At 38.0% G+C, this 61,759-nt stretch overlaps 2 protein-coding genes across 3 annotated transcripts; one reads left to right on the forward strand and one right to left on the reverse strand.

Moving 5' to 3' along the window:
- Positions 1–22,540: 22,540 nt before the first annotated feature.
- Positions 22,541–27,170, reverse strand: ptgs2b (prostaglandin-endoperoxide synthase 2b). Its single transcript, XM_053484020.1, has 10 exons — positions 26,945–27,170; positions 26,588–26,704; positions 26,353–26,496; positions 26,114–26,257; positions 25,709–25,890; positions 25,477–25,560; positions 25,095–25,341; positions 24,527–24,813; positions 24,161–24,308; positions 22,541–23,484 (listed from the first exon to the last, which is right to left on the reverse strand). The coding sequence occupies exons 1-10, from the start codon at positions 27,000–27,002 to the stop codon at positions 23,072–23,074; spliced, it is 1,824 nt and encodes a 607-aa protein (XP_053339995.1). The 5' UTR covers positions 27,003–27,170; the 3' UTR covers positions 22,541–23,071.
- A 2,061-nt stretch (positions 27,171–29,231) lies between these two features.
- Positions 29,232–60,673, forward strand: pla2g4ab (phospholipase A2, group IVAb (cytosolic, calcium-dependent)). 2 transcript variants are annotated; one of them, XM_053484000.1, is made up of 18 exons: positions 29,232–29,366; positions 32,370–32,505; positions 37,362–37,443; positions 37,680–37,828; positions 37,948–38,061; positions 38,677–38,714; positions 39,990–40,134; positions 47,362–47,498; positions 47,718–47,940; positions 48,111–48,225; positions 50,606–50,743; positions 50,902–50,991; positions 52,967–53,032; positions 53,520–53,741; positions 54,021–54,205; positions 54,969–55,158; positions 56,497–56,654; positions 60,494–60,673. In XM_053484000.1, exons 2-18 carry the CDS (start codon positions 32,473–32,475, stop codon positions 60,629–60,631), a joined length of 2,223 nt encoding a protein of 740 aa, XP_053339975.1. In that variant the 5' UTR covers positions 29,232–29,366; positions 32,370–32,472; the 3' UTR covers positions 60,632–60,673. The 2 variants fall into 2 exon arrangements, with proteins under 2 accessions (XP_053339975.1, XP_053339976.1); XM_053484001.1 differs by lacking the exon at positions 29,232–29,366 and adding an exon at positions 31,370–31,388.
- The last annotated feature ends 1,086 nt before the right edge of the window (positions 60,674–61,759 follow it).

Raw genomic sequence — 61,759 nt, forward strand, 5'->3', positions numbered from 1 at the left:
GAAAATAAATGCACTTTGATACAGTCTATTATGAGGTGCAAAAAATGACAATTTAATCAACAAAATTCAATAACTTTTTTCCTATAGAAATTTAAAATGTAAAACCAAATGTACTATAATCCACTCTATCCTTGCTCATAACTACAACCATTCCCTTTGCAATATTCAGTTTGATATTAATTTAGTTATTTTTATTAATTCTTTGCAAAAAAAGAAAAGTAAAATAAAATGAAACTGATTGAGAAAAGGCTGTAGTTATTAGCAGTGATAGAGTGGATTATAGTACAACTGGTTTTACATGTGTAATCCACCTAACGAAAAAGCTATTGAATTTTTTTTTTTTGTATTAAAAAAACATTATTAAACTGAAAATTGCAAAAGGAATGGTTGTAGTTTGTAGCAAGGATAGAGTCAATTATAGTACAGTACAATTATTATTATTATTATTATTAATATTATTTTTATTTATTAATTAATTTATTTATTTTTATAATAAAAAAGACCCCACTCTCATTTAACAAATTAGCTGTACCCAACAAACAGTTGGGTCTTGGTCATGCACTTTTAGATGGTCCCTTAGTGACTCCATTGCTATAAACGCTGGTGTTATGCGCTAAAATGCCTCCCAGCCACGGATTGCCCCCCTACATAATCTCTATCAAATACAGTGGAACCTCGGATTACGATCATAACTCGTTCCTGAAGCAGGCTCGTATTCCAAAACACTCGTAAATCAAAGCACATTTTTCCATAAGAAATAATGGAAATTTAAATAATTAGTTTCACAGCCCCAAAAAATAAATACATAAAAATAATTAACACAAAATATGAAGTAAAAATAAAACAAATTAACCTGCACTTTACCTTAAAAAAAGTAAAAATAAATCTCGACAGATAAGTGTTTTCCATTTATGCGCACAGACGCTGTGTGTTTTTCTCTCTCCTGCGCTGCTAAGTGTGTGTTATGTGTATGCGTGCGCGTAATTTGACACCATGCTGGTAACACACACACTCTGCAGCGCAAGAGAAAGAAAAACTCACACACACATAACACACACACACTCAAACACTGACAGTAAAAGCGAGAGAGAGAGAGCGTGTTTGTGTGTAACCCGGCGCGGTGTCAAATTACACGCGCGCACACACATAACACACACTTTGCAGCGAAAGAGAAAGAAAAACACACACACACACACACACACACACGGATGTTGATTATACCAGTAATAGACGAGCATTAAGACCCAGCAGGGAAGATGATTACCCGCAGCACAAGAGAGAAAAAAAACGATGGCTCAGTTGTGATTACGTGACGCTCGGCATCAAATCAAGAAGCGCATGCGTGATACATGATACTCGGTACTCGTAAACCAAGACAATGCTTGTTTTCCAAGTCAAAATTGATTAAAAATCTTTGCTCGTCTTTCGGAACACTCGTGAACCGAGTAACTCGTAATCCGAAGTTTTACTGTATTATATTAGAACATACCTTCATAGGTTTATAATTTACAGATTGCATCAAACAAATTTGATTATAAAATAAGCATTATAAAAAAAGACACGTTGTATAGGGAAAAATAAATAATTTTGTTTATTTTTCAAAATAAATAATATTTATTTAGTGTAATAATTTAACATAAAACATTTTTCTATTACATGACAAACCCATGCAAAATAAATGTGCCACAAAATAAACATTATATGAGAATTTGTATTCTCTGTCTAGGGTTAATCATAATGGTAAATATATATTTGATAATCATATAATATAATTAATAACAATAAAATAATTCTTTGATTGTGATGTCCTAATATATTCGACAGAGATTTTGTGGGGGATGCAATCCATGGCAGGGGAGCACAACGCAGTTCACCTCGATTGCGCAAATTTCCCCCTTTTGGTCGACGACTGCAAATGACGTCACTCCCCATGCAATCATGCCCCACAATATAGACCCACCCCTGACACTGATTGACAGGTTTCCGCGTAGAGCGTTGGAAATGCAATTGCAAATGGATTAGCGATTGCATTTGAGTTTTGGCCGGCTACATGCACGGCGCAGAAAAAGTGAAAAAGCAAACAGGGTGATTGACTTTGCTATTTAAATATGACAGGTTGACAACCTGGTTGACAACCTGGTTTAGGAACAACTTGATCTCATCAAATAAGACCTCAGAGTAGCAGAGTACTAGCTAACCAGCTATAGTTTATACCATATATATTATACTGTATATTATAATAATATATATATTATGTCACATCTAAAGCAGTTATAGTTAATGAAATTATCACAGATTAGGAGTTTTATATACTCTGTTTAACAGAAACCTGGATTAAACAGGACGAGTATGTAGCTCTAAATGAAGCTGGTCCTCCTGGATACAGCTACATTCACCAGCCTCGGCTAACTGTTAGAGGAGGAGGCGTCGCAGTTATTCACAATAATAATCTGACTATCGTACAAAAACACAAACACAAATTTAATGCATATGAGGTTCTTTATAGTAACATAACAGGTGAAGCTACAAATATTAAGTCAGCTCAGTCGATCCCACTAATTATTATTCACAGACCCCCAGGACCGTACCGGAGTTTTCTTCTCAAACCTGGTAATTTCTGTAGACAAAGTTAATTGCTGGAGATTTAAATTTTCATTTTAAGAATCCAGAAGACCCTCTGAGAACAGCATTTATGTCCATACTGGACTCAGTAGGAGTCAATCAGTGTGTTGTAGGACCCACTCATAAAGCATAAAATTGAAGCTTTGAAACCGAACAGTGTAATTGATGCAAATGTTAAACTAACCATGTCAAATCGGAACCTAGAATACTTTACTCCCCTTAAAGAGAATACACTAATTTCACTCATCTCTTCTGCAAATTCATCAACCTGTATTTTAGATCCTATACATTTTCTTTAACAGATAGTGCCAGAAATAACATAACACCTGTTGAGAATAATTAATTCCTCACTCAGCAGTTATTAAACCGATAATTGACCTCGACCCCTGTCAGCTGTCCAATTACAGGCCCATATCAAACCTCCTGTTCATCTCTAAGATTCTGGAAAAGATAGTAGCGGAGCAGCTATTCAATTCAATTCAATTTTATTTGTATAGCACTTTTAGCAATTTTCATTGCCGCAAAGCAGCTTTACACAATCAAAAGAATTATTTAAGTTTGTATGAAATGTGAATTGGAATGAATCAAAATGGTCAGTTTGTCCCTGGTGAGCAAGCCGAGGGTGACAGTGGCAAGGAAAAACTCCCTGAGATGGCAATAGGAAGAAACTCTGAAAGGAACCAGACTTACCAGGAAACCCATCCTCATTTGGGTGAAACAGAAAGCAGTAAATGATCTGCATTTATACAGTGTATAGGGTGGGAGGCAGTTCAGTATAATAGCTGATGTTTCTTGAGTCCAGGTAGTTATTGAAGACTCAGGTAGACTTGACAGTTCGATAGTTCAGGACTGGAACTTCTTACAAGTCCCCAGAGAAACAGTTGCCAACACCAGTCAAGACCAGAACCATTTTCTAGGTAGAGAGAATCATCCCCAGACACCAGACGCATCTCATGATCTATGCTCATATCTACATAGAAATAGCATACATGAACTGTATCAGTCAGGATTTAGGCCTCATCACAGCACTGAGACAGCAGTTAAAGTAGTAAATGACCTCCTATTGGCCTCTGATCAATGTTGTGTAACCATGCTTGTATTACTCAACCTCAGTGCAGCTTTTGACACCATTGATCATAGTATTCTTCTTCACAGATTAGGAAATGTGGTAGGAATTAAGGGTACAGTCCTCTCCTGGCTCAGATCCTATTTGACCAATTGTTATCAGTATGAGGCTTAAATGGTGATTATTCTGATATGATTTGTGGCCATTAGGAAGCTGCTATTAACATGCATCAGACTCCCAGAAATTCAAGGAGAAGTTGGATGTGTGTGAATGTTAAAAATCCAAGAATCATTTTTTTTTGTTTTTCTAAAAATGTATAATAACTGACATAAATTTAGTGAACGCAATAATGAAAACCTTATTAATTATTAATTTATTTATAAAGGTTAATAAAGTGAACAGCTTAAAGGTTTACACTAAAGCTTAAGTGCCCTCTTGCAGCAACAGTCTAATTTTCAAACCGCAAACCCATCTGAAAGCCGTTTAGTAAGAGACTACAGCTAAAAATACAATTCTATAATAAAGTCTGGAACAGGCAGAAAATAAACTCATATTAGGCTGGTGACAATTTATGAAATAATTCAAATTGTTCAGTTAATGCAACATGAACGATTTTGTGTGCATAGAGTTTGCATGTTTTTCCCGTGCTTGGTGGGTTTCCTCCCACTGTCCAAAGATGCGTGTAAATGACAATTGGGTGTCAACTGGCAATCCAACCTTCAGTAACTGTACTATTAGTATTCTCCTTCACAGATTGGAACATGTAGTAGGAATTTAAAAAAACTGTCCTCTCCTGGCTCAAATCCTATTTGACTGATTTTTATCAGTTTGTAGATTTAAATGGTGACTATTCTGCATGTTCTCAAGTGGAGTTTGGTGTTCCACAGGGCTCGGTTTTAGGCCCCACTGTTTTCTCTTTACATGCTTCCTCTGAGAAACATAATTTGTAAGCATAGTATTAGTTTTGATTGCTATGCTGATGACACAGTTATATGTCTTAGCAAAACCAGATAAGAAAAAACAGCTTAATAAAGTTGATCAATGTGTGAACGACATAAGAGACTGGATGTTAATTTCCTTTTCCTCAGTCCTAACAAGACAGAAGTTTTAGTCATAAGATCACATGCAGCTAAAAGCAAGCTTTTTGATTACACTGTTATTTTAGATGGCTTTTCTGTTTTATCAAGTGCATGTAGATAATATTACCAGGAAAGCATTCTTTCAGCCTAGAAATATTGTCAAGATAAGGAATATATTGCCTTTAAACGATGCAGAAAAAAATTGTTCATGCTTTTATTAACTCTAGGTTGGACTAACGCCTTACGGTCTAGTAAGTCCAGAATGCAGCACTGGAAGTCCTCACTAGAACTAGAAAATACAGGCACATCACCCCTATCTTATCCACCATGCATTGGCCCAGTGAAATTTTGCATCAATTTTAAAATACTACTTTTGATGTATAAAGCAATAAATGGTCTCGCGCCGCAGTATCTCAGTTAACTGCTAGTGCCTTACAATCCGCTAAAAGATGCAAGCTGCTTGTCAGTACCATGTATTATGAAAACTACAGCAAGGGGGCAGAGCTTTTTCTTACAAATTTATAGTGCACTAATGTTTAGCATGCAGACACAGTCTCAGTGTTTAAGTCTAGGCTAAAAACCTTTATATTTAGCCAAACATCTTTGTAATTAGACTTGCCTGTTTTCACTGTTGGCTGCAGTCTCTTCTTGTCCTTTTTTGTGGCTGCTCTGAACCAGATGGTGATGGATGTGCACAGGACAGGTTTAATGACTGCAGTATAGAATTCTATTAACGGCTTCTGTTGAAGACTGTACTGTACTTGTTCAGTTGGCACATAAAGTACATTCTCCGCTGGGCCTTTTTGAGGATCGTCTTTATGTTGGACATCCATCTCAGGTCCTGGAAAATGGTACTTCCTATATTTTCTTTACTGGATGATGACATTCCAAGGCATTAGATATTCACTTGTTTCCATGGTATATCTAATGCCTTGGAAATACTTTTATAGCCTCTCTCCTGCTGTGGAAGCTCTCTGAAGATCATGCCTTTTGAGTTTAAATGTGATTGCTAAATTCTGAATGCAGCCACATCCCTAGTTATAAGAGGGAGTACACACTTATACAACCACTCTTTTTATTTTTGCTTTTATATATATATATATATATATATATATATATATATATATATATATATATATATATAGGTCCTTCTCAAAAAATTAGCATATTGTGATAAAGTCCACTATTTTCTGTAATGTACTGATAAACATTACACTTTCATATATTTTAGATTCATTACACACAACTGAAGTAGTTTAAGCCTTTTATTGTTTTAATATTGATGATTTTGGCATACAGCTCATGAAAACCTCAAAAAATCTAAAAAAATTTGCATATCATGAAAAGGTTCTCTAAACGAGCTATTAACCTAATCATCTGAATCAACTAATTAACTCTAAACACCTGCAAAAGATTCCTGAGGCTTTTAAAAACTCCCAGCCTGGTTCATTACTCAAAACCGCAATCATGGGTAAGACTGCTGACCTGACTGCTGTCCAAAAGGCCATGATTGACACCCTCAAGCAAGAGGGTAAGACACAGAAAAAAAATTCTGAATGAATAGGCTGTTCCCAGAGTGCTGTATCAAGGCACCTCAGTGGGAAGTCTGTGGGAAGGAAAAATTGTGGCAGAAAACGCTGCACAACGAGAAGAGGTGACCGGACTCTGAGGAAGTTTGTGGAGAAGCACCGATTCCAGACCTTGGGGGACCTGCGGAAGCAGTGGACTGAGTCTGGTGTAGATCATCCAGAGCCACCGTGTACAGGCGTGTGCAGGAAATGGGCTACAGGTGCCGCATTTCCCCGGTCAAGCCACTTTTTAACCAAAAACAGCGGCAGAAGCGCCTGACCTGGGCTACAGAAAAGCAGGACTGGACTGTTGCTCAGTGGTCCAAAGTACTTTTTTCGGATGAAAGCAAATTTTGCATGTCATTCGGAAATCAAGGTGCCAGAGTCTGGAGAAAGACTAGGGAGAGGGAAATGCCAAAATGCGTAAAGTCCAGTGTCAAGTACCCACAGTCAGTGATGGTCTGAGGTGCCATGTCAGCTGCTGGTGTTGGTCCATTGTGTTTTATCAAGGGCAGGGTCACTGCAGCTAGCTATCAGGAGATTTTGGAGCACTTCATGCTTCCATCTGCTGAAAAGCTTTATGGAGATGAAGATTTCATTTTTTAGCACAACCTGGCACCTGCTCACAGTGCCAAAACCACTGGTAAATGGTTTACTGACCATGGTATTACTGTGCTCAATTGGCCTGCCAACTCTCCTGACCTGAACCCCATAAAGAATCTGTGGGATATTGTAAAGAGAAAGTTGAGAGACGCAAGACCCAACACTCTGGATGAGCTTAGGGCCGCTATCGAAGCATCCTGGGCCTCCATAACACCTCAGCAGTGCCACAGGCTGATTGCCTCCATGCCACGCCGAAGCAGTCATTTCTGCAAAAGGATTTCCGACCAAGTATTGAGTGCATAACTGAACATAATTATTTGAAGGTTGATTGGGCCTTTAAAAATAAATCTACTATGCATATTTTTAACAAAATAAAAGGGTTTTCTGGTATAACAGACCATCCAATTGCTAAAGAACAGAAGATGTAATGTTCTGATGATTCATGAACACATTTACAGTGAGGTGTGTTTAGTAGCAGGTAAAGCCCAAATTCCTTTTAGGTGTTGCTTTGCTATAATTACTGTCCTCCAACCTTCCGTTTAACCAACATCATTTCCACTATGTGGGTATTGCTCTTTTACAGGTAAATTTTAAACACCATTATCAGACACAATAGTAAATTTGACTTCAGCTATTATAGAATATCAAAAAGCACCTCCCTAGGAGAACCAGTCCTACCCGTGTTTTGTATAATATGTGTCATGTTTTGGCATAATTAGTCAGGTATTTATACCATACCTGACAACTGTCTTGCCAGAGAATGTGATCAGAGTGTAGTCTAAGAGCGCAGGAAGCATAAGCAGAACGGACCGAGAGCAGGCGTGGAACAGATTTTGGACAGAGCACAGAGCTTCTTTCTTAAAAAGGAGGGAGTGTCGCGCTATGTCCCAGTACAATTGTAGTCCAGTACTGCTCACACCACAAACTTGAAGCATGCTTAAGCCCGACTTGGAACACACCTTTGTCTTGTACACTCATCCAATGTTTTGAGAGGTCACATAATCTTTATATCCACACGACAGGGCAAAAATTTAAATTAAAAAGTTATTTGACACTACATAATATAACTTAGGGTTCATAGTAAGCAAAGGAAAAAAAACAGAGATACAACAGTAAAGTAACAGAATAAAACAGGAACAAAAATTAACAGTTGTGATGCAATGCAAAGCCAGTATGATGGAGACAGCGGTAGCTCCCAGAGACAGTGCAAGGTGAGACCCAGCTGAAGCATGGCGAGGCTGAGGCAGCACAAGGCATTGTCAGGGTCAGGAGTTCCTGGATGAAATCTATGAAACCAATATCAGAGATGAGAAAACAGATAAAAAGTTTATTTAGACACTTAAGTAAGACAGTGTCCGAGGCTGTAAAATTCATTGATGAAGGATTCCCTACCATCGATGATCTTTGGAGGAAGAGGAAGGGTGGGGGTTCAGGTGAGTTTAATGGACATGAATTCTGGGGTGTAATTGAGAATTAAAAATGTGGGTTGATGCCCCGCATGGTAGAAGGTAAGAGCAGTCTAACTTTGCAGGGATTGATGATCTTTAAGATTAAAACTATTAGATTAAAATACAGATGAATCTAGGGGATGGCATGAAGAAAATGTTCTTGATAGGCATGCAGAAAGCATGACTCTTTGTCCTGTTTGGTAGGGAGCTTCTGCTAAACAGCATCAGTCTGGCTGTTGTCATGGAGAACGGTGTTGAGCAATAAACAAACCAGGAGTCAATGGAAAGCAAGATTTTTTTTCTCTTCACAGGGAGGATCCATTTATTTAACACACAAGCTAAGTGTTTGTGTAAAGGAAGAGACAGCTCAAATACATTTACGTCACTATTTATAGGAAAAATGAACAAAATGTTCATGCTATGTGTGTGCACAGTTTTTGTTTATCGTAACCTCCTGCAACTGTCCATTCCTGGTTCTTGAGATAAGCAAGTAACTCATTGCACACAATTTTGTTCTTCTCAAGGCCAGTGGTGATAGAGCTCCAGAAGACACACACACACACACACACACACACACACACACACACACAAAGGAACTTTTTAGATTCACACTTCTGCATAGCCCTCAATAGAGTATGTTAAACTGCTACGTGTTGCAAACGTATGGTGGTTTTTAATATTAGAATATAACAAATCACATTTTCCATTACACATTTGCTTGAAGACAGAAACTGATGCCGAAGCTAATCTCTTGTCTGTAATTATTTCCTTCTATTAAGTCGCACAAATGCTTTTGCAGAAGGAACAGTGACTTCCTCTTCCTGAACTTGAAACAAGGGGTAGGAGGTCATGAATGATGTGGCAAGAAGTTACTGTATTGGGGTACTACATTCAGGCTTGCATTTGGCTCCGGGAGTATGCATCCGGTAGCTGTTTAAAGGTCTTGGATGTCTCTCTTAAACTGGCCATTGATCTGGGGATGGTACCTTGAAAATAAGCTAGGGATATGCTGATACTGTATGTTTAGCAAAGGCTTACTTTTGGCAAAAGGGACAGCAGGCTGAGGTATAAAATGGGAAGCTTTTAAGAAACTATCAACTATGACAAGGATACATGTGTTACCCTCTGAGTTCTGGAGCCCTGTGACGAACTCCAACCTGATGTGGGACCAGGGTCTGTGGGGAACAAGAAGAGGTTTAAGGAGGCCAGCCTGAGGTTTATTGGTGGACTGCTCATCAAATAGGTATCACAGGCACTAATAAAATTGCAAGTGTCTTTCTTTCTAGTGAGCCATGATAAGCACTGTTGGAAAAGTGTGTGAACACAAGTGGCAAGTCTAGATCAGGGTCTTGACACTCAGCAAGGTCACTCTAATAAGATATTGTGGTGGCAAGATTCAATTCAATTCAATTCAATTTTATTTATATAGCACTTTTAACAATGGTCATTGTCTCAAAGCAGCTTCACAAAAAATTAAAGAATTGATTTTTTTTTAGAAAAGAAAAGAAAATATTTGGAAGTGTGTATGTGTGAGAAAAATGTGTCTAGATAATAATGAGATGAATGAATGATAAATGAAATGTCTCTGATGAGCAAGCCAAGGGTGACGGCGACGGTGGCAAGGAAAAACTCCCTAAGATGGCAATAGGAAGAAACCTTGAGAGGAACCAGACTCAACAGGGAACCCATCCTCATCTGGGTGATAACAGATAGAAATAACATCATGTGTGTTGTGCAGGTGAAAGTTCAATATAACAGAAGTTGTGTAGATTTACATGAAGTCCAGTTCAGCACAGGGAGTCAGTAGGTGCAGAGGGCAGATGGGGTCTGGGTCACTGGAAGCACAGGAGCAGAATGTGTAGCTCCAGCCATCATAAAGCAGAATCCAGCTGGAGCTGGTCCTTCTCTGGATGCCTCAGGATCCTCGCAGGGTTGGCCTTTGTCTACTAAAGCTGGCACAATCTCCAGATGCCTCAGGATGGGTAGAAAAATACAGAAAAGATGGAGAGAATTAGCGTAGTTGCCATTCAGGATATGCATACTGGAGGATGAGGTTATGGGATGAGTTACGCGTATGCCAGATTAAAGAGATGCGTCTTGAGTCTACTTTTGAATTGGGAAACCGTGTCTGCTCCCCGAACACTGTCTGGAAGGCTATTCCAAAGTTTTGGAGCCAAATATGACAATGCCCTGCCCCCTTTTGTAGATTTTAAAATTCTGGGAATTACCAGAAGTCCGGAGTTTTGTGATCAAGATGATCACCTCAGGAGCAGGAGCACTGTCGCCTTGCACCTCCAGGTCCTGTGTTCTAATTCCCGCATCTGGGCTGTGTGCATGGAGTTAGCATATTCTCCCCATGCCTGGTTGGTTTTCCCGGGTTCTCTGGTTTCCTTCCTCAGTCCAAATGCAGATTAGGCTTATTGGTTCCCAAATTGCCTGTAGTGTGAAGGTAAGTGTAAATGTGAAAGTTGATCGGAGATCCTACTACAGCTGTACAAAATGGGAATAAATACAATGGTCACCATTGTCCTCCACAATCCCTAGTTGGACTACAGAGGTTCCTAAATGGATGATTATGTGTTTATATGGAAGCCTTGTCAGTTTGCTTTAATGGGGAGGCTTCAGACTTCAAATACTTCTGTATTTGGGTTTTTAGATATTTCAGGTAGAATGGAAGTTATCATTACTTTCATAATGTGTAAGTTTACCACTACCGGAATATGGGAATGAGATCACAAAAATTAACTCTCAAAGCTCTCAAAATGACGGTTAGTACAGGGTACAAGTTCTGGTGTATTATATATTGACATTAAACTATATAATTATACTCTCTCAGCAACAGATTGTAGCGATATTTCTCAGTTAGTTTCTCAGTTAGTAGAGTCCTGGTTAGGACATACATAAAGACATTGGCTTTAATCAGCCAGTCTTCCATGAGGCCACTAGGTGACACTGTGAGCATGCAGTGTGAAGAAAGTTCTGTCCTTAAAATAGAATTGTAAAGCTGCAGTATTAACAAGTGTACGTGTCAATTTATGAAGAATAACATGCAGGCCTTTGTTCTCATTTAGTCTATTTTTAGCTTAGTGGGAGCTATGCTTTGAGCTGAACGTCATACTGTATAAATGCCATACGTTTTCATGCAGTTGCTTAACAAGTGCAGTATAACTGTAGAAACAATATGCCTAAACGTAAGGTTTAGAGCAAGTACTAGAACAAATACCAGTCATACTGTGATCAAATAAATATTTGAATCTTAGAAATAAAAGAACAAGTCATTCCAGCTATTATAAACAGCTTGAATTGTAAGAACTATTTGAAGACTTAAAACAGCAGCTTAACGTTCTCATATTTAAAAAGGTCAATTTTTAAAAGTGTGAATAATGGGCAAAGTTGGTCAGTTTAAAGTAAAGTCAAGATTTAACAAGATTAAAGATGTAACAAGATAATGCAGTTTAGCATGATTTGAATGTATGGTATAATTTGCTTTGTAGTGTATAGTACAGTATGTTGTAAATGTATTTCTCAACGGTTGTGTATGTATGGGTGTGTAACTGTGTGTTTGTACATATATACACAGTATTAATTACATAATTTGTAAACTTCTAGCCTGAAACCTTAAAGCTTCTAAAACCCCTTATATGTGTCCCGTCACAAGTGCCAGTGACGGGACACATATAAGGGGTTTTAGAAGCTTTACCTTCTTTAGAACCTTTTTTAACAAGCCATGAATCATCAGGTTGTGTACCCTTACACACCAGCGTAAATTGGTCAGGCAACATGTAGATCAGGTCAGTGTGCAAGAGATCTGCTGTGGAGTATGTTTGGTCAAAAGAAAAACATGAAATCTTAAGTATAAACATTTAAAGTATTCTGTCCTGAACTAAGACAGTTTCTGTCAAGATGGATGTTGTTGATGAAAAGTCAATTTTCTCCAGTTTCACCAATTCTCCTCAATTAGTCATTACAGACTTGAAAATTTAAAGACAACATCATTTCCCAATATATATATAGGTTTAAAACCCATTCAATTTGCGTGACCCAACAGTTTATAACCCCATAAAAGTTCAAGTCCTCATGATGTAGAGAACAAATTTACCAACCAGAGTAAGGGCTGCTAAAAAGAGAAGCGTTTTTTTTTTTTTTTTTTACATGAAATGATGAGGTTACAAATTGAAAAGCGGAAGTGGAACTTTTTTCTTTTTCTTGTTTTACCTCAATGTAGTTTGATCAGTGTAAAGCCTAAAAAACAGAAGACGAATTTTCTTCAATTTACTGTAATTCTCACTCACTCACTTAATCATCTGTAACTCTTTGTCCTCTATTCAGGGTAGCAGGAGGCTTAGGGCATGAGGTGGCATACACTTTGGACAGGGTGGCAATTTATCGCAGGGCACACACACTCACTCACTCACTCACATTTATTCACACACTATAAGCAATTTGGAAACGCCAATTAAACTAATCTGCATGTCTTTGGACTGTAGGAGGAAACCGGAGTACTTGGAGGAATCCCACCAAGCACGGGGAAAAGATGCAAACTTCATGCACACAGAGACAGGAATCGAGCCTGGCTGGGAATGACTGTAATTCTATTTCAATAAAAATATTTTATTAAATATAATATCATTAATAATGAGTGGGTGCTACAACTTGGGATTAACTAGGGCTGTGTATAATTGTGTAATGATTTTGTCATGGTTTCACCAAAACCAAATTTCATAGTCCATTTGGGAAGCTGTTTAAGTGGTAGTTTCTGTTCAGTTGCTGCACTTAATAATTATATAATTGTTATATTTACAGCTAGACCACAAAGTACACTATAGCCAAAGCATCACCACTTTAACTGCAAAATTCAGTCAGTTTCTCTTCTTAACATGACACACTGCATTATTACTGATACCATCTAAGCTGGCCATGGTCACATGTGTATACGTATAAAACAATCACTTAGCTGCAATCTACCAGTGTCTGCATGTTAATGGCATGATAGTATGATAGATTGTATATATGATCACAGCTAAGCAAGCCAGATGGAAACTACCTTAGGGGGGTTCCTCCTTTCTGGTCTTGTTGGGTAATGGGATGTTTAACCTCTGAGCAATCTTGAGAATGTTCCCACACGCAGTAGAGGCAAGTCAACACATCAGACAATTATCACAACTTTCAGACAATCATCAGTCACAAAATGTCCATAATAAAACACAGGCATTAGGGATTTGATGAAACTTAAAGTAATTTATATGTGTCTATGAATAAAGCTGTGAAATGTCGGAAAAAATGTAAAGTTGAGCGGGCAGACAGGTATGGTATTTATTTAGGGTTTGTCCGTGACAAAAACCTTCAGCGGAAGTGTTGTATTACATAAAGTGTCTGTGGCTTTGTGATGTTATAAGGTCAAATCCACACCTATGTGTGGAATTTTTGCCGGGCCATGATAATAGTTTAGTAATTTATAGCATAACTAACATTAAAAGTCACTTTAAAGCCTTATTTAGTTTTTGATCCCTTGTGTATAATTATTCACATTCAGCCAGCCAAAGTTATCAACATTTTTGCTTCATTTCTGGATATAGTCATGTTATTTTCGATTTATTCAGGAGGATTTGGGGAAGTGGATGGAATCTAGAGTCACTGGAGAAAACACAGACATGGAGATTTTACATGAAACTACATAATGTATATTACTGTTTGTTGTTGTAGTTTTTGGAATGATCATAGAATACTACTGTGCTGCTGTGAAGAAACTGGAAATGATCACTGATCTTAGATCAAAACCAGTGCCTGATGAACATTTTATTGCTTAATGAGAACAGTAGCTTGATTGATCAGCTTGAACTGATCTCACATGATACACATACCTGTTCACTTCCTGCTCAGAGACTCCTAGCCGTTCGGTCATAGTGGTAGCGTGCTAAGTTTAGACTTTACTAATGTGACAGGCATGTAGTCTAATACAGTACGGTCTTCAGTGAACTGGCAAAGATGACTGACTGACTGAGTGAATGACTAAAGTGTCATGTATGTAAGTGTGTATAAAAAAGATTTTTAGGTTTAATCACTGCTAGACTTGAGAACAGTTTTCGAGATCAGTCTATCAGTGGCCTTATATGGCTTGGGAGTATGGTTGAAGGTGAAAGTGCTGGCAGCCCTGGCAGTGCATTATCTGAGGATTTAAACTGTCCTGTAAACAGAAGTCTCCCATCTGGGATTTCTCCTCGTGAAATAAGAAGGGACATATATAATAAGCATTGTCTTAAAGGCTTCAAAATCCTTACATGTGGTCTCACTTATTCTCACTAAACATTCAAATTTCACGATCAAATTTCTGTTTGAAAAGTCAGTTACCTTGTATTAATGTGTAGTTTAAGGAACTGTTAAATTAAAGCAATAATATACAGTACACACAGTAATGCTTTTGTACTGAAAATCGTTGTGTTGTGATTATTTGTGGCCTGGAGTCAAATCAAAGTCATGCTGATGTACAGTACAACAGCGCTAAAATTTAAAAGTCTTTAATGTCACATGATGAAAATTACTTTAAGGATTAAAAAAATAAAAATAAAAATTCACTGCAATAAAAAAATTTATATGTATAATGTATAATTTTATTTGGAGCAGTTGAATCGTGGAGTTAAGCTCACAGTAAGGGTGTGGGACCCCAGAAGATATGCTATGTAAAGATACAAATGCAAAGCATGTGAAATAGGATGAATCGCAGATGATTTTTTTTTTTCATTTAAAAATGTGTTCATTTAGTTTTAATCAGATTTTCTTCTGTCTGAGCATGTCTGAGCAGTTGAAGGTTAAAAGACACATAAAGGAAGACCAAATATGGCATGGAGCATGCAATCTGAAATTACTTAACCCCATACTGTCCTATTACCGAAACCCAGGAGCAACGTGAAAGAGTGACTTCATATGCGTGAGAGAGAGAAGGAGCCGAGTTGTCTGAAGGCAAGTAGTGACAGGTTCAGAAGTAGGTTCCACCTAGATGAGGATAAACACTGGAAAATAAACATCCTGTGTCTTGGTCTCTCTAAAACATATGAAGGTTTTCATTCTACTGTCTCAGATGTGAAACCTCACATGGCCTAAAAAGTTTTGTAGGGTTCGCAGGTTTGTAACAAAAGGTCTGAGGTTTTTAATAACTCCACACATTTCATGTTATTATGCATTACATCTGACAAGTCAGTGGGAGTATCTACTTTGTTCACATCAGAGGTCATTTTTTTATTTAAAAAAAATAAAAAATGATAAAGAGAAGCTTTGACTCTGTATCAGAATTCCAGTAGGTCAGTGGTTTGCATTACACAAAGCTAACTGTTTCTGGAGGATGATAAAATGATGTTTAGAAGCTTCTGATTAACCTATTATGTTAATTAGAAGTTATTTATTAGTTCACCTGTTACTGTACACCTTCTTTTAAAGACTGTACCTTTTTACCCCAGATACAATAAGGAAAATCTTGTATACTCTGTCAAGACAAAAAGTGTGGACCTCTACATATCAGTTGGAGTAATTTCATATTGATTGACACTACAGTGTTATGAGTGTCTGCACAAAGCCGCACTTACTCATTCGCTATTGCGCTTATCCTGTATAAGGCTGCTGGAGGCCTGGTACCTATTCCAGGCTGTTTACACCATGGATGGTTTGCCAATCCATTATGGTGCACACATTCACACACACACACACACACACACACACACACACACACACACACACACACACACAATGGGCAATTTGAACATTTTATTTTGTCTAAACTGTATGACTTTGGACTGTGGGAGAAAACCAGAGTACACAAAAGAAAGCCACCAAGAATAGGGAGAACATGCAAACTTCACACACACAGACCTGAAGCAATTTGCTTTTTATGAACTTTAGAAAGAGTCTGAATATAGAATATTATGATTTCTGTTTTACTGACATGACATACAGACATATTGACATGAAATACAGTACATACTGTAGTGTAGTTCAGGTGTTTTAACAAATGTGCAAAGTGGGTACAGTTACCACCTGTGTGGCATATAGCTTATGAATTCCTTGTATTTTACTTTGCCAGCAAACACTATTGTGCAACAAGCAAGCACAAGCAACACTGGTCTAACATGTATTATGTCATCTTCCTTCCACCCACACTGAAATTTCACACTTATTAAACACTTAGACTAGATGGCTGTCTTCCGGCCTAATTGCTGGGCTAAAGCCTGGTTGCAAAGGGTCACTAGACAAAAGAATGTCATTTGTTTTAGGAACTTATGCAATCACAAAACCCTGTGTGCTCATCAGTCTTTCTAGTATAAAACAAAATGAATCTGCAGTTTAATTCACAAAATTGTTACCTGGATCTAGTGCCTCACAACTCCATGGTCCCCAGATTAATCCTGAGCTCAGGTGAGCTTGAGCCTGTTTTAGCATGGGTTCCCATGTCTGCATGGATTTCCTCTAGGTTCTCAATTTTCCTTTCATGTCTCAACAACATACCTTGCCTGTTAGTTGCTGTTCCCTGAATAGGCTTCATAGCAACCCTAACTAGGAAAAGATGGCAAAGGAAAATAGGTCATGATGGCACAGTGCAGAAGACAGCCCTGCCACCTTTGATCACACCAGGGTTTAACATGTGACCTGGGTGAACTGAGATAAGTACAGATGAGACTGGGCTCAAGTGTGTCTTGAAAAAAAAAACGTTGTGGTCTGATCATGCAAACCACATTTTGTGGTCACCTGGGACACAAAACAGATATTAGATAACATTTGTAATGTAAACTACATGAGTACATGCCTAGACAACAATTAAGGCCTGTCATTTAATGGACCGTTCTCTTAGCAATTATTGCTAGCATTGTGCTTCAGACTGTCTGAATGGACCTCTCAAACCTGCTTGCACTCTACAGTTAATATACATTCACATTATACATTGTGTGACTGTGACCATACCTAACTGCCATCTCTCCTATTCTTCTCTTTCTCCCCCTCTTTTTCTTTTCTCTCTCCTCATGTCTCCCCCTTTCACTCCTTCCCTCTCTCTGTCGAGCTACACATGTCGTTCCCGAGCTGCCAGTGATCCAGACTCCCTCTGCCCTCCGCTTCTGGCTGAAGATCTCGTCACATGGATGCCCCGTGTGTCTCTCTGGGATGCGTCTGGTGTCTGGGAATGATTCTCTCTACCTAGAAAATGGTTCTGGCCATGACTGGTGTTGGCAACTGTTTCTCTGGGGACTTGACAGTTCGATAGTTCATGACTGGAACTTCTTACAAGTCTACCTGGGTCTTCAATAACTACCTGGACTCCATATTAACATCAATTAACATCAGCTATTATAGCTGAACTGCCTCCCACCCTACACACTGTATAAATGCAGATCATTTACTGCTTTCTGTTTCACCCAAATGAGGATGGGTTCCCTGTTGAGTCTGGTTCCTCTCAAGGTTTCTTCCTATTACCATCTCAGGGAGTTTTTCCTTGCCACTGTCGCCCTCGGCTTGTTCACCAGGGACAAACTGACCATTTTGATTCATACACATTCACATTTCATACAAACTTAAATAATTCTTTTGATTGTGTAAAGCTGCTTTACGGCAATAACAATTGCTAAAAGTGCTATACAAATAAAATCGAATTGAATTGAATTGAATTGAAACCTGTGCAGTGAAAAAGAAAATTTTGGATTTTAGTATGAATAAACAAAAATAAATCCTTCTAAGCGAACATAAGTGTATTATGTGAATCCAGTGGACTCCTTGGTCAGTTTGTCTTTCCTTATTAAATTACATGTACATTCATCCGCCTCTCTTCTGTTCTGTACTTTTCTACCCATCCCGAGGCATATGGAGATTGTACCAGCTTCAGTAGATAAAGGCCAACCCTGCGAGGATCCTGAGGCATCCAGAGAAGGACCAGCTCCAGCTGGATTCTGCCTTATTATGGTTAGAGCTACACATCCTGCTCCTGTGCTTCCAGTAATCCAGATCCCATCTGCCCTCTGCACCTACTGACTCATCCCTGTGTTGAACTGGACTTCATGTTAATTTAAAGAATTTCTGTTATATTGTACTTTCAGCTGCATAACACATATGGTGTTATATCATCTCTATCTGTTATCACCCAAATGAGGATGGGTTCCCTGTTGAGTCTGGTTCCTCTCAAGGTTTCTTCCCTATTGCCATCTCAGGGAGTTTTTCCTTGCCACTGTCGCAGTGACCCTTGGCTTGTTCATCAAAGACAATTCATTCATTCATCTCATTATTATCTAGACACATTTTTCTCACACATACACAATTTATTATTATTTTTTTTATGATTATTATTTTTTTAATTAATTTCTTTCATTTTTGTGAAGCTGCTTTGAGACAATGACCATTGTTAAAAGCGCTATATAAATAAAATTGAATTGAATTGAATTATGCTGATGCACCTACTGTATCACTCTAAAACAGGGAAAATCCGGCTTCATCAGACCACATGGTTTTCTGCACAGTTCATTTTTTAGCGAACTGATGCATTTTTGCTGAATAACCTTACTGAATAACCTCACGTCCCCAGTGTTTTTCTAAAGGCTACACAGCTGTTTAGCCCCAGTCCCACATTGTATGTGAAATCCTCTTACTCTCAATATTCAACAGAGCCGTTAGATCTACTTTTTGTTTTTTTTTTACGTTTTGATTTTAAGTGTTTAAGTGATTATGCTCAATTAGAATGTTTTTATTTTTTCAGTTATATTTCATCTTTGAAGACAATGGTTCAGCACTATCCTTTCAGGTTTAAATAAAGCGTTTTATCGATTTTTAATAGTTTCAGCACCCCCTTAGTTGTCTTTGCTTAATGCAGGATAATAATTTGCCGCTTCTAAAACAGAGTAACATCTTTGCCACAACCACAGAATGTGTCTGCTGATATTGTTGTTTAAGAATTACGAAGCTACAAACTGCATCAGTGTTCAAGGTTAAACAACTTGTTGCAGCTGAACCATATTAATCACTGCAGTAATCATCCAGTGGAAGGCTCTCATGTATTTGTTTAGTTAAACCAAGTTAGTGAGTTTTTTTGGACAGGCAGTCTATTTAAATTAAGTGTAGAATGTCCACTCAAATAAAATATGTAAGTTAAACATAAATAAATTATAAAATAAAAAAAAATAAATGATGGTGGGTAAAATTTGTGTCTAAGTTAAACTCATTAAATAAAATTACTTAAACTTATGAATGTAAGCTATTTTACAAAAATAGACAAAATATAAATATCTAAAAGCCACACAAGACCAAAATAAAGTTTGTAGGGAAAGTGTAGGAAGAAACAAATGAGTTGTCGTTCATTAATTCTTGACTTCTTTTACTCCTATTAGCTACTAAAAACAAAGCTGAGTAATCAACAAGTGTAAGCAGGAACTGACTATTAATTAAGCAGTTTCTTAGCGTACTCAAACCTGTGCAAAGCCCCAAAGATATGTTTTAAAAAAAAATGCATATCCTAAATGCATTTCTCTTCACTAGTACTGAAGACATTATTGAATTAAAATTTTAAGTCACTTCACAACTATTCATAAATACAATGTTAAAAACAATGGTCATGGAAATGTTCCTCTTTTTATGTAATAGCTGCTATGGGATAAAGAAATATTTGTTATTTGCTATGACCTTATTCTCTAAAACATCAGAGATGTTCAAATCTTTCATCGTTTATGCGTAGCAAACTGTTTCATTAATACTTTTTCAAACTTGTAATAGCCATTTTGGGTCAAATGTTTAAAGTTTTCTGTTACAATATATAGTTTTGTGTGTAAACTCATTTAGCTTGCACTTTCCAAAAAAGACAGACAGAATATTCATTGACTGAACAGATATTACACATTTATAATGCTTTTCTGTGATATGACAATTTTTTGAAATATTTATGAAATTATTTTGTAAACTTGCCAGGTAGCACCACACACTAAAACAAACACTTTTTATTTTATAAAAGACTTTATTTACTTTTGTATATTTATGTATTACTTCTAAAATCAATCAATCAATCAAATAAACAAATAAACAAACACTATTACATGGTTCTGCGTTCTGTATGGAATTGGTGGTATTCTCTTTTCACTGTTAGTAAGACAAACTAAACCAAATCATAGGTATTGCTTATGGATTTATTATCTCATGGCCCATGTACATAGATACAGATGGTGCTCTCCTGCACATGCATTTAGCTCAGGGATGTTGCATGAGTACAAATTTGAAAAGATACTGTGGGTGAATTTGGAAGAAATATTGCGAATTGCAAAGGGAATGTAGGGGAAAAAATAATATATATACTGTACAATACAAAGTTCAAGTATTATTTTTATAAACAAAAACAGAACAGTATAAAACATAAAACATTTTAAGAATGTTAACATCTGAGATAACAATTACAACATAATTCAATATTTTACAACATACATAGAAAAACTAACTTAACAACTGCTGTTGGCCCAGTTCTACACTGACTCTGTGTCATGGTACTGTAAGCAGTAATGACCTGGGCTGAGATTCCCCAAAGCACTGCAAAGTTTAAAGTCAAGAATAAAGATCGCTCTGTTTGTTCTTATTTAGACATTATGTATGCAGCTGTAAAGAACAGTTAGCACTTGAGTTTTCACCACTGAAAAGTTAAAAACTTCTGTTTGATACAACAGTCTTAAAGTTTAGAGCTCAGTTCTCACTGTCACAGTGTTTGCTACAACTCACTATGACTTCACAAATCATGATAAGTGTAAAATGCTAAGATCAGTACCTTTTATAATTATCATCTGAAACTTAATGAACGGTTGGGATAATTGATATAAAGGTGAAGAATTGTATTGGAGAATTATATTTAATACCTCTCTTACTTTGTTTATTATTGCAGGTGTCTCCGAAGTGCCTCACAGAACATGGTATAGTTATTATTAAGTAACCATGCACATAGTAAAAATCTTGACAGTGAGAATTGTGCTTAACTGTAATTAAATCAGATATGACACTGATTGTCTTATAATTTGCTCTAAAGCTTGCAAGTTCCTGTTTACACAGTTGCACTTTTTTGACAACTTAGCACACAGTCAGAAAATAGAATGATTTCCTATCCGGTGTCACCCAAATGGGGATGCGTTCCTAGTTCCTCTTAAGGTTTCTTCCTCATGTCATCTCAGGGAGCTTTTCCCCAATCCATCACCTCTGACTTGTTCATTAGGAACAAATTATCAATTTAAATTAAAAAAAAAAAGAATTTATAAATTCACTTGTATATCTGTAATGTTTATAATTCTGTAATGCTGATTTGTGATAATGCCCACTATTAATAGTGCTATACAAATAAAATAAACTGAATTGCTATTGGAGGACTCAGTCCTAAATGCACTGCAATATTTTGTCACATTGATTTAAAAAGCTTTCTCACAGACCTGGAAATAAGCAGAAAAAAATCCTTCCCACCCTTAGCCTCAGCACACATTCCAAATGAGCGTGCATAAAAAACATCAGATAAAGGAACATTTCCCTTTCACATGCTGAGACAAGGCTGAACATGCATTTTTTTCATAACACTGTCACTAGTATGTGTTTTCTGTCCAATATTAATGTGTAATACTTTTTCTTTTGCTAACAGTAAAATAGTTGTGTATAGTATCCACGGGTGTATATAGCAAGTACAGTGGAACCTCGGATTACGAGTAACGCGGTTTACGAGTGTTCCGGAAGACAAGCAAAGATTTTTAATAAATTTTGACTTAAAAAACGTTGTTGTGGTTTGCGAGCTCCGAATTCACACACACACACACAGACACACGCTCTTTTTCTCTCTCGCTTTTACTGTGTCAGTGTTTGAGTGTGTGTGTTATGTGTGTGTGTGTTTTTCTTTCTCTTGCGCTGCAGAGTGTGTGTTATGTGTGTGTGTGCGTATTTTAACACCGCGCAGGTTCGCAGACACCGTGCTGGTTCACACACTCTCTTTCTCTCTCGTCTTTAATGTGTTTGTGTGTGTGTGTGTGAAACAGAGAGGGGGTGCTTCACTCACCCACAACCCGCACGGTGTCAAATTACGCTCGCACACACACATAACACACACTCAGCAGCGCAGGAGAGAGAAAAACACACACACACAGCGCCTGTGCGCATAAATGGAAACACTCATTGGTCGGGATTTATTTGTACTTTTTTAAAGGTATCATGCAGGTTAATTTGTTTCTATTTTACTTTATATTTTGTGTTAATTATTTTTATGTATTTATTTTTTGGGACTGTGGAACGAATAATTTTAATTTCCATTATTTCTTAAGGGGAAATGTGCTTTAATTTACAAGTGATTTGGAATACGAGCCCGGAACGAATTATGCTCGTAATCCGAGGTTCCACTGTACGTATGTGTTACAGTATATTACCAGTGTTTGTGTCCTTAAATTACTGTAATGCACATAAATACAGTGAGAGCTCAACATCTGCACCAAAGTACTTCTATACACACTAATTAATAAAGCATTATCCTGATTCTGCAGTTAGAAAAATATTTCTGGACAAAAAGTTGCAAAATATTCATTTAAAATACAGCATGTACAATAATGTTTATACAATAAAATAGATCTTATTTAAAATAAATACAATAAATATTTAATAAATAAATAAATAAAACCTATTTTAAGAGTTCATTTTTTTACTGACTCCTGTCTAATTGGTTTTTCAAAGCTCAGTACTTTGCTCTTTAAGTAGGACCGTTGGATTGACATCTTTTCTACCTGAGTGTGCTGTACTCACGTTGATTGTTGTTAGTACAGAGTCTTTTACATCAGGCACGTGAAAAGAAGCAATAGGACAAGGCCCCTTGACGTTATTGCATACCAGCTTCTGTAGTGAGGCTGTCTTGATGATGTCAAAGCCAACTTTACCACCAAATGTGCTGGGCTTCCAGTATTCAGGGGAGCAGATGGGGTTTCCCATGAGGCCTTTCAGTGAATAAGGGGCACCCATCTCAACCATGGTCTCTCCAAATATGGCATTGAGACGTGGCTTTTCAATAAGCAGTCCAGGGTAAAGCTCCATGGCATCAACATCTCCATACAGCTCCTCCAGCTCTGCTGCCATCTCCTTTTCACCTGAAATAAATAACAAGCGCTATTAGCCCATCATGTCCACCAATACTGCTCGGTTGAATACCCTGTTAAAGGTAGACTTTCCTTAAACATGCTAACGTGGTAGGCAATGAGCAGACCCGTCAGCTTTAGCTTTAGACCAAGTCTGCACTGACATCAGGTATTTACATAATTTAATTGTGCTGTGAAAAAAATATAAAACTGCTTTCACAACAAAAACTTGCCTTTATATTATCATCAATCATCAATCTAGAATTATCAACATGAGGCTAAAAGACTCAAGGCTAACCCTGCTCATTCACATACTGACTCATCCAATTCAGCTCCACTCATTAAATCTTTTTAATCTGATATATTGGGTGTATGTCAACATGTAAAATCTCTAATGACAGAAGAGATTTTGCTTCCTTTGGATTACAGGCAGGACTACACAGGTGAAGCAAAACTGCTGTTTAATGTGCATTTGTGCTGTTTGGAAAAGCTGTCTAAAGTGTGATTAGGCAACATGCAGTCAGGCCACATCCATCTCCAGGCTCGGTCTACTCCATTGCAGCTTTAATCTCTTTGTAGAGAAGATAAACTATTTGAGATGTCTTTAAATAAAATTTGAGGAGAGTTTTTAATAAAATCTTCTTCTGACTCATATGTTAACATAAGATTTAGTGCATTTACTTCTTACCTGTCAGCTCTTCAAATGAGACATATGGCTTCATGTTGAAGCGTTTCCTGTAAGCATTTAAAGACTGGTAGCGCATCTTTCTGCTATTCTCAATCGATTTTGTTGCCACCATCACTAGTGCAGGTGACACATTGCGACCACCGGCAACCTACAGAATAATTAAAATAAATGATACTTAGGCAAATTCATAGGCACAAATTCATTTTAGAGATTTTTTTGGATTACGTTTAAAACCTGACACAGGATTAATTTAAATTTGAAAACAACGACAAAAAAAAAACAAAAAAAATGTATTATATAATTGTATATAATCTTTGCAATGTAATTTCCATAAGCAACAGGACTACAGTAGGGAACACTGCTCACCCTTCCTGCTATCTGTTTTGAGAATGCGTCCACAAGGTTGTTAATGCCATGGTCCGTCACTATTGAGGTGTTATAGAGAAACTGCTTGTAGCTGTAGACTTCACCCTGGATGTGGATGTCATCAGGCATGAGCGGATGCCAGTGATAAAGGGTATTAAATTCAGATGAGATCCGGTTCTGATACTGGAAAGGATGGTTAAAGAGGAGCTCTGGGTCAAATTTAAGCTTAAAGTGGTAGCCGCTCAGGTGTTGCACATACTCCTCAATTATGATCTTGATGGTCTCACCTGCAAAAAGAAAAGACAAGACCTCTAAAAGATGGTTTTAACAAATGTAACCTGATAAACATGATTTTCTTGTTAATACTTGAAAGTTGTTGAAGGATAAGTATGAGGATATAAAGTTTTGTGAAGGAAATACATTTATTAATTTGTGGAAGAGAATATAATAACAATGCCATGTCTACAGAAAGGGAAGCAAAATGAGAGAAAATAGCTGAAAACAACCTTTTTTACATTAAGAACCTAAAACAGATTCCTATTGTGTCTTTGAATAAAAGTTCCCTTACCAATCAAGATCAGTCTTGTGGTCTGAAAGAGTCTCTCATCATCCCAGTCTGGATGTTCATGCTTCAGAATATCACATACACGGTTGTGTTCCCGAAGCCAAATAGTAGCATACATCATGAGGCCTGGGACCAAACCAAAGGCTTCATGGCCTACAGCGAAGCGATGAGACTCGGGTAAATGAGGTGGATAGTGCATATCCACCTGAACCTCACTGACTGTTGGAGGATAAACTTCACCATCCATAACCTAAAAAGGACCAGAAAATTATAATTTTTCAAAACAGAAACATACAGTAGATAGGAGTGTCAGAGAGATTAAGATATATAAATGGTTTAGTGGTTTTAATTACGTTATAATGATATAAACTAAAACAAACCTTACCTGATACTTTAGCTTGCCGTCCTTAAACAGTCGGAGCTTATGCTGACGTTCTAGTTCCTCCCCATAAATGTGACTAAGATCAACCTAAAGAATGTACATTATAGCAGTTACTGAATATGTAGATTCAGTGGTTTAGTGGTTCAATTATCACATGACAGCTGATAAAATGGAAAACGTCTGTCACATCAAACAGCACAGTCAGAAAAGTAGCCACTGAAGGGTTCAGACTCACCCCATGGTTTTTGCCTTTAGTGAAGGCTGGGCCTCTCTTCATGTCAGTTTTAAAGAACTGGTGTGTGAAATGCTGAGCAAAGAAAGCAAACATGAGACTGGTGCGCTGTGGGTCAGGGACGAACTTCCTCCTGAGCAGGAACTTCTCCACCACTACCTTCACGTCAGGCAGCTCTTTTTTACCTGCAAGAAACCAGGTTAGTAGGGCAAAGGCTACACAAAAACATGCTATCAGTCATATTTTTCCTCTAGTACATAAAAAGCTAAGCTCTAAGCTTTTGTAAACCCCTTTGCACATTCTGGAATGCAGCCTAATTTTGTCATTGGGTTGTAGGTCACTGATGTAATGGTTCTACAAGATGCTAAAAAAAAATGCTAAAAAACAGGTTTGGATAGTGACGCTTACCTGCAACTCCCATAGGTGTTGGGCAATCCTTTGGGACAGGAGGTAAAGTACGAGTGAAATAGGACAGATTGGAATAGGCTTCCCAGCTCTTGTAACCATAGTCAGCGTTGAAGGTTGGGGGGCTTTCTATTAAATTGGCACGTGCTAATTGAAGAAACAGTACAAGGTTAAACATATTGTCAAAACATATTAGCAAGTAGATTTGAAATATCTTAGAGTCTTCCAGGTGATATACCTACATGTTAAAACATAACGCATGACGGAGTCTTGCAAAAATGGAATGTTGCTGAGGATCTTCCAGAAAGCTCTAAAATGTGTGAGAATGTAGTGCACTGTGTTCGGCGTTGGCTTCAGAGACATTTTCAGCCATGTGAAGAATTCAGCTGTTGAGAAAAACAAAACTTTAAAAAACAGTCTGTTCATTTTTTTTAAGCACTGTGTGTATCTAATGCAAATTTCTTTTTTTTTACTTACGAGTCGTGCAGTTTTGTCCGTAGTATCCAGTGCGTGTGCAGTCACACTCGTAAGAGTCTTGTTCTAGAGCTGTACACACACCACGGTTCTGGCATGGCTGCGAGCAACAGGGGTCGGCTGGAACGCATATCAAAACCCTAGTTATTGAATTCCTTTCATCGAATACTGGATTTAACAGTGAATGAGATCACACAACACCAATACACTCATGCTATTCAGTTGGACATGGCTGGCTAGGTTCAATTCCACACAAGACATAATGGGGGTAGAATTAAACTGAGATTTATAAATTAAGCTGTGATCACATCAGAAGATAGAAATAAATGGGTCTGTTTAGAGTAAATACAAAAATCTCACCTCCTTTACAAGCCAGGACTCCCAGGGAGAAAAGCAGGAACAGTCCGGTCGTGTACATTCCACTGCTGTTCAGTGTATGCTGTGCTTTTAATGTTTCCGTGTTTCCTGAGCGCGCTCTCTCTCTCTCTCTCTCTCTCTCTCTGAGTGAATGAACTTAGCTGAGCGCGCAGCTTTTATACTACGTCTGACGCAATCGAGACGCTGAATATACGGCTGGCTCTGTGACCGAGTTCACGTCTGTTTCGATGCTCACGCACTCGCACTGTAGATGAAATGGAAGGCTCGAGCGGACGTTGAGACACCTGATGACTCACGCCCAGCGCGCGCAACTCCAACGCGGAAACCTCGGCGATTAGACGCAATGAGTGCCAAGTGATAGTGCAGCACCGACACACACACACACACACTGTATATACAGAGCACCACTCACCGCACAAACATCGCTACTAAAATCAAAGTGAAGAAAAATTAACAAAAAGTTTGCCCTCCGTTCGATCTCTGCCCGCTGCGGCACCGACTTTGGTTTGGAGTAATAGGTTGTATGCCGGAAAAAAGGAACCTATGTTTCTTCCTTATCAATGCGAAGTCATGTCCAAATATATTTTTCCAGTGAAAAAATGATTTTTTTATTAAAAATGACTTTTTGTTTGGTTAAAAATGAAGCACAAATAGTATGGAATAGCTAAACATCAAAATAAAAATGGAATATTTATCTAGTAAAAGAGTTTTATTTTATATTTTTTCTTGTGTTTTCCCCCTTAAACGAATAAAAAAACCTACGTGTTTTTTCTTTCAGACATTTATATAACCTCTTATCCAAATCTGCTTCCACAGATTTGCGTTTGATTAAATACACATTTTATGTCAAATCAGCATAATACATGATAAGATTTTTCAGGAAAAGATAACATTAAAGTGAGCTCTAATCTAGAGCATTGATAAAGTACACCGTAAAATCCTACTGTTTATTAAACATTGTAGAGTTCTCGAGGTATAAAACTGGACCTTTATAAACAAGGGTGTTAATTTAACATTTTGAATAGTTCACTTTTTGAGAAGCTCAGACCTGAATAAGTTTCCACCAATCCAGGGTTTTAGACAGTGGCAACAAGGTGAAGCAAGAACACACTACTGTATAGTAGTTTACCTGTATTGGAAGGATGCACAACTTCCTGTCTAAAATCCTTATTTGGGTTTAAATGCACTTCCTGTGAGTCATTTGGGCCATCCAAGATTCTGGAGATTAAACGTTGTGAACATGGGAAGGAATTATTAAAATGTCAAACCCCACCTAACTGTAAACAAACAAACAAAGAAGAAACAAAACCTAGACCTATCTTACATAATGCACCTTTAATTGACATGGCAGATTTTTTTTTAATACCCAATAGAATTGCTAAAAAATCCATAACACTACAACAGTGTTTTAAGTTAACACAGTATGTTATGTCCATTAACTGCTTAAGAGAAACTGCACTTTTAGAAATTTGATGTAAGGTAAGATGAAGTGAGAATGCTGGTTTATTCCAAGGATGAGCACCTGCCAGATACTCTGCTACCCTCTTGATGTCAGATTAGACATGATGCACATGGATCAGTCTGAGAAGGAGGTTCTTAATAATTTATTGGCATTGGCATAAGAGTATATTTGGTTTTACATTAGCCAATGGTATTCTCTAATATACTTTGTTTATACTTTATGACATTGATGTAGAATGGAACAAATCTTAAAATGTTTATTTTGAAGCTGTTATAGGATAATTGGCAGCACAGTGGTGTAGTGGTTAGCACTGTCCCAGCGTTCGATTCCCCCTTTGGAGTTTGCATGCTCCCCTGTGCTTGGTGGGTTTCCTCCGGCTACCTCAGTTTCCTCCCACTGTCCAGTGGGCGTTCCCCAACTGCCCATAGTGTTTGAATGTTGATGGAAGGGTCCTACGGTTTTTGGCCTCCACGGCCCCTAGACTACAGAGGTTCCTGGATGGATGGATGGATGGATGGAATCATTATAATGAAGCAGCGGTATTAAGTTTCCCTCTAGTGGAAAAAATGACACATAACATTTCAGTTCTCCTAGGATGTATTAATCCAGTGTAAACTCGGATCAGATGTAGAAGTGTGCGTTTTAGATAAAAGGTCGACTTTTTCACTATGAATGCTTTTTATTCCACAACGTCCTCTACACAAGTATAGTAGCAGCAGTAGTGGTAATGCGCTAAAGGATGCACGGAACGCAGGCAGACGGATTTCCTCCACTCTGTGCGCATTTGAGGGATGTTTGGTGATTGTGGGCGTGGCTATCAGCGCGAGGCGCAGCGGCTGCTCCTGTTCCTCAAAGCATGAGCGCACCGGAGTTCGCGCGCGTGTCTCCAGGACGAATGCGGGAGTGTTTGCAAGAACACAGCATTTTTCATAACATCTCCGGGTGAGTACCGTACCAAGAGTGTGTTTGCATGATGGTCCAGTTGTGGAGAGAAGGAGCTATCTGCCGGTCTCTTGGACAGATGAGGGAGGAGAGGAGAAGAGGGAAGTTTTAGATGACTGCAGACTTCCAGGCCTGTGTGTGGGCTGTGCGACACAGAAGACTTGTGATTCTTGATAGATTTATGGACTTAGGATTTAAAGACAGCCACTAAGAGAGTCTTAGTATTAGTCAGGATACTTTCTGATGAAGATGTATCTTGTGTCCAGCTCAAATAAGTGTTCATCTACACTTAAGCTGCTGAGATGCTTTACATCAACTTGCCATTACTTACTCGTAATTTATATAAATCTTTAATACTATGTAAAGCTTGGCATGGAGCCTGTACACCTGTAGAACACAGGTGCTTCCAACCCTCCTCCTTCCTGTAGCAGCCGGCCAGAGCAAGCAAGATGCTTGAACAGGGTCGGGTGGAATTTATCTCAATTAATTTTTATTCGTAAGCACTGTTAATGATGGACATTGGTGCAAAAAAATTCCTCAGATGAATAGTATGGTAGCTGCATGGTTAGCTCAGTGGTTAGCACTGTCGCCTTGTACCTCCGGGGTTCGATTCCCTTCTCGAGTCTATGTGCATGAAGTTTGCATGTTCTTCTCGTGCTTAGTGGGTTCTTCCAGGTACTCTGGTTTTCACCCACAGTCCAAAGACATGTAGATTAGGCATTCCCAAATCACCTGTAGTGTGTGAATGAGCATGTAAGAGTGTGTATGTGTGTGCCCTTTGATGAATTTGCACCTCTACAGAATGCCTTATGGTCCAAGTCTCCCCCTGTAACCCTGTATACAGTATAAAGCAGTATAGCCGGAGTGAGTGAGTGAGTGTATAAATGATTAATATATTAGTGTATATCTAATCAGCAACGTGGTGGTAACGGTGGCAAAGGTGATGATGAAACATTAAGAGGAAACAGACTCAAAAGGGAACCCATCCTCATGTGGGTGATATCAGACATGATATGTTGAAATGATTCTGATTCTGATAGTGTGAACATAAATAAACCCCTTCTACTGTATAACTGTGTGAAAAAGGAACATTTAGTTTTATTCCACGTTCCTGAGGTAACCTGTTAGGTGTTACTCGATGGAGACTTGAGTACAAAACTCTTTGTGGCAATTCCATTTCAAAAAGTATTTAAATGATTGCAATCACACGCCATCACAGAAAACACTGTTTGTATCACCGGGTTGAAGTGGGACAGTGAATGAGCTCATGCCACATGTGCAGAGGCACTGCTGTTTCTAGCATTTAGTCAGAAAATAAAAGCTGTATGTGAATCAACAGGGAGGAATCATGAAGTTTAAAGAAAGAAATGAAAGAGGGTAATGTGAAAGGAATGTGAGTAGATAAGAGAAGGGGAAGTGGTCAAACAATGAAACTGGAATGCCAAACGGGTCATAAAGTGGGGACATGGCAGAGCAGTGTGAAATAGAATGCTGAAAGAGATTTTCTCGAGTTTGTGAATTAATTCAGGTTTGCATTGAATTAATCCTTTTTTCATTAAAATGATATGAGAAAACCAAACTCACTTGCATGATTCCTAGTATTTATTCTCCTCATTTATTCTAGAACTCGTTCTTGGTCATTCAGTATTTTTTAGGTGTCTGTCTCATTTTACTTCAGTTTGCTCATTTGCTACCTCCTTTTACCACTTAGCTTCTCCATATCACATGAGAGCTACTTGCTAAGTAGGACTAAGGCTAGCATATGTTTCCCGTGATGGACATATATAGCATATGCTTTCTGCAAAGTATGACATAAGTTTTTTTTTTTTTTTTTTTTTTTTTTACCTGCCGCTCATGCTGTATCACAGCACAGCTGAACCGCTTGGAAGAAAGTGATAACTGCTCCCTTCTACATGCATGAGAGAGGAGAAAGAGTAATGCCTTTACATCCTCTCACATTTGCTCTTTTCTCTTCCCTGTCAGAAACATTAGATGATTGCCACAGACTATGCCTTGAAACTTTTAAATGATGTGAGTGGCTTCCATTTGCTTGGCATGGTGCCCCTGGTCCAATATACTGGATCAAACTAAATAGCTACTTTATTTTATGAATGCTGGTGTGTTAGATCTGTAAAATGTAACTGTACAGAGCTGTGATAAACCAGGAGCAGTGCTGGGCATTATTCAGTTAACACATGTTCTGCTTGGTCATGGAGTTTAATGTGAATCTAATGAGTACATTTTCCTCTGACTACTTGCACAGAGCATTATCTTAGTTTTCTTATTTACACACTTCCTCTTTTGTTGCGCTCTCTCTCTCGCTCCCTTTCTCTGTTGCACGCTAGGTTAGTGACCTTCTTAATACAGACTGTATAATTCCTATAAGAGAGGCGTTTAAGTCAAACTGGTACTTGTGATGAAATTTCTGGTGAAAGAAGGTTCAAAAGTCATTGACATTTATAAAAGTCTTCAAGCACAGTATAGGGTTTAGAAAAAAAACATTTGAATAGCGCAAACTACCTTCTCACCAACAGCCTTTGTCTGCGGGAACTGTATATACAATTATTCAACAAAACCACTTGCACATTACAGGAATTCATCTGGGATGTACTGCTATTTCCCCCGTATAGTCCTGACCTCACTCCAAGCCATTTTAACATATTTAAGGCATTAAAGGAGTTCCTGGAAGGCATTTCAGACATTTTAATCAAAAACTTTCTACCTTTATGGTGTCCAAGTGCTCAGGTGATTATAAAGAGAAATAAAGATAGTTTTTACTCTTTGAACTACGTTCTGTTACTCTGCACTATCAGAAGTCCTGGTTTGACTTGAATGCCTGTTTTATATTATGTACTGACCCTAATGATTAACATTTTAATATAGACTGACCTACCTTCCTGTTAAGGATAGAATGACAATTTTACTTTAGAAGTGTAATTCCTGTCTTATAAATCACCCTGGTCTCACGATGACAACCGGATTAACCTCTCATGTGTACACTAGATGAGAATTCCTACTCCCACAAGATCTCATCATCGGAGGGCCAGATTTTTACGTGGACGTGGGATTGTCAGCCAGTCCTGATCACCCCATGTAGAGCACCACTATGTCTGCCGTTGATCCATATCAGTACATCATCGTAAGTGCCACAAAATTATACTTGTCTTTTATTAACCCTGTTTGCTAAAAATAATGTACATTTGCAATCACAGTCTATTTGTTCTGCAAACCTTCATTTTTTTTCATATATATTATTATTATTATTATTTATTTTTAAATGTGGTCATATATACAGTAACCTGTTACAGCTGAGGTGGGCAATCATACTGTATATCATGAACAAATACAATGTCTTCACGATTTGTGTTTGCAGGGAGACCAAATCTATCATGATACTAAACACATTTTGGAGTTGCACTATTAATGATGCCGTGTCTGCGCTTTTTATAGTAACTGCAAAATGTGTTTAGAATCTTGATGTTTATGATTATTATAGAGTATAGATTAGTATAGATATACCAATATATATATATTTTTTTACAATTTTAAACAAACCACAATTAATTCACTTCAACTACAGAGGATGCTTTACTAACTGCCAATCTGTAAATAGTTGAGAGCACACACCTGTAAGATTATAAAGAAATGGCAACCTTTTACCACCTCATTGCAAATATACGTAAATGAAAAACAATTTAGAAGAATCGATTTTGGAGTCACTGTGGTGATACCTGAATTGCCACATGAAATAATCATGACATCACACTGAATCATTTTTTTCCCCTTCCCAACTAACCAATGACAAAAAGTAGCTGCTGTTGCTATCTTATACTTCACATTTAGTTTGGTAAGCAATCCAGTAGCATGACTGATGAATAGTAAGTGCCTAAAAGCCCACCTATTTACAGTAAAACAACAGACACAGTGATAGTTTTCGAAAACTATACAATCTCTTATACACTTATTATCTGGCGATATTCTGTGACCTCTCTTAGCAACTAGGCGTTTTCACCCACAGCACTCTCGTTCACAGGTTTTTTTGTTTGTTTGTTTCTGCACCACTTAGTGTTAACTCCTGAGGCGTGTGTAAATCCCAGGAGATCAGCACTTTCTGAAATTCTTAAACCAGCGCATGTGGTACCATAACAACCATAACACGGTTAAAGTTACAGAGATCAGAGTTTACAGTATCCCTGTTCTCTTGTTTGATGTGAAGCTCTTGACCTGATTCTATGGAATTTCTACGTAAATTCTATGCAAGTCGTGCTGCTCCCATGTAATTGGCTGATTAGTTCACAGCATAAATGTGCAGGTGAACAGGTGTTTCTAATAAACTGGACATTGAGTGTACACAGGCAAAACTGTTATTTTGAGGAAATATTTAGACAGATTTATTTAACAACCAAGAAAGCAGGCCAAAAAGTCTTTTGAGCTTAAGATAACACAGGGTGTGTATGTGAGCTATGTGAGCTGTGATCATAGCCAGAGCAGCAGTGAAGTAAACAAATGCGTGCAAGAAGGGCACTCCTCAAGAGAAATAAGTAAACGCTGGAAAAGCCTCACCGACACAATGACACTTTACGTGGTGAATGATATAATAGGCATTAAAACAGCCACAAAATGGACTTTTTTCAGGGAATTTTATTTTTTAAATAAAAAGTTATAACAGTAAGACTTGCTAAATAGATGTAAATATATTATGAGTAGCTTAATTTTAAAATGTTTAGTTATGTGTAAGACATATAAAGCTAAGTATTTTGCTTGTCATATATTTGTCACCCACCACTAAATGCAACTGATGTGTTCTGCTGATATATCATGACTATACGGAGCTCTTCTGTATTGTAGTGAGCTTATGTAATGCTTATGTAACTATTAGATCTGAACTGTAGTTAAGTTAACCGACTGACCACCAGGACCAGAAGGATATGAATTGTATTGTTCAGCTGTTGATAGTAGCGACCTCCAGATGACTAACCATAACATTTTCAGCATTTATAGCAGAACCCCTAATCCAGATGATTTACATTTATCTCATCAAACATTAAAGCAGTTAGGAGCGTTGCTTAAAGGCCTAGCAGTCGAGGCTTTGTGGTGCTGGGGTTTGAAGCCATGACCTTCAGCTCAGTCATCCAATATCTTAACCACTAAGCTAATGTGTATTTATGATAAAAGTCCATTAAATTATTTTAATCTGTTTTCTAATCCTGATTAACACTACTTGTAAAATTGAGTATGATGAGTATTCAGCCTAAGCAAAAAGAAATGACCTAAAACGTTTTTCCATGATGTACTGTATTTTTAGAATTTTCAATGAGCAAGAAAAAAAAAGCCTGTGAAGTGTGACACTGTATTGCATATGAAGCAGGTTAATATTTACAGCCATTCTGTAAAAAAAAAAAAAATATGGCATGATATTGTTTAATAAAATGGACATAAAATACTGTTAAAATTGCTGTCTGCTGGTTTATAGTAAAGGTTCTACAGTACAGTGTTTCAGACACTGACATCAGAGTCTGATAGTAAATCTAGTATTTCTTCTGCTAGCAAGCAGTTCATTGGTGTTATATGAGATCACACCAACCTGTCAACCGCAAACTGCAAAAAAAAAATCCTAAAAATAAGTCTCCTCTCATGTAAGCTCTTACAAATGGTTTTCATAACCTAACATAAGGACGTCTTGAATTATACTGGTTGTAGATACATATTTTAGAGTGATATAAATGCTAATATAAAATCATCTCCCCCGTAATTGTTACAAAAATAACTTAATATAATAATAATAATGTTAATACTGTAAAAAAACAAAACAAAAAAAAAAAACAAGCAATATTTCCAGTAAAAGTTGTTTTTGATTATTGGGCTTCGGTGTCAGTGATGCAGTTGTTTTTTATACACACTGCCTACTGTACTTTTATAGCTGTGATTACACACACCACAGCTGCATGCTTCAGTTATTTTACATACTGAGATAACGCTACTTCTGGAACGCTTCAGTTCAGCCTGATTCGCATGATACACCATAAAAAAAGTGCATAACTTACACACTAAGCAAAAGTTTCAAAAACGTTTCCAGTAATGATTAACGATATATGTAAATAATTATTGTCAGCAAAAAAAAAAAGGTCACTTATAAGTTTGTTAAATTTCCAAAAAATGGTTACAGAGATTTGTATCCAATACCCAAACCCAAGCCACTGGATACAGTGCCGGTCCCAAGCACGGATAAAATGAAAGAGTTGCGCCAGGAAGGGCATCCGGCGTAAAACCTGTGCCAAGCTTGTGGCGACCTCTTGAGCAGCAGAAAGACCAACAACAACATGTTACAGAGAATTATATTCTATAACATATGTAGATTATTGAGCATATTACTAACATTATTCAGGCAAAAAACATGGCAACACCAAAAGAAATAAGATTTTATTTTAGATTTTATTTTATTATAGTTTTTTAAATGGTTAGAAGAAAACGCTGTGTTAAGTTTCTTACACAAACATTAATAGTTAAATGTATGGAAGTATAATAGTGCCAGAATTTCCCAAAGCAAATGAGCATGTTAAATTACATGAACTAAAAAAAAAACTTTTGAAATTTTCTGCATTGCGCTTTGATCTGAATTGAAAAAATCCTTACAATGCTTAAAATTTGAGGCACTGCAATTTATTGAGGTTGGATACTTCAAATGAAAGTGTAATTTAAGCATTTAAAGTTTGATGCAAAAATATTCAAGCTACTAAATTGTTGTTAAAAATACAATCTTCAAAATTTTTCAACATCACAAATTCTGGTAGACAAAATTCAGGTAATAAAATTTAAGTAATAAAATTCATTAGTGGTAAAAAAAATTATTTCTTCGCATCCGGGATATTACAGGTAGAGCAATGGATTGCCGATTGCTACGGTCCGTGCCGCAGCGAACTTTAAAGTGTGCTTTCTGCTGCCTGCCTGGAATGCAGCACTTTCAATTAACTGGGTTGCCAATTGCACAATAAACAGCGTTACGCGCTAGAATTCCCCCTTCACCGTAAACACTATATTCAAAGCAAAGCCAGCGCTCTTTCTTTCAAACACCAGAGCGATGGGTTTCCTTTCCATGCTTTCGGTAATGTACAGTCACTATTACAGTATACTTCAATATTAGATGTTTAATGGAGGTTTATAAGACAGAACGTTCTCAAACTAAATATTTATTTGATCTTTTTTGTTCATGCTAATTTTTTTCATACAGAAATGAATTAATACCTCTGAAATCAACTTTGCATCAGAGATTGTCTTTACTCTGGTTTCCTTTCACAGTCGAAAGACATGCAGATTAGGCTAATTGAAGTTCTCAAATTGCCCATTGTGTGTGTGTGTGTGTGCCCTGTGATGGATTGGCGCCATGTCCAGGGTGCACCCCGCTTTGTGCCCTAAGTCTCCTGGGTTATGTTTCCTGAATACAGGATAAAGTGGTAATGACAGTGAATGAATGTTTGCCTTTTTTAATTGTCTTTGTGATTTCTGAAAAATACTGTTTGGATTGTACTAAATATCAGAAGTTTTTGTCAAGGTTTTAGGCCCTGTGACTTTTAGCTGTACCCACAATGGCAAGATTTTTTAAGTTTAATGAAGCGCACAGTTTATTTTGCAAATCTTAAATAAAATGTAAAACAAAGCCAGGTAATGTATTCAGTGTACATATGAAAAGCATTGCGTTAGGAGCAGGGGGAATAAGGATGTATGATTTAAGATAAGATAAGAAAAGATAAGATATACTTTTATACGCCACATTGGGGAAATGTCTATGTGTTAGTAGTATATGCATTAGTGTACTTGAATGAATGAATCGCTAACAACTATTAGCATATTAACAGAATTACCCACTCATACTGAGTGTTTTATTGTGCACTGCTACATATATTATAAAAATAAGAAGTTCCTGCATTGAAGAATGATTTAATTATTTATGAGAAATCATTATACTTTGCCCTAAATGTGTTTGTTTCTGCCTTTAAGGTCGAGCAGCAGTACTCGCACAAGTTTAAAGTGAAAGTGCTACGTGCAGAAAATGTCACCAAAGGAGCTTTGGGTGACTTATGTGAGTTGTGGAACATTATTTCGGTGGTTAAACTAAACGCTGATGCCTTTTCACATCAAATATCTAGCATCGTTCTCATGTGCAGTTAAACACTTGTAACTAACTTAAGGCACTGGAACACTCAGAGCAAATGATGAAACACTTAGATCAATAGACTCTGTCAAATCTTGGTTTCTTTTTGCCTCACTATGCTTCAGTGTGTGTGTGTGTGTGTGTGTGTGTGGATTTTCCTGTAGTGGACACCCCAGACCCTTATGTAGAGCTATTCATTCCCACATCTCCTGAGAGCAGAAAGAGGACACGGCACATTGATAATGACATCAACCCTGAGTGGAATGAAAGCTTTGAGTTCATATTGGACCCAAACCAGGACAATGTACTGGAGGTAACCTAGAACAGCTTCGCTGAAATCCTTTAGGATCTTTTTCAACTGAACAACTTCTGACAGCTTCTTAACTTTAACAGTTTTCTCACTTTTCCTAATGTCTAATGCAATGTTTTCAGCTAACACTAATGGATGCTAATTATGTGATGGATGAGACACTGGGCATGAGCACGTATCGCATTTCCCAAGTTAAAGTGGGACAAAAGGAAGAGGTGCCCTTTGTTATAGGAAAAGTAAGTAACCATACTGTTCATTCATTTGTTCCTTCTTTCGTTCCTTCTTTCGTTCCTTCTTTCGTTCTTTCTTTCTTTCTTTCTTTCTCCCTTATATTATATATCCCATCTAATATTGAGTAGGTCCCCTCTTTTCCATTAAAATCGTAATGATGTGTTTTAACTCTTTTCTATTACAAGCAGCATTAACCTATTTACCAATCTATTGGATCAGACTACATGGGCCAGCCTTTACTCCCTAAGTGCAGCAGTGAGCTTTGGCCTCCCATGACCCTTTCACCGGTTCACCGTTTTTTCTTCCTTGGAGCACTTTTGGAAGTCCAAAAAGTGCCCAAAAATGGTCCAAGAAAGGAGAACCGGTGGACTGGTGACACGGCCTCACTGATGCACAGGGGGACCGAAAATTGGTCCTTGGAGTCTGATTCAAAAGAAGACCTACTGTAGCTTAAATTGCTGAAAAGGTTAATGCTTGGTCCATAGAAAGGTGTTAGAACACACAGTGCATCACTATTTCGGGCAAAAGGGGGACCTACTCAATATTAGGCAGGTAGTGTGTATATTATCCTACAGTGATCCGTGCCACATTAATGGAGTGTCTTTGTTTTCTTCCATCAGACCACAACAGTGTTCTTAGAGCTCAGTCTGGAAGTTTGGTAGGTACCAGCTGAACGTAACACCTGTTTCTTCTTACAGATAAGGTTTCTTTGTTTTTTTCCTTTGATTTATTTCATGAAGACCAAACAAAAATGGACTGGCATATTTTCTGTGGTTCCTCAAACCTGAGAGGATAAAAAGGCTACTTTTTATGAATAGGAGAAATGAATAAATATGGCCACTTTCTTCACTCATTCTATCATTTGATGTGTTTACTAGTAGCAGTAGCATAGATGACATAATGTCCTGAATAAAAACTAACAAAATTACCTAACTAAATTAACTAAAACCTGCCGGAGTTTTTGAATAAGAGTGGGCTTGAAGGTAATCGTCTTCCCTGCTGGGTCTTAGTGCTCGTGTGTGTGTGTGTGTGTGTGTGTTTGTGGGAAGCCAAATTGAGGAGGGGGTAAGAGGAGGGTTTGTAAAGGCGAGAGAGTATGTGTGGGTGTGTAAGCACGGTGTCCGATTACGCGCGCACACACACACACTCTTTTGCCCCTACAGCCCCCTACCATCCCCTTCTCCTCTTGCCTTTCCAAACACACACCCACACACTCTCTGCTTTACACAGAAACTCTGCTCTGTCGCGATTCTTTTCAAAGGTAAAGTAAAACACGACAGGCTGATAAAGCGAGATAAAATCTTAAAGACTAATGAGACTTGCTCTTGCTTTATATGCGCGTGCACACTCGTGCGCAGTACAAACACGCTTACAAACACAAAATAAAATATGTTTCACACACACACAAATGGTCACAGTGTCATAATAAACAGTACATGCGTGCAAGGATGATTATACCAGTAAGAGACAAGCACTAAGACCCAGCAGGGGAGACGATTAACTACAATTTTGCAGCACAAGAGAGAGAAAAACTGTTGACTCAGTTGTGATCACGTGACACTCAGCATCAAACAAGAAGTGCATGTATGCTACATGATACTTGGTGCTTGTAAACCAAGACAATGCTCGTTTTTCAAGTCAAAATTTATTAAAAATCTTTGCTTGTCTTGCGGAACACTCATAAACCGTGTTACTCGTAATTCGAGGTTCCACTGTATATGTGTTCATTCATCTTATGCGGCTCTCTGGTCTAACTGTGCTCTTTATGAATAAGCAACTATATTTTAGAAGCTAAGCCCAGGAGGCTAATAAAAACAGTTGGAGTTTGAGTGAGCCTTTTTTGCTTTTCAGACTTTTTATCATATATCTATATATGCTTTTTTAGACAAGTTGACAATAAAGCTTAAATAAAGTGTTGTGTCTCTGTGTCCAGTTCTGCTATTGATCTGCGGTTTAGCCTTGCACTGTGTGACAAAGAGAAGTTGTACAGGCAGCGGCGAAGGGAGCATGTCATGCTGGGTATCAAGAAACTGCTGAACAATGAGAAGCCACGATTCCTGCCTTCTAGCTCCCAGGAGGTGCATTACACACACACTCTTTCTTATGCACTGACATGAAAGTTGTTGCTTAATTTGCAAACAGACTTGAGTAACATTCGAGTTTCCTGGTGCATCAACATGGTGCATCACAGTGCTCACTTATAAAGATGCAAAGTAGATCACATACATTAACCACAATGAAAGTATGAATATTACTTTATTTATAAAATGTATAATATTTTTAACAAGCAAATTATGAATATCACTCCCTATGAATAGCATTTGTTGTTCTGTTCTTTAAAAAGTGAGCTACTCCTTACTCTTATCTGTATGCCTTGAAGCAGATTTTGGGATGTAGCATACCTAGAAACGCTTTTTTTTTGTTGCAATTTTTGGATCCACTAAGCCTGTTCTTTCTTAATCTGGGTAAAATCAGCTGCATCCATCTTTCACTCTCTTACGGATTGGTTGGGGATGAATGCAAGAGCAGAGTGTTCTATTATGTAAAAGTGAAAAACACATTAACCGCAACTAGGATCCCATAACAAACACAAACTAGACAAGCATGGAATAAACATGAGCATGGCAACGATACAACAGCATACAACAATGCTCCTCACAACAGACACTGCCTAGAAATGCAGTACAAACACTGACACTCATTGTGCATAACCGTGGTTCATGTGCTGTTTGTGGTCATGTGACATTTGCTTGATGTGAACATGCGGAGTGCAGTGGCTGACTGGGTGCTGTAGTCCCACACTACTAGCTATCCATGCTAAATTGTGCACAGTGCTCAACATGTATTTAGTGCTACTGTATAATGGGTGTAGTCAAGAACTGAAGTCCTTATGTGTGAAACCTAACGTGATGCCAAGAGAAACAGAAACAAACCAACAAATAACTGAACAATGTACAGCAAAACAACAACGAGAACATATAGTGGCTTGTAGAATATTCTGTCCTTAGCTTCTGTACTTGAGGTTATAATCAGCGTAATTGTGACCAAAATAGCTAGGAAACTTTCCAAAACATTAAAAAGCAAGCCTGTTCTTTCTATTTTAGGTAACTCAACAAGAATATTTATCTTAAAATATTGATGACATTAAATTGTCTAGTCAAAATTTGTTAAGTTTCCTGTAATTACGGTCAGGAACTTCGACAAAGCTGGGCTGAACTTACTATTTAAATCTATATTTGTAATAGCATTACACTTTGTGTTTATACTCTGAGTAACGCGTTTAGTTTCTGTAACCACCCTGTGGTTATATACTGGAATGATGCGACAGTGCACATGCCTTAATTTCCTCTGTATGAACAGTCATACAAGCATATTGGCATCATAATTTGAATAATTCCAATTTGCTTCCATACTGGAACCTGCTTACTTCAGTGCTTGTACGATGTTCACTACGAGACAAACTTTAGCACATTTACAACAGACTAATAACCATTTGAGAGATACGGCACAAGCTACTCCACCCATGTTAGCTGCTGTCAAGGAAGAAACTTAGAGCTGTCATTTCCGTCATTGGATGACCACTGTCCTAAACAAGTTTTAAAACTACTAATTAATACTAATTAATATTTTAAATTTAAATTATACAGTGTTCTCTTATATTTAAGCTCAAACAATTAGTCACGACATGCACATTCTTTCAGCATTAAAAACTGAAACATGGTTTATTTAATGCCAAAAAAGACGTAAAAAGTGTATGCTACTGTTATAAAATTTACAACACTTGTTTTTTACAAGTGCAAGGTACTGCCTGGGGGTTATTATAAATTACAAATGCTGATAAGAAACTGTCTAGAATGACCAAAAATCAACTGCTGAGTCATGTTATTATAAACTTACACACACACACTCACACACACTCACAAAGTGAGAAGTGAGTACTCCTCACAGAAACTGAGTGTAAAAACCCAAGACAAAACCCCAGCACCCTTCCTGGAAGCCTAGTTCATTTAAAGCAGTGATGCAATGGTCTTTCAAGTTACTGTGAGAGATAATCAATGTCTAACATGGGGCCTTAAAGATCTGTGGGTTAAAGGGTTGTGAAGGTTGAAAAGAGAACAGTAAAAGGCATAATGGTGTTGTGAAAAAAGCTTCTAAGGGAGAGGGATTTCACAATTATTTGGCAATTCATGAATTGGTTTTAGTGCTCAGTATAGCAGTTCTGATTTCCGGAGAAAAAATGCCAGATTGTGCAAGAGCTTATGTAACTTGCATACTTGCAACTTAAATTTGAATCCAAATGACCAGATAGTCCCTGATAAGCAAGCCCTGGTGGAAAGGATAAACTCCCTGAGATGGGAAGAGGAAGAAACCTTGAGAGGAACCAGACTCAACAGGAAACCCATCCTTGTTTGCTGATTATTTGTTAATAATCAATAGCAGGAATTGTTTTGCAGTAATTTTTTATATGGTTTTTAGCGTATTGAAGCCGACCGTATTGGAGCCTGTTTTAGGGTCAGCTGTGGTGTACGTCTTGGGGTGACCTTCAGTGTTCAGTATGCGTCTTATAGTGCAGAAACTTCAGTCTCTGCTGCCACTAAATCTTTCTGTAAAGTAGGTCCTTTGCAGTCAGTCAAGTTTTTTTTTTTTTTTTTTAGACACTTGTCACCTCAGGAATCTGTTACTGTAGCAGGAGGTGATGGCTTCCTCTTTCTGACACGTCCTGGTTGTGTAGGCACTGTTCTTTTAACTTTAAACTGGTAAAAAAGGAACCTACAGTACAGTATTTAAAGGAACATTTAGTACCTTCGCTATATTATTTTATATCTTTGTCCTGTTTGTGTAAGGCAATGATCACTTCTCTTAACTTTATGGACAACTCACTTTACCATTTCTTACATGCAGTTAAACATCTCCAAACAAATCTCTAGAAAGTCCAGGTATTTGATGTGTTCTAAATGAAGGACACCTGAGGCATCTAGCATATATTAGCATATATTTAGCATATATTTCCGTGGGGCTAGACTGGACAATCTGGTCTTTGGTCCCTGGAGGTAAACCCAGGTGGTCTAAAGGCCCCAGTTTAAGGTTGCTATTAATGGAAGTTCACAGATGCCCTAAAGAATGCTATGGATTTTCTCACCTGGACTGCATAAAGACTGCAATTACTCAATTATTCAGTGGATATTCAATTCAATTAAATTTTATTTGTATAGCGCTTTTAACAATTTACATCATCACTAAGCAGCTTTACACAATCAAAAAAATCAAGTTTGTATGAAATGTGAATGTGTATGAATCAAAATTATATGATTGTCCCTGATGAGCAAGCCTAGGACGACGGCAACAGTGGCAAGGAAAAACTCCCTGAGATGGTAATAGGAAGAAACCTTGAGAGGACCAGACTCAACAGGAAACCCATCCTCATCTGGGTGAAAACAGATAGCAGGGATTGATCTGCATAATAATATGAGAGACTGGAAGTTCAGTATAAGAGGAGATGTGTAGGATTAAAGTCCAGTTTGTTCCTGGAGGCTCAGGTAGACTGTGAGAAATTCCAGTCCTGAACTATTGAGCGACTGAAGTCACAGGTCCTCAGAGAACAGTTGTCTGCATCAGTCGAGGACAGGACCACCTTCATGGAAAAGTGGAACCAACCCCAGTCACCACACGCATTCCAGGCAGACCACACGGGGCATCCATGTGATGAGATCTCCAACCAGAAGCAGGACTCCAGGATGAGTTAAAAAGGTTCAGCGGGCAGAGGGGTTCTGGATCACTGGCAGCTCAGGAGCGACATGTATAGCTCGACAGAGAGATAGGTAGATGAACAAGGAGAGACGGAGAGAGAGAGAGGATAGAGCAGAAAAGGAGAGAGCAAAAGATATGGAGAAATAACTGTTAGGTATGGTCACAGTCGAACAATGTATACGGTGAATCTATATTTAGTGCAGAGTGCAAGCAGAGACTCCGGCAGGACTAACTATGACAGCATAACTAAAAAGGGAGAGCCAGAAGGAAACACAGACATGAGGGCTCCCTGAGATGTAAAGCAACCAATCACCTTACCGTCAACAAACCTGAGTGATCATTGAGAGTGGGGAGGACAGCATCTAAACATACCAGTTCACCTAATACCCCTTCGTCCATGAGTCCCCCAGATCTGCTCCTTTACCTAAGGCTAATCTATTTATAAAAATGCTTGGCTAAATAAATAGGTTTTTAGCCTGGACTTAAACACTGAGACTGTGTCTGAGTCCCGAACACTATTTGGAAGACTATTCCATAACTTTGGGGCTTTGTAAGAAAAAGCTCTGCCCCCTGCTGTAGTTTTAATAATACACGGTACTGACAAGCAGCCTGCATCCTTTGATCGAAGTAGGCATGGCGGATTGTAAGACACTAGCAGTTCACTCAAATACTGCGGTGCAAGACCATTTAATGCTTTATACGTCAAGAGTAGTATTTCAAAATCGATGCGAAATTTCACAGGAAGCCAATGCAATGTGGATAAGATAGGGGTGATGTGCTCATATCTTCTGGTTCGAGTGAGGACTCTCGCTGCTGCATTCTGGACTAATTAAAGCTTGTTTAAGCACCTTGTTGAACAACCAGACAGTAAGGCGTTACAATAATCCAACCTAGACGTCAAAAAAGCATGAACTAGTTTTTCTGCATCATTTGGTGACAATATATTTCTTATCTTGGCAATATTTCTGAGGTGAAAGAATGCTATTCTGGTAATATTATCTACATGTGCTTCAAATTAAAGGCTTGAATCTATAATCACATCGAGGTCTTTTACTGTTGCACTTGATGGAACAGAAAGGCCATTTAAAATCACAGTGTGATCAGAAAGCTTACTTCTAGCTGCTTGTGGTCCTATGACTAGAACTTCTGTATCAGGATTAAGCAGAAGGAAATTAATTAACATCCAATCTCTTATGTCCTGCACACATTGCTCAACTTTAGTAAGCTGTTTTTTCTCATCTGGTTTTGCTGAAACGTATACTTGTGTGTCATCAGCATAACAATGAAAACTAATACCATGTTTACGAATTATTTTGCCTAGAGGAAGCATGTAAAGGGAAAAAAGCAGTGGGCCTAAAACAGAACCCTGTGGAACACCAAACTCAACTTGAGAACATGAGGAATGGTCACCATCTAAATCTACAAACTGATAACGATCAGTCAAATAGGATCTGAGCCATAAGAGGGCCGTCCCCTTAATTCCTACTACATTTTCTAATCTGTGAAGGAGAATACTATGATCAATAGTGCCAAAAGCTGCACTGAGATCGAGTAACACAAGTATAGTGACACAACCCTTATCAGAGGCCACTAGGAGGTCATTTACTACTTTAACGAGTGCTGTCTCTGTGCTGTGATGAGGCCTAAATCCTGACTGATACAATTCATGTATGCTATTCCTATGTAGATATGAACATAGCTGCTGTGATACTACTTTTTCCAGAATTTTAGAGATAAAGGGGAGGTTTGATATCGGCCTGTTATTGGAAAGCTGACAGGGGTCAAGGTCAGGTTTTTTGATTAGTGGTTTAATAACTGCTAATTTAAGGGATTTAGGAACATACCCACTGCTGAGTAAACAGTTAATTACTTTTAACAGGGGTTCTGTTATTGCTGGAACTATCTGCTTGAGAAAATGTGTCGGTATAGGATCTAATTCACAGGTTGACGATTTTGAAAAGGAGATGAGTGAAATTAGTTCTCTCGCTTCAAGGGGAGTAAAGTATTCTAGGTTCTGATGTGATGTGATTAATTTATCATCTGTATCACTTAAATTGTCTGGTTTCAAAGCCTGAATTTTTTGGCTAATATTTATGATTTTGTTATTGAAAAAGTTCATGAAATCCTCACTACTGTATGTTGTTGTTGGTGAGATTTCTGTCCGATGTCTGTTCTCTAACCCTCTCTAAAGTCTGGATGCGCTCCTCTAACGCTGATATCTTCTCCGTCAGAGTGCTCACTACCACACACCTATCACAAATAAAATTACCACTAACGACGGGGGAAGAATGTCTAAACATCCTGCACTCTACACACTGAACGAGCTGAATATTAGACATGATATCGTACCTGAGTAGTTATTTGGTGATGGATTCCGCTTGTTGTTCTCAGATGATATGCGCGTTCTCCGAAAAAGCGCAAAAAAAAACAAACAGGAAAAAGGCAAAAATCCAGTAGTATTAAAGCCTGAAAATTAGTTAATGTTGTTATTTAGAATAAACAAGAAAAGGTAATGTAATTTAAACCCTGATACAAACAAACGAGGAACTTTCGCGGAAACAATACGAAAAACAGGAAGCTACCCAAGTGGATATCCTCACTTGGAGGTCATACACTTAAGTTTTAATCTTCCACTACTGGAATTATAGAATGACTCATGCTTGTAATGAAGATCCCTTCAACACTTCAATTCACTCCATTTCTTAGCAGTTTGAGTTTCTAGTGTACAGTTGTGGCAGAGAAATGACTCACCAGCTTCCTTTCTTCCGCATGTTGTCTCAAGTTTTTCTTCATCACTGTAGCTGGATTACTTGGAAACTAAGTTCTGACAATGTCCATTTAAAAATAAAATACATCCAATGGATTAAATTAAAACTACTGTAACAAATACACAAACATTTGCATTACCTAATGCATGTACCTGTTGGATATGAAGTGAAATACCACGAAGACAACAGCACTACTCTGTTTTACTGCCACAGTGTCCTCCAGCAACACACACTCATTGTCTATACTGCTTAATCCTGTATTCATTACACGCCAAACCATCGCAGGACACACACTACGGGCAAATTGGGAACGCTAATTAGCCTAATCTGGACTGTGGAAGGAAGCCATACTTGGAGGAAATCTACCAAGCACGGAGAGAACATGTAAACTCTATGGAAACAGGGGCGGGAATCGAATCTGGAGCATGGAGGTGCAAGGCGAATCATTAAGCCACCATGCCGCCTTCCAGGAACACCTGCAACAATAACAATATATATATAGATATATATGCCTAAAGAAGTGAATAAATCAGTGCTATATAAACAAACCATTCCCCACTGTGTGGTCAAGAGAGTGTATTGTTTTTCCTTCCTCTTCACATCTCAGGTAGTTTGTCCTTGCAACTGATGCCTCATTTTCCCCTTTTCTTAGATTTTTTAATTTTAACTTAATATCCTGTAAAATATTTTAATTTACATTTTTGTAAAGTTGTTTTGTGAGCATTCATTGTTTAAAGTGCTAAACAAATACATTGTAGTGATGTAATAATAAGATTTGTGTCTATGCAGGTCCCTGTGATAGCTGTGGTAGGATCGGGTGGTGGGTTCAGGGCGATGGTCGGCTTCTCGGGGGTCATGAAGGCTCTGTACGAGTCAGGAGTGCTGGACTGCACAACATATGTTGCTGGCCTGTCTGGCTCCACGTGGTACATTCTACATCATTCCACAATACTATTGAAAATTAGAGAAGTTTTTATTGCATTTCATTAACCTTGGAATTTTTTTTTTTTTTACTGTTTTAACCTATTCTTACTGAACGAGTTCTGAAGAAGAATTGTAACTATCAATGTAAGACAATTGTTTTAACATGAATATTTTGAACTATGAGACAGATATTGTAACTTTAACATAAATGTGTGTTTCAGGTACATGTCTACGCTGTACTCTGACCCGGATTTCCCTAAAAAAGGCCCAGAGCTGATTAATCAGGAGTTAATGAAGAGCGTGAGCAGCAACCCTCTCCGCCTGCTCCTGCCACAGCACATCACCACCTACATCCAGGCTCTGTGGAGCAAAAAGGCTAACGGCCAGCCTGTCACCTTTGCCGACATCTTTGGAATGCTCATTGGAGAAACACTTATTCCATCTGTATGTAACTTGTTGCAACGTGTTGCAGTAGAGTCTCACTGTAATATTGAGAGACTATTTGTACTTAATATTTACACTCAAGCTATAGATGAATGCAGGTGCATGTCCTTGTTTATGTGAGAGAATGGGTGATGAGATTAGAATGTCTTTCTTGACCTGACTCTCTGCAGAGGATGGACACCAAGCTGAGTGAGATGCAGGAGAAAATTAATGAAGCGCAGTCTCCTTTGCCACTCTTTACCTGCCTGCATGTCAAACCCGATGTGTCCGAGCTCATGTTCGCAGGTGAGTGTGTTTGCGTGTGTTTTTGTGTGTCTGCGTATAAGGGTTATTGTTTGAATGCAAATTGCGATGCTAATGTCCAACACTTTTGGACTAGCATTGGGATGGATGTCTAGATGGATGTGAAAGTGTTTGCATGCTGATTTGCATTGCCTTATTTTGTCCAGTACAGTTATTGTACACATGCACATTTCACAAACAACATGCCACAGTACCAGAACCTATTCCTCAGGCAAATGAGCACCGGTGAACACAGGTCTGAGAATAGTGAAACAGTGGCTTAGATCCGCTGCATGATTACGCTGTAATACAAGACATTTAATCTGTTATGACAGCGTGTGTAGTGTTTCTATTTATAGCACATTCCATTGCTAAACTGCATAGAACAGAACCAGTTACATTCCAGCTACTTAATGTGTAATAATGGTTGCACAATTCAGTTTTCTTTTTTTAGCTCAGGTGTTGTGATGACTGTGTAATTGGATACAGGACAAACTGTAGAATGTATACAGCTCTCAGACGTCATCCGTCAGTGCGTCAGTGCAAGAATGGCATCATCGTGGGGTGTGCAGGTGGCAAATGCACAGCCAAACCCAGTGTATCATATGCAATATATGATTTTATTATGATTTAAAGTCTACTGTATATACTGTATATACACAGTGTTCATATGTTACTGCCAAATATGGATTAAATTCATAATTTTCCTCAGAATTCTACAAACAATACACCACAATGACAAAGTAAAATGTTTCTATAACTTAATTGGAATAAATTCAGTTAATTGGACACATAAAAGACACACAACTGTCTATATAAGGTCCAACAGTTAACAGTGAATGTCAGAGCACAAACCAAGCCATAAAGTCCAAGGAATTGTCTGTAGACCTCCGAGACAGGATTGTATCGGGGCACAAGTCCGGGGAAGGGTACAGAAACATTTCTGCAGTATTGAAGGTCCCAATGAGCACTGAGGCCTTTATCATCTGTAAATAGAAGAAGTTTAAAAACCACCAGGATTCTTTCTAGAGCGGGCTGCCCAGCCAAACTGAGTGACCGGGGGAGAAGGGACTTGGTCAGAGAGGTGACCAAGAACCCTATGGTTATTAAGAAGAACCTGGAACCCAGAAGAACAACCATCTCTCCAGCACTTCACCAATCAGGCCTTTCTCCACCAGGGGTAGCTCGGTGGTTAAGGCATTGGACTATGGTTCAGAAGGCCCCAGGTTCAAATCCCATGACCACGAAGTTGTTGGGTCCCTGAGCAAGGCCCTTAACTCTCAGCTGCTCAGATGTATAATGAGCAGAGGTGGGTAGAGTAGCCAAAAATGTACTTAAGAAAGAGTACCTGTACTTCAAAAATGAATAAAACGAAATACCTTTACAAAACAGCAAATTAAGGAACAAGAAACACACATTTTCTAATCTCCCTTTTTTTTTTTTACAATATAAATCTTTTGAAATAAATCCCTACTGGAGGTAACATATGTATGTTTAAACAGTGTAAACTATTTCCAGTGTAAGATATACTGTATATTCAGTTTCCCTGCAAATGGCTCAGCAGATAGAAAATACAATTAGAACATGTACAAGAGTCTCACTTTACCATCAACTGTGTCCAGTAGAACAAATGTAAGAAACTTATATATTTTTTAGCCTCTAGTTTATTTGCTAATTCTATATGTAAATATGGCAACATTATACTGTATAAAACAGCTAAACTAACCGAGACATGTTTCCTTCACTGTCTACCACTGCTGAAGACAACCCTCCACCCACGCCATGTGGTTATTGTTATTGCAAAGTCAAACAGAGTCATTTGATTATTGTTGCTACACCTGATTGGTGAAACACAGTCACGTGGTAGATCCACCGGCTGCATTTCTCTGGCAAACAAAAAGAATATCTAAAGTGTAGAATAATTGGTTAGAAAAGTAACAAGTCGAGTGTAGCGGAATGTAGCGGAGTAAGAGTAGCGTTTCTTCTTCACTAATCTACTTTTTTGCACCTAAGCTCAATTTTGCGTGTCATGGCAAAGGCTGTGAATACTTGTGAATGTACATGTGATTTTTTATTATTTTTTCTTTATTTTGCAAGATTTTAAACTATATTATTTTATGTTTTAGAATTTTTAGGAAAATAATAAAATTGTAAATACTTTTCGGGTTGCACTGAACACACACACACACTCACACACATGCACACACACACACATACATCATGATGCTGAAATAGTCCTTCATAAAAAAGAAAAAACATTAAATTCACACATACACACCTGTTTGTTACTCTGATAATTTTTATCACATAACAGACAGGACCATGAGGCTTAACATACAATTGTGCATAATCTGTGCTAATTGTGGTGTATTTTAATTAACAGATTGGGTGGAGTTCAGTCCCTATGAGATTGGCATGTCGAAATATGGCACATTCATGACCCCTGACCTTTTTGGCAGCAAATTCTTCATGGGTACTGTAGTCAAGAAATATGAGGAGAACCCTCTCCACTTCCTGATGGGTAAAATGAATAACATCTCTGATATATAGATAGATAAACAGACAAACAGAAATCTGATGATCTTTTGCAATCTTGTGTGTGTGTGTGTGTGTGCGTGCGCGCGTGTGTGTGTGCGTGTGTGTGCATTCGTGTCTGTGTGTGTGTGTGGTTCTCTTTAGGGGTCTGGGGTAGTGCCTTCTCCATTCTTTTTAACAGAGTATTGGGGGTAAAGGATGCCCCTGGAGGGAGCACCATGGAGGAGGAGCTAGGTATGACACAGGCACACTACTGTACATTACACCTCATGTACACACTGACAAGGCCAGGACTTCTGTCACATTTCTCATGCCCGCTGTCACATAGCATGTGATGATTTACTGCATCATAGCACAGGCACAGGATAATCTGATGGCAGCAAGCTTTCATTTAAACTCAGCTGTAGATTATTTTTGGCAGCACTACCCCACTCTGATATGAACTCTCAGTGTTTAGGAATTCAGTTTTATGAATTTGAAAGTTAAACTTGGGTTATCAGGTAAATATTTTACAGGCATTTGAAAGCAGAATTAGTAAAGATGAGACATGCATCATATCTGATCATAATCAGATTGTTGAGCTGATGTTTGACCAGATATGGGCCTGTATGGTTAAAAAAACATCACATTTCCTGTAATTGGGGTTTTATGATTTTTTTTTTTGCCTTTTTAGCCTAGTGTCAAAGCAAAAGAGAAAAGGTGTGAAGGAGGCCACATCATCTTTTCTTATCTTATGAAAGTGAAACTAACACTAATTTGTCACAGCATGCCTGAGTGTACTGTGAGAACGCACTGCGTTCTAATATGTACAAAGAGAAGAGATGATAAACTTCTTTAATCAAGTTTATATTAACTTGATTTACTGTGCAGCACTTCAGCAAACACAACAAACAGAACCACTTGCGATACTAGAAAAGGTTTAGACTAGAGGAACCGGATTTGTGACAGGATTAGTGACTGTTGCATGACCAGAGAAACTAAGCATCTACACTAAGTGCTCTGTACTGTTTTATGCTACAAGGTGATAACAGTGTTTGTGAAACTGCAATTCATACAGTAGGTGCATGACCATTCAGGCATGTAAACATTTATACACCCTCAGACAAATCTGTTTTTGTTCGGCTACTTTAACTTTGTTTATTATCTAGATCAGGGGTCTCCAAATCCAGTCCTGGAGGGCCAGTGACCAGCGCAGTTCAGTTGTAATTCACCAGCACCTAAACACACCCACTGAACCTAGTAATTAACAGATTAGTTAAATCAGCTGTATTTGAGAAGAAGAATCACCAAACTGTGTTGGACACTGGCCCTCCAGGACTGGATTAGGAGACCCCCGATCTGGATAGTAATTTACAGCTTATACCTGAGCTTACAGAGTAATGTCTGCAATGCTAGCACACACTTAGCATTCCTTATCTTGGCAGAAAGTTTCTTAGCGGAGCATCAGCATTGCGATACATATCACACTTTTGCCATTAAAAGAGAATACACATAAGCCTATTCCTCCTAGTTTCACAAATTCTGATAAACGTTAGGTTGTGTGCCAAATCTTTGCACATATCCATGCACACCAACAACCAATAGTTTATTTAACCCTAACGAATATGAAGTGTGCTCTACAAACACAATCATTTCTGATCATTTGAGTATAGCCCGTTTGTTTTATCTTTTTTGGGGGGATAGTACTGTACTGTATGATAATAGCCTAAGGTGATTTGTATATGCTTCCAACTTTGCACTGTTCATGCCTTCAGCTAACACCATAACGTAGACTCTAAAATGCTCTACTGTACATGAGTCACTCAAGTTTTTTGAGATCTTAAAATCAAAGGACAATGGCCCTCTAGAGACTCTTTTCCAGTACGTAGCTCACTTTGTATGTAAGTACATTTTATTAAAATATCTGGCTAGTTTACAAAAGGCTTACGTATGAGTACATATCATCATATGTATTGAGTTTTAGTACAGTACAGTGTGCAATCATATATAAAGCATTTAATTCAGCATATATTGTACACTTTTCTAGAGGGGCCGCTAAGTGAGAACTCTTTTTTTGGAGGGAAACTTCAGACGTTCTTTGAGTGCATCACTAAAAATGAAATAATGTGTGTTGTTTTGCAGTTAAAGCAAGGAGCTCTGCTTAGGCTTGTTGTAAAAAACCATGAGTTAATGACTAATCATTAGCCCTCCATATGTATTTGTGTCGTAGAACATATAAAACCCGAGCATATTGTGGGAGAAGACGGTCTGGACAATGATGAAGAGCCACGCAACGGTGAGAACCTACATGACCCACATTACACAGCCACAGGCTCTCATGTTCAAAATGTTTAAATCTGTTTTTTTTTCAACACACTGAACAAAAGGGAATACAGTTAAAGTATGTGGTCCATCAGAAGGAGAAGATTACACATAGTGTACATACAATGTACATACAATGTACCAATGCTAAATATAATTTTAAGTTTATCTGATTACTATTTTAAATTCTGCAGTTTAAGGAATTCAGGTAGTATGAATGTGAACCAGTTATTGTACTTATGCTGTTAAGGATTTTAACAGGAAGAAATGACATTAATATGTTATTTTATTTGCCTGATTGATACGTGTAAGGCAGCTGGCCAAGAATTAACCAAGATCACAACCAAGATCCTGAGACTGGTTAAGTGCATTGTGTTTGTTTTTATTGCCGCCTTTAAAAGGACATGAAATCAAACTGTGTGACAGTAACTGTGTTACTGCGTCTTTGTGGTCATTCACAGCCGGGACGCAGAATGACCAGCAGAATGCACAGGCCAGCTGGATGCAGCGCATGGTTTCCTCTCTGTTCAGTGACTCAGGTCTGTTTAACACACGTGAAGGAAGAGCGGGAAAAGTGCACAACTTTATGCTGGGTCTCAACCTGAACACTAGCATCCCTTTCTCACCCTTCAGTGAGGTCTTGACCCAAAACTATCCTGAGGAGGAGGTAGATGCTGTAACAGGTATAAACGAAAAACATTAACTGTTGTACTATAGAGTATAAACATTGTACTACGTATATAGTATGTGTTGGACAAGATCTTTGGTGACTAGTTTTCCTCAACAATGCTTTTATCTAGTGGTGCTCAAGCTATTTCAGATTGTGATTCAGTTCTACAAGTTCCATTTATCAGCACTGTACATTTATTTCTTCCTCCTGCATTCTCTCTCTCTCGCGCTCTCCCGCTCTCTCTCACTTACTCTCTCTCTCTCTCTCTCGCTTCATTTTGGAATGCTGTTAGACCTCAATGAGTTTGACCGCATCTACGAGCCACTAGATGTTAAGAGCAAGAAGATCCATGTCGTGGACAGTGGCCTGACCTATAACCTTCCCTATCCTTTAATCCTGAGGCCTCAGAGGGGTGTTGACCTCATAATCTCCTTTGACTTTTCGGCACGACCCAGTGACTCTAGTCCTCCATTCAAGGTGATTATAAGCATTCGAGCACATGCAATAGTAAATGCTTCAAATCCTCATACAGAGTAACACACGGCTGTCAATCTCAGCAAAAAAAACACTGAATTTAGTAGTATGTTAGCGTTTGTATTAATGGTCATGAACTTTGGGATAACAGGTGAAAATTAATTATAGCATTGTGACGTTGCAGGGTGTTCACACATGTACCAGAAGAGAATTAAGAAAATCACCAGGTTGATTTAGCAATATTTTATACATAGAAACCTCAACTTTGTTCACAGACATGTTTCTTCTAAACCGTGAATCTACAGTGATGTAGATAAACTAAATGCCAAACAGAGATCATTTTCACCCTTTTCTTCTTCTCTTCAGTGAATGTTATGTGTTTTATTAATGCTTTGATGGGTTGTATTTTTCTTCATCTGATTTATTTTTTGGTGCACAATAATTCTCACCACTTTATTTTTATGACAAGATTCTTTAAATAGGTTGTACGTGACTAATTGAGTAAATCCTCTAATTAAGTACATGTCTTGAGCTGGCATTGCATATGGCCTAAGGTCTGGAAAAAAGTGCAAGTGCAAGAAAACGCCCTCAGAATGAAAAACTCCCTTTTCCCCTCCCAGGATGGCATGGTATTTGTTTATAATGTGGGAGGGACCTGTTCCCGTGGCAGCAAAACAAGAAAACACGTCATATAATACTCTCCTATAGTGACCAGGATAATCATTCACCTAACGTACTTTGAAGTGGTGCTTTCTGTTTTCTTTAGGAGCTTTTGTTGGCTGAGAAATGGGCACGTATGAACAAGCTTCCCTTTCCCAGAATTGATCCCAAAGTGTTTGATCGAGAAGGGATGAAAGAGTGCTATGTCTTTAAGCCCAGTAAGGGAGAAAAGAACTGTCCCACCGTCATCCACTTTGTCTTGGTTAACCTAGACTTTAGAAAGTTTAAAGCTCCAGGTAAGTGTGTGTGTGTATTTATAATTATATTGGTAGAGGCAAACAAAAATCTAAAAAGAAGAAAGAGAGAGAGAGAGAGAGAACATGAGCAAAAAGACAGGCAAAAAAAAAGTTCTTCAAAGACCACATTTGCACACTGCTGTAGGCCAGGTGCAGTTATCTGGTTTAAGTCTTTAGCATGGTTGCTGGTTTAAGCTGATTAGAAGATTATTTGTGTGTAGCAGCACAGCTCAGAGAGATGTTCCAACTGTAACATGAACAATAGGTTTGCTTTAATATGCTCGTTTTAATGCGTTATTGTTTCTATAGCAGCAACTTATACACAGGGATCCAAATAGTAGACACTCTATAATGTAAAATACAGATGGAATTTTTATTTATTTAATTATTTTTTAGTAAAAAACTATAATATTTTTTTAAAACTATAATAAACATTTTCAATTAAAAATTTCTTAGCAGAAAGTCTTCAGGACAGAGGAGATTACAATTTTAGGTTACTTTTTGATATAACAGGAGATGCTTTTAGACAGAGAGAGAGAGACAGAGAAAGAGAGAGAGAGAGAACTGGTGAGGAACAGCTGTTCATTGTAGCTATAACAAAAGTGAGAATAGTAATTAACTTGACTCAGACGTTCCACAGCAATGAAGCTAGCTATAAATCATTAAAATGTGTGATGTGTCTTTTAGGTATGAAACAGATATGAAACAGGTAGTCTGATTGGATAAGAGTGGTAATAATAGTCGGTAACAGCACTAGAATGTTTAACTAACTGACATAAGTGTGCTTACAATAGTTAATTACAAACTGGAGACGCAAAATAACTGGTTAATTCAATTTAGTTTTATTCATTTGTAGCACTTTTGAATGGTCAATGTTGCAAAGCAGAATAAAAAGCAAAACATAACCTGTTGATAACAAATGGTGCTTGTGGAACTGTTGTATAAAAGTAATATCAGCACGGCTGTCATATATATCTTTAGTGTCTACAACCGCATCACAGCTGTGCTGATATTCAATACAACAACCCCACCTTGAGTGTGATATTTCTTAATTGATAAATTACACATGGTAATTGTTGGACAATTGCTGTGGTATAAGAGGAATAACACACTTAGGAAGTACTTATATGAGCTACGTATTCTTAATATATAACAATTTTTCACAAATTTAGTGTACAACAAATTTAACCTGTTTAAATTTAGATGTGCTAAACAACATCAGCACATTATTTAATACTGTACTCTAATAATAGTCAAATTAATCAAATATTGTGAAATAAATAATCTTTTAACTCATGTATTATGTTTTGTCAACATCCTGTACTTCATGCACTGCAGGTGTTCCTCGAGAGAGTGACGTAGAAAAGGAGTTCGCTGACTTTGACATCTTTGATGACCCTGAAACACCATACTCCACCTTTAACTTTCAGTATTCCAACAAGGCCTTCACTCAGCTGCACGATCTCATGGAGTTCAACACGCTTAATAACATCGAGGTGAGGCGCTTAGAGCCAGGCCATCCCATAATGTTGTGCAAACTTCCTGTAATGTCCTGAGCAAAAAAGGACACAATCGTAATCATCACGTAATCATCTATTTTCATCATGAAAATTTTGATTATTCACTTTTATTTATGATGTCATTTAATAGTGATGTCATTGACCTTTATTAGCTAATCGAGAGTTTGTGGCAAAGCAGACTAAAAAACACAATTACTGTAGAGCATTCAATTAGAAGAATGTTTCTTTCTTCTCAGTGAGTGAAGTGTGGAGCTGTTCTTACAGATAACCAGATGAATCCTTTAGAACACCCTGAATTTGGATAAATTTTCGAAGACAAACATCCCGATCTTTACCGAAAGTTAAAACTGACAGGAAAGTTAACAATTTTTATGGTTATGATGAAAGTGTTAGTACCTCCTGGACATTAGTCTAGCTTCTCTAACACCTTCCCAAAAATGCTACATCATAGTGTATTTAAAAGAAAGCACGTTTCTATCAGTGATGCAGTGGGACCTATGGAAAAAGAAAGGTCACTAAAATGTTAGTAAACAGCTTTACGCTGTCAGATGGACACGCCTCTGGCATACTTTACTGGCTATGCACGTCATGTGTGCTGTGGTCTTGAAAACAAGATACCATCTCTTAGCACTTTGTTTGACTCGGACGGGAATGAGGACACATCAGACAATAGTGTTAAGTAGCAGAGTGTCTTTCTGTATTTTTAAAACCTGCTGGTTTGGACAGTTTGGATGTCACATTGGTTTACCCAGTGTCATGGGGAATTTTTCGCTCTTTTTTCTTTCTTTAGTAATCAACAGAAAAAACAGGTGCATTAGCAAGTTTCCATTAGCAATGCGCAAGTATTTCCTGCTAGTTCTATCAAACCCCTCCATCCTGATGTTTGACCATGCCTGATGCTGACACTGTGGGTGGCATCAAATTGACATGGTTGTAATCAGATGACAGTTGGTGATTCTGGTGTTGGCAGTTTTCATTTGGAGGAGTGGGATGGGATTGGAAAAGAAGGGGAAGGGTCATCCTAATACCCGCTACCAAAACAAAGAGAAGAGAAAGGCTTTGCAAGAGCCATTTGCTTCAGTCGCCCCTGCATATTTTGACCACACTAATGAAAGGTAGCATACTGTAGCTATCATACTTATCCGATATCAAACCACTTATCCAAAACACACATCTCAGGATGCAGGGCATAGATAAGCAAGGGCAGAAAACTCCGTGATTAAGAATACTTTTGGCTAGCTAAAACAAAAAAGGAAGACCACTTTTTTTGCGATATAGGAGTCAAGGAGATCTGAGAGTAGCCAAAAATAAACAGGCAGCACCTAACTGTTTATGCAGAAACTTGTTCAGCTCAAGGACCATGCGGCGACCCCAGTCATTGTGGCAAACCTTAATGACACCCATGTAAAGCCATAGACTTATTAATAATCTCTTGATTTTGTGCTCTGCCAAATCATAAGGTTTATTATTACAGATAATATTACAGTTTATCAGCAGTTGCCAGTGTGGTGCTCTGCGAAGTCAGAGTGACGAGGTATGTGCAAAAACACACCAGGACATGCAACAGGGCTGCTTTCTGAACCCCGTTTCACACTGCATTAGACAGAATCCCATTAAGAATGCTGATCTTCATCAGTAAACACCTAAACATTTTATTCTGTGTTCAAGCTTGAAATTGTCTGGATTTATTGACTGATAATTTTGCTTATTAATAATAAAGGTAATAATGTGTGAGAATACAAAAACATCTAATAGAATAAGATTTATAATTTAATATAAAATGACTACATTGGCTTTAATAATCAGATACATGAGTTTTTTGTCACCTGATTAAAAAATTGATCAGTTCAGTTTGACCACATATACAGTGGTGTGAAAAACTATTTGCCCCCTTCCTGATTTCTTATTCTTTTGCATGTTTGTCACACTTAAATGTTTCTGATCATCAAACACATTTAACTATTAGTCAAAGATAACACAAGTAAACACAAAATGCAGTTTTTAAATGATGGTTTTTATTATTTAGGGAGAAAAAAAATCCAAACCTACATGGCCCTGTGTGAAAAAGTAATTGCCCCCTGAACCTAATAACTGGTTGGGCCACCCTTAGCAGCAATAACTGCAATCAAGCGTTTGCGATAACTTGCAACGAGTCTTTTACAGCGCTCGGGAGGAATTTTGTCCCACTCATCTTTGCAGAATTGTTGTAATTCAGCTTTATTTGAGGGTTTTCTAGCATGAACCGCCTTTTTAAGGTCATGCCACAACATCTCAATAGGATTCAGGTCAGGACTTTGACTAGGCCACTCCAAAGTCTTCATTTTGTTTTTCTTCAGCCATTCAGAGGTGGATTTGCTGGTGTGTTTTGGGTCATTGTCCTGCTGCAGCACCCAAGATCGCTTCAGCTTGAGTTGACGAACAGATGGCCGGACATTCTCCTTCAGGATTTTTTGGTAGACAGTAGAATTCATGGTTCCATTTATCACAGCAAGCCTTTCAGGTCCTGAAGCAGCAAAACAACCCCAGACCATCACACTACCACCACCATATTTTACTGTTGGTATGATGTTCTTTTTCTGAAATGCTGTGTTACTTTTACGCCAGATGTAACGGGACACGCACCTTCCAAAAAGTTCAACTTTTGTCTCGTCGGTCCACAAGGTATTTTCCCAAAAGTCTTGGCAATCATTGAGATGTTTTTTAGCAAAATTGAGACGAGCCTTAATGTTCTTTTTGCTTAAAAGTGGTTTGCGCCTTGGAAATCTGCCATGCAGGCCGTTTTTTGCCCAGTCTCTTTCTTATGGTGGAGTCGTGAACACTGACCTTAATTGAGGCAAGTGAGGCCTGCAGTTCTTTGGATGTTGTCCTGGGGTCTTTTGTGGCCTCTCGGATGAGTTGTCTCTGCGCTCTTGGGGTAATTTTGGTCGTCCGGCCACTCCTGGGAAGCTTCACCACTGTTCCATGTTTTTGCCATTTGTGGATAATGGCTCTTACTGTGGTTCGCTGGAGTCCCAAAGCTTTAGAAATGGCTTTATAACCTTTACCAGACTGATAGATCTCAATTACTTTTGTTCTCATTTGTTCCTGAATTTCTTTGGATCTTGGCATGATGTCTAGCTTTTGAGGTGCTTTTGGTCTACTTCTCTGTGTCAGGTAGCTCCTATTTAAGTGATTTCCTGATTGAAACAGGTGTGGCAGTAATCAGGCCTGGGGGTGACTACAGAAATTGAACTCAGGTGTGATAAACCAAAGTTAAGTTATTTTTTAACAAGGGGGGCAATCACTTTTTCACACAGGGCCATGTAGATTTGGAGTTTTTTTTCTCCCTTAATAACGTAAACCTTCATTTAAAAACTGCATTTTGTGTTCAATTATGTTATCTTTGACTAGTAGTTAACGGTTTTTGATGATCAGAAACATTTAAGTGTGACAAACATGCAAAAGAATAAGAAATCAGGAAGGGGGCAAATAGTTTTTCACACCACTGTAAGATATTCTCATATACACATGGGAAAACATTTCCCTCTGGATGTGTGGACACAAGTAAACAGCACACTTCTTTTCCCATCAAGTTTGTTACAGTTTACTGAACTACGTGCTTGACCTACGAATGTAGATAGCCAGCATTTGAGCACAATTATGTAATATAAAACATTAATAGCCACAAAGTAGTCGGTAATGTTATTTCGCTACATAATAAATAGTCCTCTTATAAATAGACCACCAGTTGGCTCAATGCAAATGACTTCTAAAGATTGTGTATTTACCAATACTTCTTTCACCATATTTTCCTCGCTTTCACTTTCCCTCCACAGGTGATCAAAGAGGCGATTAAGGAGAGCATTGTGTACAGGAAGGAGAATCCATCTCGCTGCTCGGTGTCACTCTCTCTCAGCGAGATACAGAACAGAAAGTTTTTAAAGAGGGATACCAGAGGGCTCGTGCTCAAATGACCTGATGTATTATAAACGGATTAAACGTCTGCTTACGCTGAACTGATTAAACACATGTCATTATTTGATTTAAACGTATTGAAGAAGCCATGTAAAGTATCGTTCACACCAAAGGTTTTCCTGGAAGGATATTAGTCCATACCTACATTTATCAGTCTGAAACCTTATAGAGAAATTTTTTTCTCTGTTTTAATTTAATTAAAGAGAATTCTACTTTCTGGTACTGTATGTAAAACAATTTTTTTTCTTCTCTTTTGCTCTTGCTAAATTTAAAGTGTTTTTTCTTTTCTTTCTTAAATCTGTTCTTTTTGTCTTCATAGCTCACATTCATGCCTGTCAATCATCAAAGATTAATGTCGAATGGCCTTTGCTATTAAATAACCGGCATTATCTCAATTTTGAGATAATGACCATTGTTAAAAGCGCTATATAAATAAAATGTAATTTAATTTAATTTAATTGTACATTTTAAAATTTAGAAATATTGCATGCTAAATAAAGTAAACCCTTTTTTGTGATCCAGTCAATCTTTTAATGCAGAAGCATATGCTTTGGAGAAAACATGAGTTCACCTTAGTGATATCTGACCCGGTCTATGAAACCCAGTTAAAGGCTAGTTTGCTGTTTACACTGAATAATAACCTGAATTTTAAATGCAAGTGTAACTTTGCAACACTTTTAATGTATCTGTCTATTTATATCATAATAACTGTATGGTCTCACACCACATATGAAAAGTGGCTATTAATTAAAATAAAACATTTGCTGAGTCACATTCATCTAAGATTGTGTTGCAAATTGTCCTCACTGAGTTTTTTTTTCCTTTATATTTAATACCATCAGATTACTTTCTCGATAAATATTACATGGTTACCCCATCAGACACTCTGTCCACTGTCCTTGTTATAAATGAAGGGACAATCTGCTGATTGGTTGATGGGGAATTCTGAGTAACCTATTGTTAGAATTATTTTATATATAAAGGGGTTATTTCTACTCTCTTCCTCATAGATCTGATATTAACGTGTTAAATCTTCCCTGCTGCTATCTTCCTGTCTCCTCTTGCATCAGTTCTTAAAGGTGTGAACGCTCCCACGCTCACCTTCCCATTCTCTCTATATGTCTCTC

This window comes from Clarias gariepinus, chromosome 23 (genome assembly GCF_024256425.1).
Source record: "Clarias gariepinus isolate MV-2021 ecotype Netherlands chromosome 23, CGAR_prim_01v2, whole genome shotgun sequence".
NCBI classification, from domain to species: Eukaryota; Metazoa; Chordata; class Actinopteri; order Siluriformes; family Clariidae; genus Clarias; species Clarias gariepinus.

Coding starts and splice junctions, on each gene's coding strand:
- ptgs2b (XM_053484020.1), bottom strand. CDS start 27,002: ATGTACACGACCGGACTGTTCCTGCTTTTCTCCCTGGGAGTCCTGGCT. Junction 26,497..26,587: donor CGGACAAAACTGCACGACTC/GTAAGTAAAAAA, acceptor TTTTCTCAACAG/CTGAATTCTTCACATGGCTG. Junction 24,814..25,094: donor CACAAGACTGATCTTGATTG/GTAAGGGAACTT, acceptor TTCTTTTTGCAG/GTGAGACCATCAAGATCATA.
- pla2g4ab (XM_053484000.1), top strand. CDS start 32,473: ATGTCTGCCGTTGATCCATATCAGTACATCATC. Junction 50,744..50,901: donor CCCTCTCCACTTCCTGATGG/GTAAAATGAATA, acceptor GGTTCTCTTTAG/GGGTCTGGGGTAGTGCCTTC. Junction 54,206..54,968: donor ACTCTAGTCCTCCATTCAAG/GTGATTATAAGC, acceptor TGTTTTCTTTAG/GAGCTTTTGTTGGCTGAGAA.